A 69,111-nucleotide genomic window follows, 5' to 3' on the forward strand; every position below is an offset into this window, starting at 1 on the left:
GAGCATAAGTAAGAATCAGTTATGCTCATTGGGAGTAAGGACAGAAATGCTCCGTATTCCAAGTACGTGGGATAATAGCCCCATCGATACGCTCTGTTTCCTAGACTTTGTTTGATAATATGGGGGGCCTTCGTAATTCTGGCCTAGTGTCCGGTCGCTGGCCTTTTGAGCTCTATGAAGAACAAAGCGCAGCCCGGTATCACCGACGTTATAACACCGAACTCGAATCTTTATGTTGTAATTTTTGTAGCCCGCTGTTGATGGTAGCCATCCTCATGCGATTATAAGTGCTCAATCCTGCTCGGAAGCTCGATGAGGCTCTGGTTGAGCCAGTTGTTGAGGCTTCTAGTATTCTGGTCGCACCACATAATCATGCAAATGGTCTCTTCCGATCAAGTCCTCGATTGTGTCCTTCAATGCTCGACACTCGAATGTGTTGTAACCCACTTCATCGTGGTAAGCACAAGACTTGTCCTTATTTCTAAATCTATTGGGGGTCCTTATGGGATTAGGCCTCCCAAAATCCTCCTCGCCCTTTTTAGTAGCGAAGATCCTATCTTGAGTGTTAGACATGTTACTGTAGTTGTCATAGTGACCTTGGTGCGTAGGTCATTCGTAACCTAGCTCGCTCCTTGAGTTCTTAGCGACCTGATCATCGTCGTCGTTATCACTCTTTTTGTTGTGGCTGGTGCTTCCAATCTTATTCTTTTAGGCCATCCAACTTCCTGGAGCAAAAGGTCTCCTCACATTTGACCTCCTTCGCAGCTCATTCGTTGATCTTTCCCAGGTCCTTTACGGGGGATTTGTAGATGCTCTCATAGAGCTTCCCATCCTTCCGGAGCCCCGCAGATATCGCAGTCAAAGTACTTTCATCTGATGGGTTATCAACAGTATTGACTTCATGCCTGAACCTCTCAATGTAATCCTTCAAGGATTCATTGGGCTGTTGGAACACGGTAGCGAGGTGACAGGTCGGGGCGAGCTGCCTCCTAAGCGACCTGTATTGACCTATAAACTTTCTCTGATACTCCTCCCAGCTACAAATGCTGCGCGCGAGGACGAAGACTCCTTAGCTAGGTCCGAGGTAAATCTCCCAAGGTCGTAGGGAAGACATGGCATTTCACCAGTGAACTTGAAGTCTAGAGGTCCACCAGGACGTTGAAAGCATCTAAATGGTTATATGGATCGCCATCTTTGTTGTATTGAGGGATATTAGGGATCTTGAATCTACGAGGGAGAGGCTTCAATTCGATTTCCCTAGAGAGTGGGGTCCTCTCTTTGTGACCTTCCCTTCGATCATGAATCTCGTATCTTACCTCCAGTTGTTGGACCCTCTATAGTAACCCTTCCACGGTGGGGTCCTGATCCATAGACTGCCCAGTACGAGATCGTTTCTCCCGTCCCTTGGCTTGCTCTGGCGAATAGCGATCTCGCGGCGTACGCCACCTCCTATTCTCGAGGTCTCGCAAATTGTGGTATGTGGCACGGCCTAGGCTAACCTTGACCGAGCTTTCTCCACAAGGTGAATTCCTATGTTGCCGGGGTGGAGTGTCCTCTACCTGCATTTGGGCTATGTGAACTTGCGCTTAAGCCAATGTTCTAACTGTATCAGTGAGCTACATGACTATACCCTTTAGCCCTTTTTGACGCTCTTACCAAGCTTGTATCACCTCTGTTCCAGGGGTAGGAGCCGTAGATTGGCAGGGAACCCACGCGAGGATGGCAGAGGCGGCTCCAAAATGTGGGGGTACAGAAGTAGTTGCAATGATTGTGACTGCGCCCCCGACTGGTGGAACTTCTAGCAGTTGATTAACATGGTTTCCAGGCTGATTGGTCACCACTTCAGAACTTCTGCTGTTTCTTCCTCTTAGCATCGCTATTGATCAGAACTCCCTTCCTCTAGCGCCAAAATCTTGACGTTCGGATTTGGTCGATCATGATTCGTTTTTCCCGTTCTGAGAAATGAATGCGAAAAGTGGAAAGAGAAGACGCACCAGGGAGATTTGAATGGTTCAGTCAGCGCTCCGATGGTCGGCACTTGCAAGCACTCTGACGCCCAAATAAGTAAGAGAGTACGCTGTGTATTAGCAAGTCAGAGAGTGAGAGCATACCTTGGCTCTGAAGAGAGCCAGCTAAATATAAGAGGAGAAGATGTCCTCTTCACATGTCTTGTGCTTTTGTAGGTGATGGGACTATATACTAGTGCCGGTCATGTTTCCCAAGTGGCAGCATGGCATTGACTGGTCTCTTATTAATGTGGATGGGACCTGAGACGGGTGCACGAATACCCAATAAAGGATGCAATAATATTGATGCAGGATGGTATGGGGCCAGGATGAGACCGTCATGGGCTAAGAGATGGATCGAGAGAGAGGCCAGATTGGGGCCCAAACTGCCCAGCTAAAATGATGCCTAGCCCATCGTTATTCTGCGTTCTCCTCGCTTATGTGAGCAGATTAGTTGGTCTGCGAGCTGATAGCGTTGCTGGGAGCTCGACCTAAATGATCTCGCAGTCTACGAACTGAGAGTGTCGTTGAAAGCTCGCATGGTTTGTGATTCGAGCTCGAAGTTAGGTGTCGTGTGACTTGGAACTAACAACCTCAAGCTTGGGCCCATTGGGCCTCGGGTGATTGGGCCGGCCTGCAGGGTCGAGTCCAGCCTGCTTCATACGAATAGAAAATACATATAACAATACTGATATCATGTCTTTTTACTTGCATGTTTACTCAATAAAATTTTATCGTTTTAAATTGGAATGTTTTCATTATATTAAGAGACTTATTGATATATTCTGATACACTATTTTAAGGTTCGTACTATATATTTACTATTTGTTAAATTAGTTGATGATGATTATAATATTATTACTTTTGGGGCATCATTCTAGTGGGATAGGTTGAATATTGTTGGGGGCTATACACGACTTTTGAACACGGTGTCACTTGGCAGAACTCTACCCAACTTTCTTTGGAACACAAGGTGCTATATTTTGTCAATGTTGGTATTATATCTCTATTTAGTTTGATTTACTATCTGTTTAGTACAATGTTATATATTTTATATTTATATATTAATATAAGTACATGCATATTAATCTCTTCCTAACTATATATTTTAGTAAATATATGTTTCTCTTAATATAACTATAAATATGTATACCTATTTGCTGATTCTTCTAAGTTTTTATCTCATTTTCTCGATAATTTTATTCTGGTTTCTCTTCTCTCTTGTTCTTTCGACTCTTTCTGGATGAATTTTGCTCTGATTGACTATATATGATATATTTATTTAATTATTATTCATATTATATAAATTCCAAAATGCAAAAGAAAGAAGATAAAAATGGCATGTATGATAGTAATCTTTCCTTCTAATGATTTAATGCATTTATGTCCTCTCATATTATACTGTCACACTTTATCATGCGAAGTAATGTATTATCATTAATAATCATATATTAGAAAAGATACTCAATTAATTATATAATATTAGCAAAATGTTATATATATATATATATCACTACAAGAAAAACAATTTTTAGCAACGAAATTTTTCCCTTACTAATTAGCGACAGGTCAGCGACGGAATAACTGTCGCTAAATTTTTGCAATGGATTAATGACAGTTTACTCCGTCACTTATTTTTTTACTATTTTTTTAATTTAGCGATGGAAAGACCCTACATCAAAATACTTCCAACAACCTTTTGAGTCGGAATTACTCCGTACACAATTCTACCCAATAAGGATCAAGTTTTACTAGACTCACCCTTAACCTTCACTTTTTCTTTATTTGAAATGATGTAAAAATAAGTATGAGTCATAAGATTCAGTAAGTATAATTTTAAAATGGACATGAATCAATAATAATCGAAGCAAACAACGACTTATTTACAGTAATCACACCCATGCCATGCTGCACAACATTATATAAAAATGGCTTAATACATTATTTTGTCCTTGGACTAATCCATAAAATGGCTTTAAGGACCTCAAGTATTTTGTACTCACTGTTCATCCTTGAATCAAATATTTTTGTACATTTTTCATCTTTGATTTAATTGTCGTTAAAAGAGGCGTTAACTTTGCCTTGTCAGCACTGCCACCTCATCAAATATACAAAATAATAATTAAATACACAAAATAATTAGATGCATACATAAACAAAATTAATAATTAAATACACAAATCAATATATAATTAACTATACAAATTAATAACCAAACACACAATATCAATCATTTAATACAAAAATAATCAGATATATAATTTTACATAATTAACAAATATATAATTTTACATAATTAATAATAAAATACATAAAATAATTAAATAAACACATATACAAAATTAATAATTAAATACCCAAATCAATAACAAAATATACACTATCAATCACACAAAGTATCACACCGCAACAATAGTAGCAACTCGTTTAAGAAGAAGAAAACGATGATGACGCTGGAGGTCTCCGTAGCTACCGCTCGCCAGATCTGGTTTTAGGGGAGAGAGCAAGTTGGTAGGTTGGGTAGGGGAAAGAGAAAAAGAAAAGGTTGGGTGGGGGAGGGTCAGGATTATTCCAGTTCGTCCGAAACAGAGGAAAGAAAAATAGGGGTCCTGAGATCGAGTGAGGAACTGGCCTTCCCATTACCTGATGCTTTTGTTTCTTTGACTTCTTAGGCTGGAAATGAGTTGTTTTCTGGTCCTCAATACTTGGAATGTAACGCCCCGTTTTCTCGAGTGCATTATAATTTGGGACAATTCTGGGACAATAATTTTTTTCCTTTTCAAACTTAAATGCTAAATCACATCATATCTCGAATCTGTCCCAGAATTCTCATTCATTTATCTCAAAAGATAATCATTATACACGTCAAATGCGGAAGTAATGATCGAAACCTGATATCTTAACATTGATCATAAATCAATTCTTACATCTTCATTAACCATAAGGATATATATCAACATTCCTCAAAACGTTCAGAATTCAAAGTAGCAGAATTTAAATACATGGGCTACATAACATACATTTCATTCTTCATGCACTCTACTAAGTGCCATTTCATGCCTCATTTATCCTCGCATCTGTTACAATCTCTATCTGGAACGTTTGAATATTTTAGGGGCAAAACCCAAGTTAGATGATAAATCATCTAAGTAAGAGTACATAACGCTATATCATGTGTGTATGCAATGTCTTTCATCGTAGGTGTCAACTGCACTCCTTATGCTATCTACCATTCTTACGGCCACCTCTTTCGAAGCCGGGGTGTCTGGGGGCACCCTTGGTAGTGGTGCCAGTTCGTACTTCCTACGACCTCAATGCGTGTGATCAATGATACCAACTTATACATATGCATTTCATAGTCATGTCATGTATGCAGTCTACGTGATGGATACATATCAGAGCATGTCAATATGGTGAAAACATTCCCGATAATCGGTTTTTTTTAAACATAAATCACTTACAACCAAGAATTTTCTATAAAACTAACTTTAATTGGGAAGTACCACTTACCTTCTTAAGCTTATCAAGCTACCTCGATATTTGTGCCTGTCTCAAAATTAGTGCATCGTCTCGTTTTGTGTGCCAACCTCAAAATTTGCACAAATCTCTTCAACTTTTAGTCTCAAAGCATCCTAATCACCATAATTATTTAAATAAGCATCCAAAACCTATTTTCCATAATTTCTTGCATTTTCTTTATTTTTCCTATTTTTCCTCAATAAATCCAAACTAAATATTTCTAAAATATTTTCTCAAATATTTTACTACGACAATTCATAAAATAATATTCTTGAATTTCTAGAATTTTCTAAGAAATTTTACTTACCTTAACTTAGCATCTTTAGCTTCCTCGATATGCGTGCCTTGATCTCGAAACGCGTGCTCGGAGATTTTTTTGGGTTGAAACATATAGATTTTTTTCATCTAAGTCACCATGCAAAAAAGCAATTTTAACATCTAGTTTTTCAAATTCCCAATCACAATATGCAACAAATGCAAGCATGACATGTATGGTGGTATACTTAACAACTGGTGAAAAAATCTCATTATAATCTACCCCTTCCTTTTGTGTGAAACATTTGCTTACTAATCTAGCCTTAAATTTTATGGGTCTTTTTCACTTGTACCTTCTTTAACCTTAAAGATCCACTTACAGCCCACAATGGACTTATCTTTTAGTCTAGGTACTAACTCTCATGTATGGTTTTTATTTAGGGAACTCATCTCCTCTCCTATTGCTTCTATCTAGTTTTAAGAATACTCGCTTCTAATGGCATCTTCATATGTTTTTGGCTCTTTATTAGCTAGATCTTGATAACTAGCAAAGGCTAAGTCAAAATCAAATTCTAGCCTTTGAGGAATCCTATGGGATCTCCTCTCCCTATCTCGGGCTAACTAATAGTTAGATAGCGGTGGTTGTTTTGTGGGAGGTTGTTCTTCTACTATCTCATTCTCCTCATTTTCTTCAGTCTGGTTTTGTATCTCTACCTCACTTGAGGTGGTGGGAATGTTGGTACTAATATTCCTAGACTCTTCTAGGGAATCCTCACACTCACTGTCTTGTTGTTTGTCACTGTTTGATTGTAAACAAGGCATTTCTGATTCATTAAATGTGACATTTCTACTTACAATTATTTTTACTCCCTTTTGACTTTTATCCCAAAGCCTATAACCCTTTACTTCTTCAGGATATCCTAAGAAAACACATTTTCTTGCTCTAGGTTCCAATTTGCCTTCATTCTGATGAGAATAGGCAGCACAGCCAAAGGTTCTAAGGGTTGAATAATCTGCACATTTTCCATGCCATTTCTCATAAGGAGTGTCACCATTTAATGTAGCCGATGGGGTTAAGTTAACCAAGTAACAAGCAGCCATCACTACTTCACCCCAAAATGATTTAGATATATTAGAACTAATCATCATACACCTAACCTTATCTAGGAGTCTTATTCATTCTATCAGTCACCCCATTTTGTTGTGGGGTGTGAGGGACAGTTTTATGCCTTGTTACACCATATTCTTTACACAAGTCATCAAAATCCTTGTTGCAAACCTCTAGACCATTATCAGTTCTTAGATATTTTATTGTCTTGCCTGTTTGATTTTCTATTTGAGTTTTCCAAGTTTTGAAACTTTTAAAGGTTTTTGTTTTGTCTTTTAAGAGAAAGACCCACACTCTCTTAGAGAAATCATTTATAATAGACCAAAAATATCTATTCCCACCAAATGTAGGATTTGATGCTAGTCCCCATAAATCTGAATGGATATATTCTAAAACTCTTGAGGCTCTATGCACATTTGAAGAAAAGGATAATCTATGGTGTTTGCCTAACACACAATGGTCACAAAAGGGGATATCAAACACACAGTCCTTACCAAAGACTCCCTTATCATTTAGGAACTTAAGCCCTTTAACACTTACATGGCCTAACCTATTGTGCCATTTTTGAGTGGTATCTGAATTGATTGAATCAATGTGAGAGCCTAAGCTGCTCACTACCTCAACATTTAAGGCATATATCCCATTTCTTCTAACTCCCTTACATACCACCATTGCCTCTTTGAACATTTTTATCATTTCATTCTCTATCTTTCCTATAAAACCATTCTTTTCTAACTCTCTTACTAAAATTAAGTTTCTAGCCATATCAGGGATGAATTTAACATCTCTCAACTTTAAGACATATCCTGATTCTAACTTAAGAGTGATGTCTCCAATCCTTACAACCTTCTAGGCTATATTACTACAAACTATGGCATGACCACCCACGGATTCGGGCATATTTTCAAACCAATGTCTTTGGGATGTGACATGGAATGATGCACCTGAGTCAAGAATCCATTCTTGCCCATGTGCCCTAAGTGTAGCATTAATTTCAGCAGTGTTAGAATCTATAAGTATGTAAACTTCACTAGGGTCAAAAGAGGTTACTGTATTTGCTTCTTCTTGATCTTTTAATTTTTCTTTTTACTTATTTTTCTCAGCATAATAGTTTTTAATATAATGTTCGATTTTCCCACAACCAAAACACTTACCCTTACCCTTACCTTTGGCCTTAGACTTAGAACTACTTCTACCTTTCTTCTTACCACCTCCCTCATGTCCTCTAGATTGAGATCTACCTCTCATCAAATGGACATCTCCATGTCTTTTCTCACTTTTTAACTCCATATCTTTGCTCCTAAGGGAATCTATGACTATTTTAGGTGTCAATGTGTCCCTACCATACTTAATGGCATTTTTAACTTCCTTATATGCATCTGGAATTGCATTTAAAATAATAATTGCTTTGTATTCCTCGGTTACCTTTTCACCACAATTAGCTATATCTTGCACCAACTTATTGAAGATATCTAGGTTGTCATCTAGATCCCTAGAGGAGTATATTTTAAAACTGAAGAACCTTTCAAGCAAGAAAAGTTTGTTGGGTGTGGATTTTTTCACATCGTGTTTTTCCAATTTTTCCCATAATTCTTTTGTAGAATCAACTTTTCTTACTTTTCTTAAAATAGAATCAGAAAAATGTAAAATAATAAAGGTATAACCCAATTCACCAGCCTCAGTTTTTTGTTCAACAGTATATGATTCAAGGTATTTGCCATCTAAGGCTTTAGAAACTTTATGTTGTACAAAAATTCCCCTCATTTCTTGTTGCCAAATTGAGAAATCCCCCTTCCCATTGAAAACCCCTAATTAAAGTGATGTGCAGACATGTTCACACAAAAGAATATGCTTAACACACACAAACAAAATAATTTTATATAGGGTTTCAATTTCAACCTAACAGATAGGAATAACTAAGGCAAATTTCAGACACAGCACAATAACACTGATTTTCTAAGCAAGACTTAATCATACCAGAATAGTTTATACTAGCACAAGAAAATCATTGATAATCCTAAGTTTAGCAACAAGCAATGGTTACCACCACATGATAAACTCCAAACCTAATGGCCACCCCCACACGATGACCTGATAATTGCTAAAAGAAAGGAAATAAGAGAAGTTACCAGTACAGATCTCAGGACTGAGATCTGTGAATGATACAGGCTCAGATCTGGAACAGAAGAGGGGCACCCCGGCCTCCACGCGTTGCTGCCTATGAAGGATCATACACGAGGAAACAAAGCATGCAACGGAAGCGTTTTAAAATCAAAACCGTTCCTCGTATTGATTAGAATCTAAGAGACTTACTTTTGCGGCGGATTACCGGACGGAATGGAGCGATGGGAGCTTCTTCGCGTTGTGGAGACGACGACTGTCCTGCTAGCCTTCGGCTCCGTCACATCAGAACTCAAATGCACCCTTTCGGTCTTCCGGAGTATGACTCGAACTCGTGGCCTCTCTTCGGTGAAGAAGAATGAAAAACGACTTAGATGAAAAAACAAATAATGAGAGAATATATGGGGAGAACGCTAGGGTTAAAACCCTAGTGGGCCAAACCCTAATGGGCCAAGATCATTTAATTAATTTTCTATTTGGGTTAGCCCAATTAATTAATTAAAAACCCTAATGAACTATTATTTTATTCTAGCCCAATTAATTATGGACCATTCTGAATAAAATAATTCTCTCTCAATATAATTCATCCAACAAGCCAAATGTATTAAAAAATACATGAGTTACATCGAGCTACCCCGGGGACCAAAAGACAAATTATTCACGGCTACTAAAATGACCAAAATATCCCTGCTACCTAGTAGCTATATTTTGTCATTCTAAGTGTTCCAACTATCACCATATGGTAACACTGACCCCACGAATAATTTTGCATATGCCATGTCTTTGACCTACTAGTGTAATGACGAAAATACCCTTCTGCGTAACACCCATCATTTAGAAAGGAATAATGTACTAACACCTTTCTAAATGACTTCTACCATCCTTAGATCACTAGTCCAATAATCCGTGACTACTCGAATATACTTGCTTATCACTGGGAGCTACCCAGAAGCACACACTCTTAAGTCACGTTCCCAGGGCCCTGGATTATTCGATTATTCTTGGACAATCACAAGGGGGTGAATCACAGAAACTATCTTGTATTAGTCTGTCTTAGCTAATTAGAAACCATACTCCCAACTCAAAAGGATATTGATCCTTGATAGACCTCACCTACAATGAATCTGAGAATATAGCTCTAGGTTTACTAGACCACCAACTAATACTCAAGTATTAGAGTACTCGTCCACGTAGTAGCAGTGATAGACTAGCTTCATGATAATTAGTACTTTGTCATTAGCTTCTATCACAGGTCCACTCTACGCATTCCAAATGCGCTTGTACAATTAGAGTAAACGGACTGTTTACTGGCTAAGGCAAGCCATCCTCCATTAGGATCTATTGCACAATGATCTTATCATGATAGAATGCCCAGTTCTATCAAAAGATCAAGAGTAATATTTTCTTGCTTATTAAGTACCCATGATTCATGCCTAACTGTGAAGAACGACCCATCACATGAATCACTTACTTAATAGCATGGACACCTTTCTAACAATTAAATGCAAATAATATATGTGCCATAAACTGAATAAAAGAAACATCATTACCATAAATTAAACAAAACGTGTCTTTAGGGCATACATTTCCAACAGCCTACACGCTCACGCGCTGCTGGTCGACAGGCGAGTGAGCAGCCACGTGCTGCTCGGAGAGAATACCCACTACTTGTTGGATCCAGATATGGGGTCCTCTCAGCCTAACTCACAACCTACAATGATCAATCGAACCGAGATCAGATATGATATGGAACAAACTTACCGTGAGATCGGATCTGAAAACGATATGGCTTTTCAGATCTGATTCAAACAAAGCACTACCCAAGAGCCACACAAGGCTCTGATACCATTTGTTATGGAAGATCTCTTCAAAACAGAAGGGGTTAGTGCAATAAACCGAACCAAAATATAGATAAAATTAAGATCGAAAGCAAACAAAAAAATATTCCCTATTTAAAAACTGATTCAAGGCTCAAATTTGAAAGACCAGTCACAACTCTTGGTAACACCAACTAATAGGAACCACAAGCCACAAACGAAGCTTTCAAACCGTAGCCCAGAAAAGCCCCAACACCTCTCGACCGAAACACCAAAGAAACCCTATCTCACTCAAATGATCACAGCCACACAAGGTAGGTTATCACAGAAGGTAGATCGGTCACAAAGACAGTGGGTTCAAAGCACAAAGTCAAGAGAAAAAGCTTACCCGAATAAAGGACCTAGATCTAAATATGTAGAGGCTTCCAACGACATCAGAGGGGCCGTCTTTCTCACACAAGGAAAGGAGGCCACAAACAAGGAAGCAAAGATCATATACAGAAGTCGAGAATGCCTCTATCGCAATCGGAAGAATCAAGACAGAAGCGATGAAGCAATCGGGCAAGATAGGAAACACGATAAAGAAAGAGAAGGAACTAGGGTTTAGCCAAGATAGGAAATATGCCAAACAGAGGGCAAATAGACCCTTTTATATGAGGGCTAGAAGGGCTAAAAGAGTGGGCTTCACCCCACTTGAGCAAATGGGCCAAGGCCCATTTCTCCTTTAAAGTGGGTAAAGGGCTTGTGGCTCGACTTCTAAAATGGTCTGCCAAAAGAAAATGGTGACGGTCTTGGATCCTTCAATCTCGAGCCGAAGCTTATGAAGACCCATCCGAAAAAATTGTCATAGCCTTGGGCCTTATTAGAGAACAAAAAACAACAATCTACATATGCAAGATTGACTCATTGAAGACTGCACTTACAAGAGAATGCCGTAGGGTAAGGTCCTTTGGTATGGTTTATGATGCTCAAGTTAGTAATGAAATTTAGAAAAAATAATGATGAGATTATAATTAAATGATTTTTTTTTGTAGAGGTTCCCCATATAAATTGAAGGAGGCGAGAAATTTGGAGTTATTTTCAAAATGGTTAGAATTCTTGAGATTTATTTTAGAATTCTCTAGTTTAACTACTATTAGATAACGAGATCTCTAATTAAATTTAAATGAGAATAAATTTATTAAATTTGACCCGAATATTTCTGAATTGAGATCTATGAATCAGACTTAAATTAATTCTTTAGATCTGGGCCAAAGGAGATGACACCTGTCACCCTTTTATAAGCTTGAATTTTGACCACAGGTGAGTTTGAATTTACTTTCTCAAATGGGCATTTTGATCATTTTACTATTCACTATCACTAGGTAAGCATGAAATTTTGATGCTTGAGTTGATGATGTTGAAAGTCCAGCTTGTACTGGCTCAGCTCAGCAGATCACTAGTTAAGCATGAAATTTTGATGCTTGAGTTGATGATGTTGAAAGTCCAGCTTGTACTGGCTCAGCTCAGCAGTCTAGTTAGTTAGGCATGAAAGTTTGATGATTTAGGTGTCCAAGAAGAAGCTATGAATAATTAAAATATTAAATTGGTCGTTAGGATAAAGTGTGACAAAAACTTGAACTGCTCGCTGCAATTAAAATAATTTTCTATTAACATTTCATGTAAGATTTTTCCTGTTTAAAAGGGGCAATGTAACATTTTATATGTATGAGTATATATTTTGGGGAGATGGGCCGTCTCTTCTTGCATAAATTACAGTTATGGCAATGCTAATATTTTCATATATATTAATTACATGACTTACCAAAATGCAAAGGAAAGAAGCTAAAATGGCAGATCATATGCCAAACAGCTATTGTTTCTTCTAATGATTTAATGAATTTATATACGCAAAGTAACGTATTAGAAAATGAAATTAAGGGGCAAGAACTACAGTAAACAAGTCATTAGCATTCATTTTAAATTTATAAAATGTGTCCTTAGATTATTAGGCACTTTTTTTTACGCTAAAATGAATAAAATAAAAACATATATCAATTTAATTCGTGAACGATTTGAACTCATTTATTAAATAAATAAACGAATTCGAAAAAAATTTAGAACTCTTTTAATAAACGAGCTGAGTTCGAATAGAAGTCTCTTTAATATATTTATTCTCATGCATGAACAAGTTTGTTTATAATTCACTTAAAACTAATTCGTTTGTTTGCTCATTAAGAAGAGTATAAAAGAATGATATATTGCCCATATTGGACAGGTGCCCCCCCCCCCCCCCCCCCTCTCCTCTCTTTTTCTCTCAATTTGCTCGTGTCAAGCAAATATTATGTTGTCTTACGCAGGCGGGCAACATAACAAAATTGGAAGAGTATATATATACTCCTAAGATGATTTATAATTTTTTGTTCTACAAATATGTTAGAATTTTTTTTTTTTGTAAGTAAAGTTTTATATTAATAGAAAAATAGGAAACCTACAGCCTCACGTAGGGCATACCCTACACCAAATAACCAAAAGAGAACCCTCAATAAAGGAAGGAAACCAAAATCAACAAGAACAAAAGATCTAAACGCTAAAAAGAACTAAAACAAACTCAAGCTGGATCTGTAATTATAGGCCGATGAACACTAATAACTTGATTTGCTTTAGCACACGCATTCTGCTTCTTTTTCTCTCGCTTCTTTTGGGACTTGGACTTAATTGGAATGTAGTCAGAGCTCAAGTCTGTCGATCGAGAACACTGGACATCACCCTCATCATCGTAGGCCCGCATAGAGGACCCATTATTACAAATGTTTAAATTTGTGTTTTAAACTTCTAAATGTGTTAGGCATGAAGCAAATGTGTTTTAAACTTAAGCATTATGCTATTTTGTTAAAATGTTTTCAACCAAATAATTGTTGGAGTTAACACATGTTCATTCCTCTTGAAGAATTGATGTTATTCATGAATGAGCTCTTTTTTATGAAGGAGCACAATAACTTATTCATGAATGAACTTGATAATTTTTTCGTGAACAAACTTGATAACTTATTCTTGAACAAACTCGATGATTTCTTATTCACGAACAAACTTGTTAACAAGCTCGAATTCAATTGGTTTAGCTTAAATAAGCCAAGTCCAAACATAGAAACTTGTTCATGAACGGAATTCGAACATTTCTTATAGTGCTCGACTTATAAATAAGTTGAGATCAAACACCTTAATAAATAAACGAGCCAAACTCAAATAGAGTTAAACTTAACTCAATTTTGCTTGACTCACTTCGTTTATAACCCTAAACTTCAAATAAAAAAATAATTAAAAAAATAAAATCCACTTGAATATATTATGAACTTTAACAAAATTGATGAAAAAAATATGATATATATATTTAGAATTTCCCTGTAAATTAATTTCTTATCTCTTCTTTCTATAATTCCATTTACCTCTCTCTCTCTCTCTCTCTCTCTCTCTTCTCCGCCATATAGCCCCTCCATTCCCACACATACATTGCATTCTTAACTAAACTTCAATTTTTTAGCTATTCAGTTCAGATCTCTCTCTCTCTCTCTCTCTCTCTCTCTCTCTCTTCCCTTGCTTTTACTTGTGCAATGGAGAGGGGCCAACTTGACAACATGAGGCAGTCCCTTCTTGATGAGGTTTACTCTATGTTCTTCATACCAATGGCTTCAAACCTTCTCTAGCTTTGTCATTTCAACCGCTGCTTTTTGTATATATAAAAGTTTGCACTAACATATATATATGCATGAAAATTGATTGATTTCGTATATATATGTGAGACTGTGAGTTATTTTTAAATTATATATGTATGTCATGCGTGTGAAAAAAATAGAAAATGTCACTGAAATAATGTGACGAAATTTTGTAACTGTTAATTCATCGGTACAAAGAAGACATGTATGTAATTTTAATTAGTTTTTATATAAAATTTCACCATATTAAAACATTACCTAATATAAGTTTGAGAGAGTTTCTCTAAATATTAATGCAGTGCTTCATATGAATTAATGCAGAATTGTAAAGATATGAAGTTATTTCAAAAAAGGAATATGCCCATACATAAATTATAGAATTACCAAATTGATTTTTTAAAGTTAATCTTCACCTTATGGAACAAAGAAAAGATAAAAAAGAAAAAATATCCCTCTAATATTGAATGAAGTAAAGCTGAGTATTAGGCTATCTCACAGGGATTTCTGGGAGAAATATTTGTTTATTCAGAGAGACTGCAAACTGAGGCTGACCCTAACTTCGTCGAAGAAATGATTTCAAAATTTTACACCACGGATTCAGTCAGATGTCTTCAGAATATAGAACAAGCCTTGTAAGTGTGTGTGTGTGTGTGTGTGTGTACGTGCTTATTATTTTTTGTTATATTAATAATAATGTTCGTATACAAATCATGTTTAGTTTGGAAGAATGAGGTTGGTGGCAGTACTGTTTAATAATGGCATTTGATTGTGGGATTTTTTTCCAGGGAGAAAACTCCTGTAGATTTCTTTGAGTTGGACAACCTGATGGCTCGGTTCTATGCATATTGTTCAATGTAAAACTCAATATTAACTTTCAGTAATGGAAATCTATGTGTATATATAACATGTGTATATGTGCATATATATAACATCTCTCTCTCTCTCTCTCTCTCTCTCTCTCATGGATGCAGTCTTGGAGCCAGCAGGGTCACAAATAAATGCAATGAATTTAGGGAGTACTGCAGGGCGAGAAATGGAAATCTAGAAGGGTAAATTCTGATCCCTTTGCCTCTTATCACTACATTTGTACAGAATTTGTGGTGGCTTCAAATTTGAAATAAATTAAACATGTAGAATTCTGGTGCAAAATATATAACTAAAACTCAAAAAGTTTAGTTAGTTGAGACGAGTTGATCGTGTTGAAAGACCAACTTGCACTAGGTAGCTTAGCTCTCTAGTTGGTTAGGCATGTAGATGCAAATAACAAACATCTTTGGATGAAAAGGATCAAAATTATAGAGCATTTTAGTGTTTAGATTCATTTGCATATTTGCAGCCAAAAAAAAAGAAGCCATTTTTAGGACCTCTTTCTTCACTAGCTAATTTGCTAGCTTTCCTTTGCATGAGTCAACACAAGCAGATGCAGGATGGCCTTCCAACAGCTCAAGGAAGTACTGGAAACTCTCAAAGGGAAGCTTGAAGCCTATTTTCTGGTCTTTTCCTTCTATTTAATCGTAGGATTTACATTAATTACATACAACTTTTTAATTATAGACTTCTGTGTTTAACTTATATTTATGTATTTGTTAAATATTGTTAATCTCTTATTTAGTTGGGAAGACAAGTTCGAGCTGCAGAGGCTGTTGGCGGCGCTAATCCAGCTGTGGATCAGCAGAACGGAGTATCATTGTAATTCATGAATTTCATGTGTAGTATACGCTTGAAAGACACCATTTTAAACTTTAAAAAGCAACACAAAAAAAAGGGGGGGGGGGGGGGGGGGGGGGGGCAAAAAGGGAAGAAGAAGAAGAAGAAGAAGAAGTTGGGTTCTAGAAGTAACATGTAAGGTTGTACTAGGTTGGCTGTTTATATTATGTTATATAAACAGCCATATGTATGTGAGATTTACTGATATATATTTCATTTCTGAGTAATCCTACACTGCCCTAATATATCATACCGACGCCTAACCGAAGCCAACTTGCTTTGACAAAATTATCCCTCACCCCTCAACAATATTACAAATCTGCCATTGAAGCAGGCGTCTCGTCTCTGCCCCGCATCATGTAAGCCTCTCTCTTTCTCTTTCTCATTCTCTTTAGTTTCTGGGGGGTGTTTGGTCTGTTTGGTTTGCTGGGAAAATATTGGGTCTGGCTCTTGTTACTGGTTTAAAGCTTCTGTTTTTGTTTAATTAGAAAGCAAAATGCCATCACCATTTTCAACGTTGTCGGCCAAAACCCATCGCTGGCTGCTGTAAAATGAAGCTCCTTTTTCATCCCTTTGCAACTACACGTACAGCATTGGCCCTTATCATATAAATTTTTGTTTGGAGAACTGACTGAAACTTAGATAAAAAAAAAATATAACATTTTTTGGTCTCAAGAATAAGCATAAGATCTGAGAGATTCTTTAAACTAAAGAGAGGCTCCAACCTAAAGAAATTCTAAGAATAAGCAGCAGAATTTGAAGAATCCTGTGACTGTTGTTATTATATATATATATATTTGATGAGAGTTTTTGGGACCGACCACCACGTGCCACCTCTGCGACTAGACCTCGGGAATGAAACCTCGGACTTGGGGATGTCAGACCTCGGGTGTAGAACCTGCAAGACAATGGAGGGCCGGGGCTTGGATCCCCCGGGGTGGACTCCGATGCTCAAATTAGTAGGGTAAATGCAAGTAGTAGTAAATGAGAGAGCTGTAGAGCTTGGGTATACCTGGCGAGAGTCCTTGTCTTTTATAGGCAAACCCGTTTTGGGGTATCCGAGATGAGCGGGCACAACTCCCGAGGGTCCCGGTCAAGTTGGAACGGGTCTTGCGGTTCGGCCCGGATTTCTCGGGCTCCACTCTGGAGTGTTGACTTGCCACGTGTCGGTCTCTCAGGTGATCCAAGTGGCAGGAGAGACTATCAGCGCGTGGGGGTATTCTAGTAATTTCGGTTGGTGCCACATCACTTCTCGGCCATGGCCGAGGAGCTCGACCTCGCCGAGATTTGGCGAGGCCGAGCATGGCCGACCTCGGCCATGGCCGAGGCGGCCTGGCCAAGTCGACCTCGGCCAGGCAGAGGCGCCTGGCCGAGGGAAAGTTTAATTTTAAAAAAAAAACAAATAAAAACAAAGAGGGAGCATAATGCAAAAAAAATAAACAAATAACAAGTAAGGAAAAATAAAAGCAAATGAAGATGGGAAAGACTAACCTCAAGAAGTTGAATGCTTGTCTTGAAATAATAATTGTGGGATGGGGCCTTAGGGCTTATATAGAGGGGACCCAAGGGGGGAAAAAATTCAAAACAACAATGTTTCCCTCCAAACGAATTTTTCCCTCCAACCAAAACCCATCCCTATAATTTCAAGGTAGTAAATGAGGTTTTCAGGCACTAATCTCAACTTTAGAAACACTTTCGTGCGTCTTGGGAAAAATCAATAGTCAAGTAACCTACTCCTCGACCCAGCATGATTTTCAGTTCGGCTCAAGGAGTGGGGGGCAAGTGATGTGGCACCAACCGAAATTACTAGAATACCCCTACGCGCTGATAGTCTCTCCTGCCACTTGGATCACCTGAGAGACCGACACATGGCAAGTCAACACTCCAGAGCGGAGCCCGAGAAATTCGGGCCGAACCGCAAGACCCGTTCCAACTTGACTGGGACCCTCGAGAGTTGTGCCCGCTCATCTCGGATACCCCAAAACAGGTTTGCCTATAAAAGACAAGGACTCTCGCCAGGTATACCCAAGCTCTACAGCTCTCTCATTTACTACTACTTGCATTTACCCTACTGATTTGAGTGTCGGAGTCCACCCCGGGGGATCCAAGCCCCGGCCCTCCATTGTCTTGCAGGTTCTACACCCGAGGTCCGACATCCCCAAGTCCGAGGTTCCATTCCCGAGGTCCAGTCGCAGAGGTGGCACGTGGTGGTCGGTCCCAAAAACCCTCATCAATATTTGTGTAACATTTACACTCAAAGTTGTCATAATTAATAACATTTACATTTTCATTTAGCTGCCAAGCAATCCCAAAGTCACCAGTGAGTTTACTAGCAGCGATTCTTAATCAAGATATAAACTAAAAGAAATAAGGAGAAGGAGGAAGGAGGAAGAAGGAGGGGGCTTGCTGTGCTGGCGGCAAGAAGCTGTCGACGAGGATGAAGGAGGAAGAAGGCTGTGCAAAGGAGGTTGGAGGCTGTGCTTGAAAAAGGAAAAAGGAAGAAGGAAGAAGGAAGGAGGAGGAGGTTTGCTATGCTCTGCTCGAAGGAGGGGGAAGAAGGAGGGCGCTTCTATCGATAAAACCTGGTCGTTGCTGACATGAATTAAAATGGTGATATTGACACTCAAAATATCGTGCAAATTCGCTTCAATAAGGCGTCGGTACAATATATTCGGGCAGTGTAGAATTACTCTTCATTTCTATGGATATATAGGAAACAAGAGTTTTAGATTGCTAAAGCCTAAAAGGATATCCCTAATCGATTACTTCTTGTAGGGTCTGTTTTCGTATGAAAATGTTTAATTTTTGTCTAATCTATTTTCCTCTCTTTTATTATAAAACAACCCAGATACTATTATTTTGTGGGTGAGAACTGGAGAGATGGATTTTGCATTTTACATTTTACATAAAAAAATTTATGTAAAAATAATTTATATTAAAAATCCAAACATTGGAAGATTTAATAATATTTTTGAGTGCAATTGCTTTTTTGGGTCATACTTTTTTCTTTTGGTTTTAAAACTTGAAATATAATACCCCAAGAGAGCAGACACTACAAAAAATTTGATTTTTAGTGGCAATTTTTTTGGCATTTAGCGGCGGTTTCTAACCGCCGCAAAGTGATTTAGTAGCGATTTTTCGCTGATACAGCCGTCACGTAGTATTTAGCGACGATTTTTATCAACCGTTGGTATAACCGCCGCTAAATGAAATTTTTAGCAGCGATTTTTTAAATTTAGCGGCGGTTTTAAAACCGCCGCTAAATTTAATTGATTGAATTTAATATTAAATTTAATTATAAAAATAATTTAACGGCGGGTTTTTTATTTTTTGCGGTTTCAAAATCGCCGCTATTTACAGCGTGCAAGCCAAAATCAAGCCCGCGCCAGGCCCCGCCCCCGCGCGCCATGCACAAGCCCCCACTCGTGCGTCCGTCCACCCACCGCGCTTGCTGGAAGCAATGTGATTTTCCCAAGTTTCGATCCTGTGACAATCCTTACGCGCGCGAAGCCAGCTGATCTGCAAAGCCCCCTTATAATACATTGGCGCATATTAATTATAAAGTAATAGAACCACTATTTTTCAAAATTCACTTTGCATCCACAAACTCAAGTTTTTTAAATTACACTTACCCCCAAATTAAATAAAACAAAATAATAATTTTATTTTTAATTGAATTGAATTAAATTAAATTAATTAATTAAACTCTCAAAACACCTAAAAAAGGGTTAACATACTAACTTAATTAATTGAACATAAAATGTTTTAAACCAATTAATTAAATTAAATAAATTAATTGATTAATTAATTTAAAATTAATTAATCAATTGATAAATTAAAAATAAATAAATTATTTAATTTAATTGAATGAAATTAAATAAATTAATTGATATAAATAAATTAATTGATTAAAAAATAAAAAATTGATTATTTTTTAAAATTTTATTTTATTTTATTTTTAAATTATTAATTTTTTTAAATTAATTTTTTTATTTTTTTATTACTGAATTTGGCGGCTGTTTATTAAAACCGCCGCAAAATTTAATTTTTGATTTTTTTTATTATTTAATTTTGCGACTGTTTCGACAAAATCGTCGTTAAATTTAATTTTTTTAATTTATTTTATTATTGAATTTTGCGACGGTTTGAACAAAATCGCCGCTAAATTTAATTTTTTTGAATGTTTTTATTAATGAATTTGACAGCGGTTTTGAGAAAACCCCTGCTAAATTTAATTTTTTATTTTTTTATTAGTGAGCTTAGCGGAAACCGCCGCTAAATTTAATTTTATAATTTTAATTAATTAATTTTGCGGCGATTTTCAAAACTGCCACAAAAAAATCGCTGCAAAAAACTCGTTTTTTTTGTAATGAGAGAATAGTAGTATATATCGAGGATAAGTAAGGAAGGAAACAACACCAGCTAGATACCTTTTGGGCTAAATGTAGGTAAGGAACTCCGGGGTTAAGTGTGTTTGAGCTAGGAGCAGTTCAAGGATGGGTGACCCCCTGGGAAGTTCACATAGACCCATTAAGGTAAGTTGTTCCGGTTCTTCCTATTGCTCGATGCAGAATGTTACAAGTGGTATCAGAGTCGACCCCCGAGCCTCTGAGCGCAGTGGTGGGGAAAATCTTGGCGAGGTCGCTTAGTCCCTGGGGGTGTATGTAAGCACCTTAGGCGAATCCCACATCGGTCATACAAAGAGGGGAGATCTGGGATCGGTTGTAAGATCACATGACGAGAACGTCATGTGCTCAAGGAGGGGAAAATGTAATATCCTAAGAGCCCAGAGAATAGTAGTATATATCGAGGATAAGTAAGGAATGAAACAACACCAACTGAATATCTTTTGGGCTGAATGTAGGCAAGGAACTTCGGGGTTAAGAGTGCTTGAGTTGGGAGCAGTTCAAGGATGGGTGACCCCCTGAAAAGTTCGCGTAGGCCCATCAAGATAAGTTGTTCCAGTCCTTTCTATCACTCGACGCGGGATGTTACATGAAATAACTTCTCAACATTTGTTTTCTAAGTAATTTTTTATACTTGATGCAAAATGTCCTTGTCTAAAAAATATTTTCCTTATTTTTTGTTATACAAATAGTGAAAAATAATTAAAATATTTAAAAAAAACAAATTCCAAATTTCTTTCTTTTTTCTCTGTGTTGAGTAACTTGTTTAAAAAACATATTTTAGTTAGAAATATATATTTTTTTTAAATTCAAACCTTTAAACACTCAATTTGTTTAAAAAAGAGTAAGAACAAAGCACAAAGGACGTCATGGAGGCAAAAGAGCAAAGTAGAAAAAATCAGTAAACGCCCAATCCCACAAGCAAACCCTAAACAAAAGCCGAATTCAGAGCTTAAATCCCAATCCAAATCCAAAGCTCAACTAATTGCACAAATCAAATACATATCAAAGTCACAGCATCAAGGAACCTTAACAAGAGAAGAAACTTCGAAAACAGTGGAACATATATAGACATTTCATGTATATATAGTGGGTGTTGTGGAGGGTTTAATGCAACTTTCTTTTCTCATCTACAATGGTGTTTCTTCACTGAAAAATAATACTATCTAATTAGCTTGCAGAGAGCTTCTCTTCTCTCTTGACTGTCCATCAACTGGCTTTCATTTTCAGCCTATTAGGTGCATCTATCTTCCATGTCTCCTAGTTTTACTTTAAATAAACATGTCTGTTTACTTGCATGTTTACTCAATAAAATTTTATCGTTTTAAATTGCATGGAAATGTTTTCATTATATTAAGAGAATTATTGATATATTCTGATATACTATTTTAAGGTTCGTACTATATATTTACTATTTGTTAAATTAGTTGATGATGATTATAATATTATTACTTTTGGTGCATCAAGTGGAATAGGTTGAATAAAACACTATATATATTGTTAGGGATATACACGACTTTCTTTAAATCACAAGGTGCTATATTTTGCCATATTAGTATTAATTATATCTCTATTTAGTTTGATTCACCATATGTTTAGTTCTAATTTAAAGTGTTATATATTTTATATTTATATATTAATATAAGTACATGCATATTAATCTATTCCTAACTATTTTAGTAAATACATTACAAGAAATTTAAAATTTAGCGACAAAATTTTTTGTGATGGAAATTTCCGTCTCTGTATAGTGATAGAACAACGACAGATTGTAATACCCCATGTTCGTATGAGGATGCCACGTAATTTTGATGAGTTTAGAATACCGAAAAATTGATTTTATAGCAATTTCAGGTACCGAATCAACTGCAGGGAATGCCTCGGAGTGAAATTGTCTAAGGAAAATAATATGGTTTTGATGAGCATTCCGAGATAGAATTTATGGTATCAAAAGAAATCGAATCGGGAACAGTTTTCGGTACAGCTAAAATACAACTACTAATTAGGCTATAAAACCGAATCGTTGTAGGAGACTCTCGAAAAATCAACAGAAACTTGAGGGGGCTCTGGTTTTTTGTAATAAGCAACCTTTCAGTGGTTTCAAGATGAAACGACAGCCCGGTAAGGACATCGAAGCCAAATCATCTATATCGAGTAAAATTTAAGTTATTAATTCTCAGTATTAAAATGCAAGTTTAATCGGTGTTTGAGGGCATAGTTGCAATAAGAAAATTCTCAAGTGATATTAAAATAAATTAGGGATTATATGTAATTTTCTTAAGTTTAAATATGTAATTTATTAGCATAATACATAATTATACATATATATATACGTATGTGCGCGGCCAGCTTCTGAGAAGCATTAATGGCCGCTATTTTGGGCTGCAATTGGACGATCGTGGCAGCAGGATTTAAGGAAAATGGTTACAGCGGGATTCAAGGGGATTTGGCAGCCGATTTTGAGGGATTATGCAATTAATGTAATGAAATATATATCTATATGTATGTACCTTCGTGAGCAGTGGCCGACTATAAATAGAGAAGAAGCAATCAGCCATTTGCACCAAGGAGTTGTGTCCGATAGCTGAGAGCGAGCTTGAGAGAGAGATTGAGAGTTCGCGTGCGGGAGAAAGAGTTCGGGGCCGATCATGGCTGGAGGCGAGCTAATGCGGCCATGGCCGCGATACTAGAAGAAGATGGAAGCAGGCTGGTTCGAGCAGGGCAGCGATGGCCGAGGCGAGGAGGCTGGCTGGTGGTTCGCGGCAGTGGTTGGCTGAGCCAATCGTGTAGAGGCCAGGAAGGCCAGCGGCGGGGGCAGCAACCGAGGGGGCTTGGAGAACCAGCAATGGAGGTCGGTCGAGGCAGGGCTCGGCCATGGCCGACGCGAGACGGCGCGCTGCAAGCTCGAGCGCGAGGCAGGGGGCGCGGGCGAGGTGCGCAGCTCAGTGATGGTCTGTCACGGTTGAGGACGGCGGCAGCAGGCGGTGCGGCGGCTGGGGAAGTTGGTTCGTGGGTCACGCGGGGAAGAAGCAACAGAGGCGCGGTGTAGAGAAAAGAAGAAGAAGAAGAAGAAGAAGAAGAGAAGGAAGAAGAAGAAGAAGAAAAGAAGAGAAGAAAGAAAGAAGAAAAGGAAGAAGAAAAATGGAAGAAGCTGGGCGTTGCAGGAAGCAGGGGAGGCGCAAGGAAGAAGATGAATAGTAGAGGAAGAAAGAAAAATAGAAAAGAAAAAGAAAGAAAAGGAAGAAAAAGAAAAGAAAATTGGGAAAAATGTCGAAAAATCCTAGAAAAAATCCCGAAAATTAGGTAATGAAGATGTAATGATATCCCGGAGATTTGGATGAGAAAACGAGCCGAGCACGCTTTTCGGGAATATGGCACGCATATCGAGGAAACCGGATATGCTAAGTCAAGGTGAGTAAAATTCTCTAGAAAATTTCAGAAATTCCAAAATATTATTTTATGAATTTTCTTAGAAGAATATTTGAGAAAATATTTTAGAAATATTTAGTTTGGATTTATTGAGGAAAATAGGAAGTAATAGAGAGAAAATTATAGAAAATGTCAGAAATTATGGAAAATAGATTTTAATGTTTATTTAAATAATTATGGTGATTAGGATGCTTTGAGGCTGAAGTTAAAGAGATTCGTGCAAATTTTGAGGTTGGCACGCAAATCGAGGCAAGGCATGGATATTGAGGTAGCCCGATAAGCTTGAGAAGGTAAGTGGTACTTCCTCGAAAATGTTTTCATCATATTGACATGCCCTGATATGTATCCATCACGTAGACTGCATACATGACTATGAAATGCATAAATACACGTTGATATCATCCATCACACGCATATGAGGCCGTAGGAAGTACGAATTGGCGCCGCTGCCTTACCAAGGGTGCACCCATACACCCCAGCTTCAAAAGAGGTGGCCGCTAAAATGGTAGGTAGCATGAGGGGTGCAGTTGACACCTACGATGAAAGACATTGCATACACTCATAACATAACATTATGTACCCTTACTTAGATGGTTCATCATCTAACTTGGGTTCGCCCCTGGAACATTCAACGTTCCAGTCGGGACTTGCAGAGATGATTCCGAGATTGGTGATATGTGGTGACGCGAGACGTCGAAAAGCGAGTAATGTACCATGTTAAGTTAGTAGACTAAGACTTATGTACATTGTATTTATTGTCAGACGCTTATGAATTAACTTTGTAATGAATGTCATGTCTAGTTATTATTATATGAGCAGGTTCGATTCAACTTCCGCTTTGTATTTATTTCTAGTGTAGATATCTCGCACTAGATAAGGTCTTAGGGAATTTCGGGATAATGTAAAGATAAAAAAAAATAATAATAAATAAACCAAATGTCCTAAGGCATAACACGCCCTGAAGAAGTGGGCTGTTACAGTTGGTATCAGAGCTTAAGAGTATTGGAAGCCCTAAGTACTTGAATATAGTTGATATCGGAGTTAAATCCTATTTGAAGATTAGGAAATATCAATTTGAGGACTTAAGGGTATCCGGTATTGACGGAAGCAGTTAGTAGGAACCCCAAGTGGAGGCTTAGGGAAAAGAGACAAGGGTTCGTAAGACGAAATCCCTATTTAGGAGATTCAGGGATTGTCGGTTGAAGGCTTAGAGGTTACTGGATTTCAGTGTTGAGTAGTGGAAGTGCATGTCTAGGCAAGTTCTGGCTAAAGAAAGACTTGGTATTTAAATGTGTCCATTTGTGACCCACCTCTCTTTCCTGGGAACTTACCTGGTGTACTATTCACGTATAAACACTATTCCTATTCTCGGTGAAATGTAAAAGCCTCATGGAAAGCTAATACAATGATCTAGCTATTGAAGTTAGAAGCCGATAATATGATTATGGATCCGAGAGATTTAGAGACTATTGATTTGAGGTTATTAGTCAAAATCATTACGAGAAATGATAGGATAACTGTGGTTATCTAATCATGGATGATTAGTCTGATGTGACATGGCCTAACTAAAGAGTTAGGATCAAATGATAAATATTTTTCGAGGGTCATTTAGTGTCTTGGTAATGAGATGTAAAGATCAGGGATCCAACGGATTAGGTCAAGCAAGAGGCCAAAGATGGTCAAATGATGGCGTATGAGTTGTGACAATTAATCAGTGATTGTGGTGTAACCGATGTGACTCGTAGAAAGAGGATAAGGAACTCTAGCAAGCGTAACGACACTACTGGTTCGGTGTTCGTAGTGACAGATCTGGATCTAGGGACCCACGTGCAGATGGTTGAGGAATGGCTTGCGATAAGGTACGGGAAGCCCGTCAATCGAAGCATCATGTCAGACTACCTGGGAGACGATCAGATGATGAAAATCTAGGACAACCCAGTAGGGTCTGTACCTTGTATGGAGTCTAAGTCCCAATGGTCTAGGATGCAATGTGTGCCACTAGCTGTGATTAATCGAGGTCAGAAACCTAGGAAGTCAACCCGAAATAAAGTCGAGTGTCATATTTAAAGAATTGTATCGGGGTTCGCAGTCATCTTAGGAGTAAGTGACACAAAGAACAGTGCGAAGCTCAAGACGTAGAATACCTCGGTATCTAGGATGACAATAGGGTCATGAATGGTCGTGTGCCGGTAGTCAGCTGGATCTAAAGATCGAAATGTGAGAGTCAATGAAATTCTCAGTAAACGAGACTATGACCAGTTCAAGGCCTTGGCGATAAATAGTGAGATAGCAACATTAGTTCGAGTAAAGTTCGGGTATTAAAAAAAAAAAAAAATGAAAGAGTTTCTTAATAGGTTGTATCAACCGTAAAGGAATGATAAGGAGACCTGGTCAATAGAGGTTGTGATTACGGTTCGGTGTGCCAAGTGGGCTTAAGGATTCGAAAGTTTGTAAAAGAAGACTCGCGAATAAGTTATGCCTTGTGCATCAGTATGTGGACCTAAATCGTTATTTGAGCTTCAAAGTATCATTCGGTAAAGAGTTCTTGCAAGTTTAAGATTCAGTTGTTTTTAATTGGAACCAGGTAACGTGATCTGAATAGAGATCTTCAAAGATGAATCGATTTTAGATTTGCAAGGAATTTCCTAAGGGATTGGAGTACCATGGGAGACATAGGTACTTACCCACTCCAGTTAGCGGGATGGTTACGAATAGATGTCTTTGAGAGTTTGGGCATGCTTGAGAGAGACAAGTAATGGCAAATGTGCTAGGGTGTCAGATTATCGTATGAAATGTCGCGTTCTTAATAGATCAAAATTTATTGGAAATCTAGAATTTTTTATTATTGAAAAATAAAGGTCTTGTTAGAATAGACGATTAGTCTAAGATAGCCCTGGTGGGCAAATCGAGGATGTGTAGTTGGGCGATGATTAAAATGATGTCAATGAGTAAAAAAAAAAAAATCCAGCAAAGATTGAAGTACTGTGGATAACATAAGTACCCACCTGCTTTAGCTGACAGTATAGTTATGGATTGTCGTCTCGAAGATTGTGCAAAACTGAGATGTGGTTGAGAGAATCAAGTGATGGCAGATGTACCAGGATAATGGGTCACAGTAGGAAAAGTTGCAGACCTAGATCGATTAGAAACCCGAGATTTTCAATTTTGGAAAATGAAACCCTCGTATGACTAATAAGTAGCCTGGTAGGCAAATTGAGAGATGTATAACTAGATAATCATTAAAGTGATGTTAGCAAGTTATGATTACAAGGAGCCTATCAATTTATTGTACAAGCACTTACTGTAAGTGAAAAGCCATAAGAAAAATGAAAAATACCATGAGATATTCTCGGAAGATTTAATAGGATTATTTCTTAATGATGAAATTGCCAATAAATAGCTTGAGGTTATTAGACACTTAGCTATAAGTGGCTTGATTGAGGACGTAAATTATCAAAGAAGTGATAATTAAGAGTCGATATCTTTACCTCAAATTTGATGAATTATAAACAACTGCAAGAGGCTAGGATAATTACGATTGATGTGCGGTTGAGGAATGAGGCATTTCGAAAATCGGCAATAGAGTCATGATTAGATACCGTCTGCATTAAAGACGCTTTAGTGATTGTGTTTATCGAGGATATATTAGTGTACTCCTCAGATAGGGAAGACGCATGAGAAACATTGAGAATAATGTTAGGGAACGTCGCGATAGGTGAGACTTGCTTGCTAGGTCATGAGCCAATCGAGAAATAAACGATGAGAGCACGAGGCTCTGTGAAGTCAAGGTCGAGGATTGAAAGTTCCAAAAAGTCAGATAACCCAGTAGGTTTCGAGAGATGAGCCAAATGTTTTGAGTAGAGGTTGGTTCAAGCAAAGGTCGGTAACTTGAGTATGTAGCTCTGAAAAAGGATCGAGCAGGATTAAAGTTAGTTGACATAAAAAGAGTAATTTGAGGATTAAATGATTGATTTGATGATATAAAATGTTATTTGAGGATCACTTCAAAAAGTTCGAGGAGTTATTTAAGTTATGGGTATATGGATAAATAGGTATAAGTTTGGCGACCAAGTAACAAAGGAACAAGCATGCAAGGATATTAGTATTGCTAGACTTAAAAGACAACGTTAAATTTTGATCAAAGTTTTGGAGATAGATAGAATCTATTAACAAAGATTTCTTGAAGTTACATTACATGATTAGAAGATGATTGTAGTCAATTGTCAGAAACTTGAGGTTATATCAGGTGATGAATTCCTACGAGAATGAGAAAATAACAGTTATAAGAAATTTCGTGTAAGGATCAAGCAATGATTAGGTTTGATATGACCTAAACTAAGGCATAACTAGTTTCAAGAATAGGTGATAATGTATAACTGTGATGTTTTTGGATCCAAGGGTTCGTGAAAACGTTTGACAACATAAAAAAAAAAAAAAAAAAATTCTCTAAGGATCAGTGGATAAAAATTAAGATGTATCGAGATCAGGGACTTTTGTACTAAGGTTGGGAGACTATCAAAGCATAATTGATTAGTATAAGAGAATTAATGTCGTGGAAAATCGGTAATTAGGAAAGTGTCGTGATATCGAATGGATGACTTAGTGAAAAGTAGATTGAAAATTGATGATATGAGAGTTGTAGGCTCATTATGATGATGTGAGTACCGACTTAGATAGGAGCTCGAGCGAAGATTCTTGGCCCAAGGATCGAGTTATGCGATTATGATTTTTGGAAAGTGAAATTCGAAAGGTATGCGTGGTTGCCAAGTGTACTGGTTGATGAGCATGGTTAGCACAAGGGTTTAGATTTTGATATATGCATTGGCATTCACGAGTTTCGAGTAAGATTTTCTTTAGTTATTTGATCAGTCAAGTGTTGATTTCGATGATGAAATTTTGAGATTTAGAATATATGGCAAATTTCGAGGACGAAATTTTGTAAGGAGGGGAGAATGTAATACCCCATGTTCGTATGAGGATGCCACGTAATTTTGATGAGTTTAGAATACCGAAAAATTGATTTTATAGCAATTTCAGGTACCGAATCAACTGCAGGGAATGCCTATGAGTGAAATTGTCTAAGGAAAATAATATGGTTTTGATGAGCATTCCGAGATAGGATTTATGGTATCAAAAGAAATCGAATCGGGAACAATTTTCGGTACAGCTAAAATACAGCTACTAATTAGGCTATAAAACCGAATCGTTGTAAGAGACTCTCGAAAAATCAACAGACACCTGAGGGGGCTCCGATTTTTCGTAATAAGCAACCCTTCAGTGGTTTTAGGATGAAACGACAGCCCGGTAAGGACATCGGAGCCAAATCATCTATATCGAGTAAAATTTAAGTTATTAATTCTCAATATTAAAATGCAAGTTTAATCGGTGTTTGAGGGCATAGTTGCAATAAGAAAATTCTCTAGTGATATTAAAATAAATTAGGGATTATATGTAATTTTCTTAAGTTTAAATATGTAATTTATTAGCATAATACATAATTATACATATATATATATACGCATGTGCGCGGCCAGCTTCTGAGAAGCATTAATGGCCGCGATTTTGGGCTGCAATTGGACGATCATGGCAGCAGGATTTAAGGAAAATGGTTGCAGCGGGATTCAAGGGGATTTGGCAGCCGATTTTGAGGGATTATGCAATTAATGTAATGAAATATATATCTATATGTATGTACCTTCGTGAGCAGTGGCCGACTATAAATAGAGAAGAAGCAATCGGCCATTTGCAGCAAGGAGTTGTGGCCGATAGCTGAAAGCGAGCTTGAGAGAGAGATTGAGAGTTCGCGTGCGGGAGAAAGAGTTCGGGGCCGATCATGGCTGGAGGCGAGCTAATGCGGCCATGGCCGCGATACTAGAAGAAGATGGAAGCAGGCTGGTTCGAGCAGGGCAGCGATGGCCGAGGCGAGGAGGCTGGCTGGTGGTTCGCGGCAGTGGTTGGCTGAGCCAATCGTGTAGAGGCCAAGAAGGCCAGCGGCGGGGCAGCAACCGAGGGGGCTTGGAGAACCAGCAATGGAGGTCGGTCGAGGCAGGGCTCGGCCATGGCCGACGCGAGACGGCGCGCTGCAAGCTCGAGCACGAGGCAGGGGGCGCGGGCGAGGTGCGCAGCTCGGTGATGGTCTGTCGCGGCTGAGGACGGCCGCAGCAGGCGGTGCGGCGGCTGGGGAAGCTGGTTCGTGGGTCACGCGGGGAAGAAGGAACAGAGGCGCGGTGTAGAGAAAAGAAGAAGAAAAGGAAGAGAAGGAAGAAGAAGAAGAAGAAAAGAAGAGAAGAAAGAAAGAAGAAAAGGAAGAAGAGAAATGGAAGAAGCTGGGCGTTGTAGGAAGCAGGGGAGGCGCAAGGAAGAAGATGAATAGTAGAGGAAGAAAGAAAAATAGAAAAGAAAAAGAAAGAAAAGGAAGAAAAAGAAAAGAAAATTGGGAAAAATGTCGAAAAATCCTAGAAAAAATCCCGAAAATTAGGTAATGAAGATGTAATGATATCCCGGAGATTTGGATGAGAAAACGAGTCGAGCACGCTTTTCGGGAATATGGCACGCATATCGAGGAAACCGGATATGCTAAGTCAAGGTGAGTAAAATTCTCTAGAAAATTTCAGAAATTCCAAAATATTATTTTATGAATTGTCTTAGAAGAATATTTGAGAAAATATTTTAGAAATATTTAGTTTGGATTTATTGAGGAAAATAGGAAGAAATAGAGAGAAAATTATAGAAAATGTCAAAAATTATGGAAAATAGATTTTAATGTTTATTTAAATAATTATGGTGATTAGGATGCTTTGAGGGTGAAGTTAAAGAAATTCGTGCAAATTTTGAGGTTGGCACGCAAATCGAGGCAATGCATGGATATTGAGGTAGCCCGATAAGCTTGAGAAGGTAAGTGGTACTTCCTCGAAAATGTTTTCATCATATTGACATGCCCTGATATGTATCCATCACGTAGACTGCATACATGACTATGAAATGCATAAATACACGTTGATATCATCGATCACACGCATATGAGGCCGTAAGGAGTACGAACTGGCGCCGCTGCCTTACCAAAGGTGCACCCATACACCCGACTTCGAAAGAGGTGGCCGCTAAAATGGTAGGTAGCATGAGGGGTGCAGTTGACACCTACGATGAAAGACATTGCATACACTCATAACATAGCATTATGTACCCTTACTTAGATGGTTCATCATCTAACTTGGGTTCGCCCCTGGAACATTCAACGTTCCAGTCGGGACTTGCAGAGATGATTCCGAGATTGGTGATATGTGGTGACGCGAGACGTTGAAAAGCGAGTAATGTACCATGTTATGTTAGTAGACTAAGACTTATGTACATTGTATTTATTGTCAGACGCTTATGAATAAACTTTGTAATGAATGTCATGTCTAGTTATTATTATATGAGCAGGTTCGATTCAGCTTCCGCTTTGTATTTATTTCTAGTGTAGATATCTCGCACTAGATAAGGTCTTAGGGAATTTCGGGATAATGTAAAGATAAAAAAATAAAATAATAAATAAACCAAATTTCCTAAGGCATAACATGCCCTGAAGAAGTGGGCTGTTACACAGATCATGACGGACCACTGGAAAATATTTTCGTAAACTTAGCGACAGAACAGTCGCTAAAGTCATAAAAAAAATTTAAAATAATTTTTTTTTTTAAATTAGTGACCAAAATTTCATTCCCTTGAAAGTTTTAACAATGGAAAAATTTTTCCGTCACTAAATTTTAAAAATAAAAAAAAATAGTTTTTTTGTAATTAGTGATGAAAAATTTATTCTATCATTGAATCTAGCGACAAAATATTTTTTCCATCGCTGAGAATAGCGACGGAAAATCTTTTCGTCGCTAATTATATGAAATTTTTTATTTTTAAAATTTAGCGACAAAAATTTCATTCCATCGCTAATTTTAGCGATGGACATATAATTCTATTGCTAAATTTTAAAAATAAAAAAAAATTGTAGTTAGCGACAGAAAACATTGAATAGCGACAAAAAAATATTTTGTCACTAATTACATGAAATTTTTTTTATTTCAAAAATTTAGTGACTGAATTATATGTCCATTGCTAAAATTAGCGTCGGACTAATATTTTTTCACTAAATTTTAATTTATCTTTTATTTTTTTTATAAATATATTTAGATTATTATAAAAATATTTTTAATTTATTTTAGCGACGGATGGGTACTACATCACTAATTTGAATTCCTAATTAAATGTATAAACTAAATGTGAAATTTTTTTTGAATGTATAATAATTTACTATTGATACTGTACTCATTATTTTTTTTTATAATAATAATTTATCCTGATTTAATTAGCACTTAGAATAGAAAGATCAATTTTGTAATAACTTGTTAAATTAAGAATAATAATACATCAAATATAATCAGAATGCATATTTCTTATATAATATACATCAAATACGACCTTATTTAATAATATATTTATTCATTCAGTAATATATTTTCATTGTGTAATATATCTATTCGGTATTTAATTAATACGAAAAAATGTAAAATATCAAATTATATAAAATATAAAATAAAATATATATAAATGTAAACTAAATCTAAAAAAAATAAATTAAAATTAACATAATATAGTATATATCAAACATGATCTTGAATTAAAATTAACAATATATATATTAAACATGATACATTTATCTATATAGTATTCATTAATGTCTATATAGTATATATCAAACATGATCTTGATTAATAATAAAATATACGCAACGTTTTAATATTATAAAACTCTATAAATAAATAAATTATTTAAAATATTATTTGTTTATTTTATTTAAAAATTAATAATTTATCGCAACACAAAATTTAAACTTAAAACTAATTTTAACTCAAATTAATTATTTGTAAATTTTAGTGGTTAAAATTTAAAATTAAAACTCTAGATTTCTATGTTTAAACATAACATAAATATACTTTTTTCTTTCCCATTATTTAACACTTAGAATAGAAATATTGATTTTTAATAACTTTTTGAATTAAGAATAACAATACATCACCAGGATATACATTTCTCTATATATACATCAATATTTATAAAATATTCAAATATGACCTTATATATTTAGTATTATTTTTATAAAACATTTATTCATACAAACATTGTTTATTCATACTGTTTAGTATATTTAGTATTATGTTTTTTGACATTTTTATTTAATATTTATTTAAATACCAAAAAAAATGAAAAATTAATTTTATATTTAAAATTATTTGATTAATAATATATCAAACTAATTTATTATAATTATTAGATTTATGATATAATAATATTTTTAAATAAATATTAATTTGATGCAATAATTTAAATTATTTTATTAACATATTTTAGATTATTATTTTAAATTATTATTTTATTAGTTATCGTAGTCATAAATTATTTTATTTTTATGAATTAAATAATTAATAATATTATTTTCATAAATTATTTGATTTTTATTTAACAAATAAATATTAAAAAAAAACAAAAAATGTGGGCGGGAGATACATTTCTCTTTTCTCAAATCCCCAAATATTTAATCCTAACTCACCCCTCTCTCTCTCTCTCACTCAGTGAATTCAGTCACGCCATTGACCCATCCACCGTCGCCTCCGTCTCAGGACGTCATCGCTACCTCAAAGCATCTTGCTATTGCACTTACAAGTATTATTTCGATCATCTCTTCCATCCACTTGCAACTGTATCGTTTATTCTAGAATTTATTTATTGTTTTTTTTTTTTGACAACCTGGGGTTTGAGCATGGTTTGAGGTTTGTTTAGTTGCCGTAAAAAATGCCTCTGAGCATTTTGTTTAGTTGTTCTGAAGCAAGCGGATTTTGTAGTTAAATTTCATATAAGATATTTTTCTTGTGGCCGTTTTGCTTGGAGACTATATGCACCATAATGATTATTTTGATGCTTCAGGGGAAAGTCACTTATTATTAGACACCTTGAATTAGATATCACTTGTCCTAAAAGCTTAAACTGTTAAGAAAGAGGTCCAACAATGTATCGAGCTTTCCATCACTCTCCCCTGACATGCAATCCCATTTTTATGTGAATAAATTAAACTTAAGGTGCAATAACATACAGAAGAAGAGTGCACGACCAACATCAATAAAGGGAACAGAAACATATAGTATGATTTCAATTCAGAACCTCCTAGAATAAGTGCTTCCAGATTGTGTAATCTCTACAAAAAAAAATGGAAAATATGCAGGAAAACCAATATGGGCTGCCAGAGTTTGTATCGTAGGTATGACAGGTGTCGAAGGACGTTATTGTGTAGGACGCAATGGTTCTCGACCTAGCTTTTTTGGGTTCACTGTTGCTTCCACCTCATCTACTGTAGCACCACATATTTCGGTGGACGTTTCACCAGCCTCCCCCCCACCCACAACCTCTCCAGTTGCTGCCCTACAGCTGCTTCTGCACCGTCCCCATGCTCCAGAGTCATTGGTAGCTCCATCATCCCACTTGGTTGATGGCGATGGGTAAATTTTTTTTCTCTATTTTTTTTTTTTACATTACGACGTATGTTAGTTTTTATACTAATTATTATTATTTGTATACAGGAGCATTTTTTGTCGTACAGTTAACATCTCCCATATTATATCAACGATCTTCCAAAAGCGTCTTCATAAGGAGGGCCACATTTAGAAAGAAGTGTCTTCGGAGACAAAGGGCTTGTACTAGAATGAATTTGCGGTATTAAATTTAAATTAATAATATAATTTTTTTTGTTAATTATCAATGTAGAAATATTTCAGCTATTTAATATTATTTTTGCTTGTAGAAAAATTTTCAATGGGATCCTACGATTGATGCATTGGTGAGGAGAGAATGGGCACAAAAGGCAGTTAAGCGATACATCGACAACATTCGTAGGTGGCATGCTAATGGAAAGTCGACCTTTGTGCCAGATGATGTCTGGGACCATTGAACGTAAAAATGGGAACAAGATGAAGCCTTCAAGAAACAGACAGTCTGTACAGGCATCGTTGAACCGCTTGAGTGAGACGGGTGGCCCTGGCATTAGTCTTTCTTGCCACACCGTGGGCTCCATATCCTCAATGGAGCATAAGAGACAAATGATAAGAAATTTAATTTATTTAATTTATTATTATTTGTAATCTTTTATTATTAATTATATATCACCTTTTTTTTTTTTAGAAAAAGGAGTTTGGGAGGGTGTCCATACTAATTGAAGTTTTTGAACGAACTCATTCAAAAAAAATTGAAGGAGTGAAGACGTACGTTGACAGACACTCTACAAGCGACGCTGTAAGTTTTTTTTTTAATTTTAAATAATATCAATTTTATAATTAATGAAAATTTTAATGTGATGATCCGAGAATTTTTCTTCAATTTTTAATTACAATTCAACGAAATCATACAACACACCACAACAGTAGAAGCCAGATAAATATACGAAATAAACCACTCAGGGGCTTAATCATACATAACAACATAACGACTAGATAAATCAAACAAGCCACGCTGTCCGAGCCTCTTATCACAACTCACACCTCACGGATCTTTTAGTTGGGATTGCCCTGTACACACAGCTATCTACGACCAACACGCCAAACGGTCTAGCAACTGCGTCAGCTTCCACACCTAGAATGATGATAAATACAAGATGATCAGCCACAAGGCTCAGCAAGCATAACAAAATAAGGGAGGTAAGGCTGGACATAGATCTCCCACACTGGAGTGCATCCCACTAATACAAGCAAGACAAACCAAAACCCGAAATAGCCATACTTGATATACACCCCACTAGACAAAGATAAATAAGAAATAAACTACAATCGAAGTACACATCGTAACTTAACAATGTCAACACTGGGAGTACAACTCTCACCCAAGATATACTCGCACAAAGTGCAATGCAACATATGAAAATGCCATGCCATACCGTGCAATCGAGAATCCAGTACTCCACATAAATATAACAATGCACATAATAGTCCTTGGGGCCCACATAAGAAATGAACATCCTGTCTCCCAGATCCCAGCATACAAACCTGCCACAGCCATGAACTGGCTGGCATAAAGCCCATGAGCTTGAAGTTCTCACAACACAATTCACATAAGCCCGAAACTCTCATCACAATCACATACCGAAGTTCCCGAATCATAGCTATCTGGAGCCAAGCATCCATTCATAGCTATCAAGGGTCAACTCCATACCACAATTCTCAATCATAAACCAAATCAACGGTAACCACGCGATGCAACAGATAATAAATGCAATGGCTCTTGCAACATTAACGTGATGACAAAACCCCCATGAGCCAATTATCAGGCCATGCTACGCCCATATAAGAACTCACACAGACGAAATGCTTTAAATCCACATGCGCGCCTAACTTACCCAAATTGGCACTTAACAGGCCAATCGGGTTATGTCAATGTGCACACTTCCCCGTACATACAAAGCATAACCCCCAATGGATGTAAGCCCAATCCCATGCAATGTAATGTGATGCAATATGCCATATATTGGCAGAGCCGGTCGACAGTGACTAGGTACCAATCGACAACCTGTGACTTGGAACAACCAGTCAACAGCCGCCCTCGGCCCGACGACGGTTAGCTCTAGTGTCACAAACAGTCAACACGTTACCTCACCGGACGACAGCTCACGCCACCTGTTATTATCACCCATAACCACAAAATAAAACCATAACCACATCATGACAAGTACACACCAATGGTGGGTGTTTGGTAGTACCAGCTTACTCGACCTGTCTATAGTCTATCGCAATAGCTGATAACTGACGCCCATACGTCTAGCAATCAACTGCCACGACCCAACGATCGATGATCAGTAGCTGTATATCCCACACCCTACAACTCACACAAATAAAACCCCAAGACTCCCAATTACAATAACTCATCCCAGAGGGTACTTACAACTACAATTAACTCACTAAGAACCTAGCCTAAACCAGGTTCGGTATCATTCCCAAGGAAGTAGGGGGGTACAATACCCCGTAAGCATTTACAGAATTAAACCCCAGAAGTTTCCTATTTATTTTAATTTAATAAAATTCGAATAATAATTAACTATAACGTTCACAATTAATTTCTATAATCAAATCGGGTTGAGAAAGGACATAGAATTCTTAAAGCGAATGAGAATTACGAAGGGAGTAAAGAGCTTGCCTTAAATTCGCTGATTCCAGTGTTTATACACCCATACACCGCTAAATTATTACACGCTGTAAATTAATTTAATTTAACCAAAAATTAATAAATTCGTACCTTAAATTAAATTTTAATCGTAAAAATTTATTCACATAACTAACACAACTTACCTGTATTTATAAACTTTAATTAAATTACATTTCTTCCATTTTTCCCTTTATTTCCATGGCTGTGCACGACTTCATCTTCTCCCAAATTTCTTCACTGTTACTGCTTAATTACCCGACCAAATGCTCGCTAAAATCGGGTTAAAAAAGCAAAAGAAACGAGCCACCAGAAGCTGCCGCATGGCAGCCAGCTGGTGCCACCGCCTTAAGGACAAAACGCGCGCATGCCCCGTGATTCAATCCCTCACCCAGCCCACAGACGCCCTCCCGCGCGACCGCCCACTCCAACTAGCTTTCTCAACCTATATGTACACTATATTATACTTAAGGTGATTTATAGCCACTTCCGAAAATCTCATTCCAGCACCCATAATTCTCATTAATTACACATGCACCCTCACTTTACATTTATTCCTATATCCTAGACTTCCAATAATTAATTTCGCACTTCCCAAATACAAAATAATTTAATATCTTCTTTTAATACAAATTAAATTAATATTTCCTTTAAACTTATAACCATTTAATAATCACTTGAATTATAATAATTAATAATAATTAATCATTCCCCATTTAAATTGTTAAATATTTCCTATTCCTAATTAAATTAATAGTTATTAATTGTTCTCGATCAAATTAATAATCATTACTTATTTCTGAATTACCGGGATGTTACATTTAATATTTATAATTAACTTATTCTATTTTTTTTCGTTAAACTGTTGTAGAAAACGTATAGAGAGTTGTTGGAGCAGGCAACTCAATTGGATAAGGGGTTTTATTAGCCATTTAAGCCAGATTGCGACCAGATATTCCTCCAGGTTGTAGGCCAGAAAAACAAAAAAGAAGAAGATTTACAGCACATGATTCTTATCCCAATTGAAGTTTTTAGATGTCAACAGCTTATCCACTGTCTTATCTGGCTTCAATGAAAATGCCATCATATAAGAAATGACAGAGAAGATAAACTCGTAGGTTCAAGAGTTCAACGACTTTTGACGACAGATGTTTGATATGCGAGCTTTGATTAAACAACTTACTACATCTACTCATGGTATGTTTCCTTCTTCTTTTTCTCATCCATGGTCGACTCACTAGCTTGACTCGCCTTATGCTAGTGACAATCCAGACGATTTTGTTTCGTAGTTATTTTGATATAACTGTCAATATGATATTAATATTCTGTTATCCAAGCAGTTATGTTTCATAGCTATTTTGATGTAATAGTCAAGATGATATTTTAATTTTTATTAATATTCGATTTAAATATTAATTTTCATTTTATAAATATAAATTTTATAATTTCTATAATAACTTTTGTTTTAATTTATATTAGAATTGAAATCATTTTAAATTATTTAGGTTAATTTAAAAATTAATTATAATAAAAAAATACAAATAAATTTATTTTAGCAACAGAATTAGCGACTCAATTCTGTCGCTAAAATATCTAAATATAGCGACGGAAATTTCTGTCTCTTAAATATATTTTATTTATTTTTTGATATATTTAGCAACTAAATTTTTCGTCGTGAATTTAATTTAATTTATTTTTTTATTTTTACTATTTTTAAAGATGAAAATTTTCGTCGTTAAAGGAAATTTTTACTTTTTTTATTTATATTTTTTATACTTTAGCAGCTGAAATTTTCATCGTTAATTTAGCAACAAAAAGTTCTGTCACAAAAAGAAATTTTTAATTTTTTTATTTATATTTTTTTACACTTTAGCGACAAAAATTTTTGTTGCTATTTTAGCCAAAAAAAATTCGTGGCTAATTTTTTTTTTAATTTTTTAATTTATATTTTTATAATTTAGCAACAAAAATTTTTGTTGCTAGATTAGCAATAAAAAATTCCCTCGCTATGTTAAATTTTTAATTTTTTTTATTTATATTTTTTTATACTTTCGTAACAAAAATTTATGTCGCTAATCCGTTGTTATTTAGTTTGGTCGTCATAAAAGACAACTGAATTAGAGACAGAATTGTGATGGAAATTTTTGTCACTAAATTTAAAAAAAAAAATTATTTAGTGACGAAAAAATTTCCATTGCTAATCCGTTGCTAAATTGGGGACGGATTTGTTGCTACAAAAATTTAGCGACGAGCACTTCAGCGACAGATATGTTTCGTGGCTAAAATAATTTAGCGACAAATGCTAAAACTTGAAATTCTGGTAGTGAATATATGATTCTCTTAATATAACTACAAATATGTATACCTATTTTCTTATTCTTCTAAGTTTTTATCTCATTTTCTTGATAATTTTATTCTGGTTCTTTCGACTTTTTGGATAAATTTTGCTCTGATTGACTATATATGATATATTTATTTAATTATTATTCATATTATATAACTTCCAAAATGCAAAGGAAAGAAGATAAAAATTGCATATATGCTATTAGTAATCTTTCCTTCTAATGATTTAACGCATTTATATCCTCTCATATTAAACTGTCACACTTTATCATGCACATAATGTAATATCATTAATAATCATATATTAGAAAAGATACTCAATTAATTATATAATATTAGCAAAATGTTATATATATATATATATATTCCGAGCTGAATCAAAATGTCCTTCCTCCATTAAATCTAATTGCATGCTTGGATATATGAAAAAATCTTTGGTGCATGCGTGCTCTCTGGCTGTTTTGGCTTAGTGGAAATATATCTTTTACATTGCATTCTCAGCTAAACTTCAACTTCTCAGTTGTTCTATTCAGATCTCTCCCCTTGCTTTTACTTATGCAATGGAGAGGAGCCAACTTGTCAACATGATGCAGGCCCTTTTTGATGAGGTTTTTCTACTATTTTTCCATGTACCGATGGCTTTAAACATGCATGTATCTTGTTTGCAAAAATATTGTAATGAAATCTTATAACCATAAATTGGTAAACAGAGGGCATATAAATCTAATTATTTTTTAAATAAAACTTATGATCAAGTGTAAATTGGGAAAAAGAAGACTAATTAACTTGTCAAAGAGTATTGGGCTATCATGCAGAGATTTCTTGGTGAAGCATTTGTTAGGATGGTGGAACTGCAAGATGATGATAACCCTAACTTTGTTGAAGAAATTGCTACCACATTCTACTCTAGCGATTCACCTCGATATCTTCTGAACATTGAGCAGGCCTTGTAGTTAAGTGTTTGTGTATGTGTAGGCTTATTTTCATATGTATATATATCATGGTTTAGCTTGCAAGGATGAGGTTGGTGGCAGTATAATGTTTGGTGATGTTCTATTAATTGTGGGATTTTTTCAAGGAGAGAACTCCCATAGACTTCTCTGAGTTGTACATCCATGTGGCTCAATTCCAGACACGCTGTTTAACGTAAAATTTCACCATTGGAAATCTATGTTTATGTAACAATATGCATAAATATATATAACATCTCTCTCTCTCTCTCTCTCTCTCTCATGGATGCAGAGTTGGAGCCATCAGGGTGGTAAACAAATGCACAGAACTTATGGACCACTGCTGGACCTGGACGAGAAATGGAGAAGGGTAAATTCTGTTCACTTTGCCTCTTATCACTACATGTAGAACTCTAGTGAAAAATAATTGAAATTAAATTAATGGGTTTAGTTTCGTTGAGTTTGATTCTGTTGAAAGACATGAAAAACAGTCACCTATTTTTGTTCCATTTATGGATGAAAAGCAACAAAATTAATTATGTTTGTTTAATTATAAGGCATTTTAGTGTTTACATGTCACTTCTTCCTTCTTTTTGTCACGAAATTTTTGGAGCTATTCTCATTACTTAGCTAATTGCTAGCTTTGTTTTGCATGCATCAACATAAGCAGATGCACGATGGCTCTCCGACAGCTTAAGGATGAATTGACAACAGTTTAAGCGTGTTTGAATTAGAGAATCTCAATGATAGGTGACTCCATAGAAGTTCAAGTAGGCCCATCAGGATAAGTTGTTATGATTCTTCTCATTACTCGATATGGGATGTTATAGGTGGTATCAAAATTGATCCTTGGAGAAGGCGGTCCGATGAGGGCAAGGAGTGGCTCCGAGGTGCAAGAGCCTAAACAAGGAGCAACTCCTAACAGACTTCTAAAGTGGCAGCCTCCAAATGGGAAAAGATTTTGGACAAATTATAAGGTCGCATGACAATGACATCATGTGCTCAAGGGGAGAGAATGTAATACTCCAAGAGTTCAGAGAAGGGTATTATATATTGATGATAAGTAAGGAAGTAAACGACACTAGTTGGATATCTTTTGAACTGAATGTAGATAAAAAACCCCCGAATTAAGCGTGCTTGAGCTAGGAAAGATCAAAGATGGGTGACCCCTAAAAAGTTCACATAGCCCCATCAAAATAAATTGTTTTGATAATTTCTATCACTTGATACGAAATGTTATATTTGCTGAGTTAATCATGTTGAATGAGTAGCTTGTACTTGGCTAATTTAGCTATCTAGCGAATGATAGATTGAATGACCCATCACCATGTCGGAAATTGAATTTTGAGATCTACATTTGTAAGATTAACACTTTGAAGACTACACCTATGTGAGAATGAGGCAAGGTTAGGTCCCGTGGTACAACTTCTCACACTCAAGTCATTAATAGAATCTAGAAAAAATAATAATTAGCTTAAAATCAAATGATTTTACTTATAGGGGGCGTTTGGTATAGGAGAAATTTTAAGATTTCTAGGAATGTTAGGTTGGAAATCTGTATTCCTATGTTTGGTATAACTTTTTTATAAAAAGAATTTTGAGAAATAGAATTTCGAGGAATGATTTTTAATTCTTTAGATTTAGATATGGGCCGAACGAGATGACACTTGTCACCCCCTCATGAGCTTGAATTTTGACCACACAATGAGGTTGGATTGACTTTCTCAAATGGGCATTTTGATAATTTTACTATGCACTATCACTGGTTAAGCATGAAATTTTGATGCTTGGGTTGATGTTGTTGAAGGAGCATCTTGTGCTGGCTCAGCTCAGCTGTCTAGTTAGTTAAGCATGAAATATTGATGCTTTAGGTGTCCAAGAAGAAGCTATGAATAGTTAAAATATTAAATTGGTCTTTAGGATAAAGTGTGACAAAAACTTAAATTGCTTGTTGCAATTAAAATAATTTTCTATTAACATTTCATATAAGATTAATTATTCCGTTTTAAAAAGGGCAATGCTAATATTTTCATATATATTACATGAGTTCCAAAATGCAAAGGAAAGAAGCTAAAATGGAAGATCATACGCTAAACAGCTATCATTCCTTCTAAAGATTTAATAGATTTATATACTGCAAAATAATGTATTAGAAAATGAAATTAAGTAGCAAGAACTACAGTAAACAAATCATTAGCATTCATTTTAGTTTTATAAAATGAATCCTTAGAATAATATGGTAGTAGTAGTTTTAATTATTGGGCTCTTTTGTTTTTTACGCTGAAACATATATATCAATTTAATTTGTCAATCAGGTCAATTTGAATTTATTTATTAAATAAATAAACAAATTTGAACAAAAATTTAGAACTTGTTTAATAAGAGAGTCGAGCTCAAATAAAAATCTCTTCAATTTATTTATTTTCGTCTTAAGAAACTTGTTAACAAATTTGAATTTATCTTGTTTATCTTAAATAAACCAAGGTCAAACATAAAAACTTTTTCACAAATTGAATTCAAACATTTTTTTATAGAGTTCAACTTATAAATAAATCAAGCTCAAACAATTTAAGAAATAAACGAGCCAAACTCAAACAAAGTTAAGCTCAGCTCAATTTTTCTTGACTCCTTTATTTATATGTCTAAACTTTAAATAAAAAAATAATTGAAAAAAACAAATAAAATCCACATGAATGTATTACGGCCCTTAACAAAATTGATGAAAAAAATATGCTATATATATATTTAGAATTTCCCTATAAATTAATTTCTTCTCTCTTATTTCTATAATTCTATTCCCCCCCCCCCCCCCCCCCCCCCCCCTCTCTCTCTCTCTTCTCCACTATATAACCCTTCCTTTCCTACACACATTCTCAACTAAACTTCAATTTTTCAGCTCTTCTCTCTCTCTCTCTCTCTCTCTCTTCCCTTGCTTTTACTTGTGCAATGGAGAGGGGCCAACTTGACAACATGAGGCAGTCCCTTCTTGATGAGGTTTACTCTATTATCTTCATACCAATGGCTTCAAGCATGCACTAACATAAGAAAGACCAGCTAGCTGGGTGAAAACCTGCTCTAGCTTTGTCATTTCTACCTCTGCTTTTTGTATATATATACAAAAGGATGCACTAACAATTCATTGATTTTGTGTGTATATATATGTGTGTGTGTGTGTGAGAACGTGAGTTATTTTTAAAATATATATATATGTGCGTCATGCATGTGAAAAAATAGAAAATGTCACTGAAATAATGTGACGAAATTTTATAACTGTTAATTGGTACCTAGAAGACATGTATGTAATTTTAATGCAGTGCTTCGTATGAATTAATGCATAATTGTAAAGATATGAAGTTATTTCCAAAAAGGAATATGCCCACACGTAAATTATAGAATTACCAAATTGATTTTTTAAAGTTAATCTTCTTCCTATGGAACAAAGAAAAGAAAAGAAAAGAAACTCTCTTTTATTGAATACAATAAAGCTGAGTAGTGCGTTTCCTCACAGGGACTTATTGGTGAAACATTTATTCAATTAGAGAGATTGCAAACTGAGGCTGACCCTAACTTCATCGAAGAAGTTGTTTCAATATTCTACACCACGGATTCAGCTAAATGTCTTCAGAATTTAGAGCAAGCCTTGTAAGTGTGTGTGTACATGCTCATTAAATTTTATTATATTACGGTGGCAATATTGTTTAATAATGGCGTTCGATTGTGCGATTTCTTAACAGAGAGAAAACTCCTGTAGATTTCTTTGAGTTGGACAACCTTATGAGTCGGTTATATGGATACTGTTCGATGTAAAAATCTTAACTTTCAGTAATAGAAATCTATATATATAACAACATGTGTATATGTGCACATATATAACATCTCTCTCTCTCTCTCTCTCATGGATGCAGTTTTGGATCCAGGAGGGTCACTGATAAATGCATGGAATTTAGGAGGCACTGCGGGGCAGAAAATGGAGATTTAGAAGAGTAAATTCTGATTATTTTGCCTCTTATCACTATATTTGCACAGAATTTGTGGTCGCTTCAGATTTGAAATGAAAAAGGAACAAAATTATATATAGCGTTTTAATGTTTAGATTCATTTGCATTTTTGTGGCAAAAAAAAATGCTATTTTGAAAACCTTTGTCTTCACGAGCTAATTTGCATGCATCAACACAAGCAGATGCAAGATGGCCCTCCAACAGCTCAAGGAAGAACTGGCAACTCTCAAAGGGAAGCTTGAAGCCTATTTTCTGGTCTTTTCCTTCTATCTAATAACAGGATTAACATTAATTATATATAACTCTTTAATTATATATACTTTTGTGCTAAACTTATATTTATTTGTTTGTTAAATATTGTTAATCTGCTTGTTCAGTTGGGAAGACAAGTTCGAGTTGCAGAGGCTGTTGATGGCTCCGATCAAGCTGTGGATTACCAGAATGGAGTATCATTGTAATCCATGAACTTCGTATGCAGTATCATTTTAACTTTAAATAAAACAAGAACAAAAAAACAAAAAAAGAAGAAGTTGGCTTCTAGAAGTAACATGTAACGTTATACGAGGCTTTTAGTTGATATATATTTTATTTCAATGAATATATATATATATATTAGGAATCAAGGGTTCTAGATTGCTGAACTCTAAAAGGATACCCTAATCGATTATTTCTTATAAGGTCTGTTTTTATATAAAAATGTTTAATTTATGTCTAATTTATTTTTCTCTCTTTTATTTTAAAACAATTATTTGAAAACAACCCAGATACTATTATTTTGTGGGTTAGAAATGAAGACATGGACCTCTTTTTCTTGCCCCATCCCAGATACTATTCATAACAAAACTGGCCCACCCCAGATTCTGTTTTCATTTTTATTATTATTATTTTTTAATAGAGGTTTTTTATTTTTTTAAATCTCACTTTAATTAATTTGTACCTTTACGTAACCCATTTTTCAAAAATGTTAGAATTATTTTTTTTTTTTTGACAAACAATAAAGGTATTCTAGTTATAATTTGGAATTTGGAATTTGTCATTTTAAATTTCAAATGTTTTATGTGGTGATATTATATCGAAGAGTATTTGGATGTGGAACAAAACATAAAAAGAATTAAGTATTTAAAATGATATCTAAATATGTATTATTTTAAACCAAACTATTATTATATGCCATCAAGTGCTCATTAACAAAGTCATAAACATCTGTCTATTTGTAATGTATGCATATCTGTGCTACTATATAAAATAAAGAGGATATTTTATTGTTATGAAGTTATATCAATAAAGTGAATTTTTAAAATATTTTTAAAATTTTTATTTAAAAATAAAAATAACTCAATCATTAAAATTTAATTTCAAGACCAAACAAATAAAAATATTTAATTTTATATATTTTTCAATTGAAGCGACACTTGCACTTGAATGCTCCTTCACCTTCTAGCTTATAGTGGAGTGATAAAATGGTTGTAGACACTCTTTATGAGATTGTCTATGCAAGTAAGAAAGTTAAGAGGCCACTTTTTAAGGATTTTAGTGAAATTCGAGAGTAAACTAGGATGAAGTGCAAGACCCATTAAAATGCACTGCTGTTACAAATAAAGAACTCTTGTATAACACAAATATGAATATTATATTCATATTTATTCTAAAGGCTCAAGTCTCGGCCACCTCTAATTATATGTTATACAAATACCCAAATTATTTTTTTATTCTACTTTTACCAGTATTATTATTAGATAATAAGTGAGGGATTGTTATATATAAAGATATATTGATATTATCTAACAATAATAACATTGATAGTTTTATGATATATATTATAATTTATTCTTTGATTTTCTTTATTTAAATAAAGTGATAGTTATTGGATGAAAAGACATGGACTTTGGTTTAAATTTAAAAGGACATATACTTTCTGTTAGTGGTGTATGTTTTAATATTAGATTTGGATGATATTTAGCAAGCTTATTTGTAATGCATTAATTATATTTTTATATAAATTAATAAAAGACACGATTTTCTTCATTCATATTTTTTCCAATCAATTATATAAATGAGTTCCTAGATCTTCTGTGTGAGAATCTTATTTTCAAAGTATTAAGACTGTGTGACAGGATTCTCTGATAATATAATTTCTTAAACTATTCCTAATCCTTAGATTCTTTGGATGGGGATTTCGATTAATCGAGTATAAACTAGTATAGGAGTTACTATCTCATTCAATATGGAGATAATGATGAGAAAATGGTGTGTCACATGCACATATGATATAAGATGTAGTGGTAGACCTGTAGGTGGTCATTGGGAAATGATCAGCCAAATGTGACACCAATGACTGATCACATAACTTGGCGAATAATGATTGTGTCATCAGGTTGCGATGGTGTGTTGATCCTTAAACTTAAACCAACATGGTTGTTTTGTGTATTGGTATGCGAGATTTACTAATAAGCTGAACCATCTAATTGAAATGTGGAAATGTTCATCTATGTGGTTTCATATTACTAGTATATGGAGACAGGTGTTAGGAATATGATTTGTCATCCTTATCATTATTTGATGGGGTGAATGTTCTATATGATCTACTATTAATTTTATAAGTGTTAATTGGTACCTAGAAGACATGTATGTAATTTTAATGCAGTGCTTCGTATGAATTAATGCATAACTATAAAGATGTGAAGTTATCTCCAAAAAGGAATATGCCCACACGTAAATTATAGAATTACCAAATTGATTTTTAAAGTTAATCTTCTTCCTATGGAACAAAGAAAAAAAAAAACTCTCTTCTATGGAGTACAATAAAGCTGAGTATTGTGCTTTCTCACACAGGAATTTATTGGTGAAACACAAGGTCGGACCTTTCATGAGGCCCATGAGGCAGTTGCCTCAAGGCCCATGAAAATTTCATTACTTAGAGGCTCATAAATTGAAAACATCCATATTTATAAGGGCCCATTACCCAGGCCCACCCACCCACCCACCCCCTTCTTTGCAACCCTTCTCCTCTCCTCTCTTTCGTTCGTTGCCCTAGCCCTACCTCTCTCGCTCCGTCGCGCCTTGCCCTAGCCCTCTCCACCACCGTTGGCGGCTCGCCCTCGCTCCTCTCATTGATCCGTTGCCGGTCACCAACTGTCTCTCTCTTCTCTTGCTGCTCCGTCGCCCTTCGCCATCGCCCTCTCTCTCTCGCCTCTCGCTACTCGGTCGGCGGCCGCTCGTCCTCGCCTCGCCCTCATGGCCGGTGGCTCGCTGCTCCGTCGCTCGCCCAACAAGTGTCGCCTCTCTCTACTCTGCTCCGTCGTTCGCCCTTGCCGACTCGTCCTCGTGCTCGTGGCCAGTGGCTCGCTACCCCTTGCTCCGTCGCTCGCTGTTGCTGGTGGCTCGCTGCCTCTCGATTGTCAATTGGCTCTCATCAGATTCAGTCTTTTCGATCCACTTCTCAGAAGCTCCAACTCCAGTCTCCAAATATGCTTAAACTTTTAGTAGTTAGTTGCTCCTTCACTTCGTTTTGTTTATAATGCATAATGCATTCAGATATTTGGATAACTTGCATATGTCTATTTTATTGATGTTAGCTGAATCTGAAAATTATGTCACAAGATTGGCTATTGAGAAAAAAAAAATTCAAATTGATTGATATTTTTGTCTATTAAAGTAATTTTCAATTGATAATTTAAATTTTTTTTAATTTTATTCTTTGATATGGTGTAAATATTTATTTATATTTTATTATAAAAAAAATAAAATTTAGACGTACTAGGGGCCATTTTTACATTTTGTCTCGGGCCCCCAAATAAAATTTACATTTTATTCAATTAGAGAGATTGCAAACTGAGGCTGACCCTAACTTCATCGAAGAAGTTATTTCAATATTCTACACCACGGATTCAGCTAAATGTCTTCAGAATTTAGAGCAAGCCTTGTAAGTGTGTGTACATGCTCATTAAATTTTATTATATTACGGTCGAAATATTGTTTAATAATGGCGTTCGATTGTGCGATTTCTTAACAGATAGAAAACTCCTGTAGATTTCTTCGAGTTGGACAACCTTATGAATCGGTTATATGGATACTGTTCAATGTAAAACTCTATTAACTTTCTGTAATAGGAATCTATATATATATATATATATATATAACATGTGTATATCATATGTGCATATATATAATATCTCTCTCCCTCTCATGGATGCAGTTTTGGATCCAGGAGGGTCACAGATAAATGCACAGAATTTGTGTATTTAGAAGAGTAAATTCTGATTATTTTGCCTCTTATCACTATATTTGTACAGAATTTGTGGTCGCTTCAGATTTGAAATGAAAATAACAGATATCTTTGGATGAAAAAGGAACAGAATTTGTGCATTTTATTGTTTAGATTCATTTGCACTTTTGTGGCAAAAAAAAAAAATGCTATTTTGAAAACCTTTCTCTTCACGAGCTAATTTGCTAGCTTTCCTTTGCATACATCAACACAAGCAGATGCAAGATGGCCCTCCAACAGCTCAAGGAAGAGCTGGCAACTCTCAAAGGGAAGCTTGAAGCCTATTTTCTGGTCTTTTCCTTCTATCTAATAACAAGATGAACATTAATTACAATAACTCTTTAGTTATATATACTTCTGTATTTAACTTACATTTATCTGTTTGTTAAATATTGTTAATCTGCTTGTTCAGTTGGGAAGACAAGTTCGAGCTGTTGAGACTGCTGATGGCTCCGATCAAGCTGTAGATCATCAGAACGGAGTATCATTGTAATTCATGAACTATGTAGTACCATTTTAATTTTTAAAAAAAAAAAGAAAGAAGAAGAAGTTGGCTTCTAGAAGTAACATGCAACGTTGTACCAGGTTGGCTGGTTTTTATTATGTTATATGGGCTGCCACGTCTATTTGAGATTTGCTGATATATATTTTATTTCAATGAATCTATATATATATATATATATATTTTTTTTTCTTTTATCTCTCTCTCTCTCTCTATATATATAAAAGGGTACCCTAATCGATTATTTCTTATAAGGTCTGTTTTTATATGAAAATGTTTAATTTATGTCTAATTCATTTTTCTCTCTTTTATTTTAAAACAATTATTTGAAAACAACCCAGATACTATTATTTTGTGGGTCAGAAATGGAGACATGGACCTCTTTTTCTTGCCCCATCCCAGATTCTGTTGTCAGTTTTATTATTATATATTATAGAGGTTTTTTATTTTTTTAAATCACACTTTAATTTGTAACTTTACTTAACCCATTTTTCAAAAATGTTAGAATTAATTTTGTTTTGGACAAACAATAAAGGTATTCTAGTTATAATTTGGAATTTGGAATTGGAATTTGAAATTTGTCATTCTAAATTTCAAATGTTTTATTTGGTGAAGAGTATTTAGATGTGGAACAAAACATAGAAAGAATTAAGTATTTAAAATGATATCTAAATATGTATTATTTTAAACCAAACTATTATTATATGCCTTCAAGTGCTCATTAACAAAGTCGTAAACATCTATCTATTTGTAATGTATGCATATAAAGAGGATATTTTATTGTTATGAAGTTATTTTAATAAAGTGAATTTTTAAAATATTTTTTAATATTTTTATTTAAAAATAAAAATAACTTAATCATCAAAATTTAATTTCAAGACCAAAACAAATAAAAATATTTAATTTTATATATTTTTCAATCGAAGCGACACTCATGCTTGAATGCTCCCTCACCTTATAGCCTATAGTGGAGTGATAAAACGATTACGGATGCTCTTTATGAGACTACCTATGCAAGTAAGAAAGTGAGAGGCCGCTTTCTAAGAATTTTAGTGAAATTCGAGAGTAAACTAGGATGAAGTGCAAAACCCATTAAAATGCATTATTATTACAAAATCAAGAACTCATGTATAACACGAATATGAATATTATATTCATATTCATTTGAGGTGTTCATGTATTGATCACCTCTATTTATGTGTTATACAAACACCTAACAAGTTTATGTTTGTATATTTTTTATTTTTTTATTCTTCTTTTAATAGTATTATTATTAGATAATAAGTGAGGGATTGTTATATATAAAGATATATTGATATTATCTAACAATAATAACATCGATAGTTTTATGATATATATTATAATTTATTCTTTGATTTCCTTTATTTAAATAAAGTGATAGTTATGGGATAAAAAGACATGAACTTTGGTTTAAATTTAAAAAGACATTTACTTTATGTTAGTGGTTGTGCTCTAATGTTTGATTTGGATGACATCTAACGAGCTTATTTGTAATGTATTAGTTATATTTTTGTATAAATTAATAAAAAACACGATTTTCTTTATTCATATTTTCTTCAATCAATTATATAAATGAGTCTTTAGATCTTTTGTGTGAGAATCTTATTTTTAATGTGTTAAGACTGTGTAACAGGATTCTCTGATAAAAGAATTTCTTAAACTATTCTTATTCCTTAGATTCTTTGGATAGGGACTAATTAATCGAGTATGAACTAGTACAGGGGTTACTATCTCGTTCAGTATGGATACTGATGGAAAAATGGTGTGTCACTAGTAGACCTATGGGTAATAATCATTAGGGAACGATTGATTGAATGTGACACCGACAATTGACCACATGACCTAGTAAATAATGATCGTGTCATCAGATTGCGATGGTGTGTTGATTCTTAGATTTGAACCGACATGATTGTTTTGTGTATTAGTATGCGGGATTTGCTAATGAGCTGAACCATCTAATTGGAAGGTGAGAATGTGCATCAATGTGGTTTCATATTGCTGATATATGGAGACATGTGTTAGGAATAGGATTTGTCATCCTTGTCAGTATTTGTTGGGGGTAAACGTCCTATGTAATCTATTATTAATGTGATAAGACAGTCCCTAATCAAGGTAGATTGAAAGTTAAGAAATGTGTTCCCTGGGGTGTTATTTAGTCACATTAATGAGGTCTAACACAGTTATTGAATTTGTCACTACATGGCTCTCCCTACAAGAAAATTAGTGTTTAGCGACGGAATTTAGTAATGGAACAATTCCGACGCTAATTAGGGACGGATAGTGACGGAATTTTCGTCGCTAATTTTTTTAAATATTTTTTTAATTTAGTGACGGAATTAGCGACGGACAAGCCGTCGCTAAAAAATAAAAGAAATTAAAAAAAAAAATTAGAGACAGGGCCAAACCCGTAGCTAAAAAAGAAAAGAAAATAAAAAAAAAACAAATTGAATTTAGCGACGAGGATACACCCGTCGCTAAAAATAAAAGAAAATAAAAAAATTAAATTTAGCGACATGGATATACCCATCGCTAAAAAATAAAAGAAATTAAAAAAATCAAATTAAAATTAAAATTTAGCGATGGGGGATAAACCCGTCGCTAAAAAATAAAAAAAATTAAAATTAAAATTTAGCAATGGGGTAAACCCATCGCTAAAAAATAAAAGAAAATAAAAAATAAATTAAAATTAAAATTTAGCGATGGGGGATAAACTCGTGGCTAAAAAATAAAATAAAATATATAAAAATAAATAAATTTAGTGGCGGGGATATACTCGTCACTAAAAAATAAAAGAAAATAAAAAAAATTAAATTTAGTGACGGGGATATACCCGTCGCTAAAAAATAAAAGAAATTAAAAAAATCAAATTAAAATTAAAATTTAGTCATGGAGATAAACTCATCGATAAAAAATAAAAAAAATTAAAAAAAATCAAATTTAAATTAAAATTTAGTGACGGGGCCGAACCCATCGTTAAAAAATAAAAGAAATTAAAAAAAATTCAAATTTAGCGACGGGTCAAACCCGTCGTGAAAAAATAAAAAAAAATTAAAATTAAAATTAAAATTTAGTGGCTGGTTAACCCCATCGCTAAAACATAAAAAAAGTTAAAAATTTAATTAAAAACTTTACATTTAAACATAACATAATTATTTAACACTAATATAATAATTAATAAAGTTTTATTTGAATGAATAATTAAATAAAATTAAAATTAATATTCATTGCCTTTTACTAACATTAATATTAAAATTAATATCATTAAATAAGTTTGAGAAATTTCGTTGTATAAATATTCTGAAAATATATGAAAGAGAATACTATAAATATATTTTATATACATCAATAAACAAAAAGACTTTCAGATTGATAGCTCATGAGCGAAATTTGATCATGAGAGGTTGGGGTTTCGAATCTAGTAAAGAGTCTGAGATAATAGTTGGGAATAATATTCCAGCGCTGTCATGTGGCAAGCAGATCTGTTAAAAAGAACCAAAAATATAAATTTAAAATTAAAAAATAGCAACGAGAATGCTTCTGTAGCAAAAAAAGAAAAATAATATAAATTTAAAATACAAAACTTTAGCAAATAGGAACGCATCTGTCGCAAAACTTTGGTAGTTTGATTCGAAGGTGCAACACTTTTAATTATTTCTGAGATTAATATCCTAGCGCTGTGTAATATCCTAAATAAATAAATAAATAGAAAAACTGTAAACTAAATTACTGAAATTAAATTTAGTTAATTAATTTAAATTAATTAATTTGTTAAAATTTTGAGGCGGTGCCCGTGTGTGCTTCGAGAGTAAGCAAATGGCCAAAATTTGATATTTTTATTTCTTGTCTCATGGAAGCTTCTGGTCAATGGAAAGCAGAGGAGCAGAGAGTGAGAGATAGAGATCAAAGGGAGCTGAGAGTGAGCAGGGAGTGAGAGGGCTCGGCTGAGGGAGAGATTGAGGGGGAGAGATCGAGACCGAGAGAGTGAGAAAGAGAGATCGAACGAGGAAGAGAGAAGGAGGTGGCGGCCATGGGAGGCTGGCCGAGCTTTGCTCGGCCATGGCAGCGACGCGGCAGCAACAACGGGGGGCGGAGCGACGCGTGAAGCAGCGGCAGTTGGGGCAGCGCGGTGGCGCGCGGCGATGGCTGGAGGTAGGCCCGGCGACCAGCGGAGGGCCGGACAGCGAAGGCCGGTCGCAGCCATGCGTGGTTGCAGGCGGCCGGACGCGTGGGAGGAGAAGAATGAGGCAGCAGCGCGGGGAAGAAGAAGAAGAAGAAGAAGAAGAAGAGGGAAAGGAAGAAGAAAAGAAGAAGGAGGAAAGGAAAGGAGAAGAAGAAATGGAGTTGCAGGTGCGGGAGATGCAGGGAGGAAGAAGAAAAGAAGAAGAATGAGAAGAAGAAGAAGAAGAAAGAAGAGGAAAGAAAGAAAAGAAAAGGGAGAAAATAAAGGAAAATAGAATAATTTGGGATTTTTCGGCATGGGAAGTGATCAGGTACGTGGGTAAAAATTAGTAGAAGTATTACATGTTTAAATTATAAATTTTACGCAATTAAAATTAATTAATTTGAGTCCCGGTGGTGTTATTTGCCAGGAAATGATTTAATTTGCATCGGGAGTTCGAGTGAGGTCGGAATCAGCTAGTTTTAGGCAAGTTCTCAACCCTCATCTCTTGTTCTTTAATTCCCGTGAGAAACCCTGTGATTTTTTTTATTTTATACCCTCCGTTCGTCTGTTTCGGTTCATTTATTAATTATGAAAATTTGAGTTATCTGATTTAAATTTAATTTATTAAGCTGGCTTTATTAGAGGGATTTAATTTAAAATAAATATGAGACTCGTTGAGATTTTAATTGTGGTGTGCTTACGTGGGATTTTAGACGGCTAAATTAATTATATTACACGGTAGATTTATTTAATTAAAGCTGCGATTTTATTTATTGCCAGCAAACGTTTTACTTCGCAACGGGTGCGTAAGAAAAGCAAAGAACGACCGTGTAAAGGCAAGCTCTCAACCCTCTCTTCTTGATCTTTAATTCCCGTGAAAGACCCCGTGATTTCCTATATTTTACCACCTCCCTTACTTTAATTCGGCACCTTGCTTTATTGGTTGAACTATTATTCATTTGTTTTAATTTAAATTAAATCTGAGGCTTCTATAATTTTATTCGTTGTGAGCCTAAGGGGGTTTGTACCGCTCCCATTCCTTTCGGAATGATGCTGAACCCAGTTGGGGAACTAGGTTCCTAGTCGTGCGGGTTTTATTTAAAATTTTTCTCAGATTTATTTATGGTTCGGTTAGAGCTATTGAGCAGTGGGGCAGGGGTCGATTGTTGGTGACATTGGGGTAGACTATGGTACGGCCCTGATGTGGACCGTCGGGTGGACACCCCTAGTCACTGGCCGTTGACCGGTGCCGGGCACTGCTGACTAGCTCTGCCGGTATGTGATTTACTGCATGATTAGATATCTTGTATTACTGTTCATGATTTGATATGCACATGGGTACGGGATGCATGATGGGATATTCATTTATTGAATATGCTTGGACACGGACATTCTAGTTTGGGTAGGTTGCATCCACCGCGAGCATATGCATGGCGTGTGGTTTACTATGTGGGCGGAGCATGGCCTGATGCCTGGATGTATGGGCTCCTTGTATCACGTTGATGCTCACTACGCCATTGCATTTCTATGTGCATTGCATGGATACTAGTAGTATTTAGTTCTCGGACGGGAGTACCGTTCCAAGGGAACCTATGGCTCGGTTGTCGGGAGTACCGACGGATACAGGTGACGGGAGTACCGGCCTGGGACAGCGCGCGCAGGTTTGTGGAGATATTTGTTGCCTTTCAGGGCAGCGGCAGGTTGGTATGGGACTTGGGTGCCAAGTGTCTTATGTGGGCCCCAAGGACCGGTATGTGCTTTTATTTTATTATGCTATTGAGCTGTTGTGTTGTAGCGTCTCATGGCTTGTGTGTACATGGGGGTTTATTCTGGGGTGAGATTTCTGGTTTTGTGTAGCCTTCAGCCTTTTCTTCCTTATGCTTGCTGAGTCTCTCGACTCACCTTGCTTTCCATCATTCCAGGTAGTGGCGGCGTGGGCCATAGCAAGGGAGTCAACTTTAACAGCAGAGTCGGTGTGGTGTACAGGCAGTCTCGTCAATCCCTATCCACTCTGATGTCTAAGTAGAATTTGCTCTATTATTTTGTACTGTGCCAGGTGTTTTCTCGAGTCTTGTGTATGTCGGCACAGGAGTTTGTGTTTATTTATTTATCTTGTGACCGCTGTATTAGCGGGGTACCCATAGTGCATGCATGTCTTGAGCTTTGCTTCCGCTGTTCTCATTTTTGTGTATGCGTGCCGGGGTGGTCATTGTCTCTGTGTTTATTACTTTTCTCCTCCCGTAGGCGCTCCCGTTCGGGTAGTCTTGGTGGTTGGGGATATCCGGGCGGGGGTGCTTACACGCTGTCACGTGACACGCTTATGAGGGGAGGGTAGGACCTGACACACGTTCAATTTTGGGGCATCCACTAAATTTAGCGAAGGAATTCGTCGCTAAAAAAATAAAAAAATAACAAACTTTAGCAATGGAACAATAGTAATTAAAAAATAAACATGTATGTAATTTCTCAATGGATTGAAGGCTTACAAAATAAACATATACTAATGAATGCAACAATAGTAATTAAAAAATTGTGTCAATTTAAAGTATTAGAGATAAAATATAGGAACTCGTAAGTTAGAACACTTGAACACTTGTAATGAATGTTCTCTAATCTCATAACTAATTAATGCTACGGCATCTAAGTATTTATAGTTGACAGTTGAACTATTGAAGACAGTTGAGCTGCATTAAATGCACTTGGAATAAAAAATTAATCTTTAGTATTTTATTTCTATTATTTTTTTCCTTAGTTCTTTATCTTTTATACTTATTTTTTTAATTAATGTGAAGTCGTAAAATCAAATACCTATAAAAGAACTATATTAATTTTATTAATTAAAAAAATAAATTAATTTTTAAAAATTTATTTTCCACTGACTAACAATCACTCGGCACTAATTCTCCATTTGCGATGGGTGATTGTCCAGTAGCAGATGATTGTTGATTTTAGTTTTCTCTCAAAATACTTATCATTTTTAGTTTACAAAATTTATGTAATTTTTAATTTAAATTCATTAGTAAAATTATATTTATTTATAACATAAATATTATTAATCACTTAAAAAATAAAAAATACATTTTTATCTCTTCTTCTACAATTAATAATAAATTTACAAATTCTTAAAAAATATTGTATTTATTTTTTGGTCATTATTATTTAAATAATTTTAATTGATTTATTTTTATTAATTATTTTTCATTTTTCTTCTCTCTTGATTGTAAAATATTTCTTTCTTGATTAGTTTAATGTTGTAAAATTAAATAACTATAAATTAATTATATTTTAAAGTATTTTAAAAATATATATTTAATTTAAAATAATATATATTAATTTAAAATAATATATATTAATTTAAAATAATTAATTAATATATATTAATATATTTAAAATAAATGGGGCGCAGTCCTAGATTCAGCAACGGGCACTGCCCGCCCCCTACCCCCCTCCCCCTTCTCCCTTTAAAGTTTCCCTTCTTCTCCCTTTAAAGTTTCCCCCCTCCCCCTTCCCCTTCGATCCTCTCATCTCTTCTTTGTGCCTTTACTCCTAATTTTGTTTCCTCTTGTTTATCTCTTCTCCATTCCTCATTGTCTCACTCTCACTGAAATCGTGATAGTGATTTTATTTTAATGTGATTTACATTCGAAACTCATCAAGATTTGAAGGTATTTTTTTTTTGTTGTTGTTAATTATTTAAATTACAATATTGAATGTTTGTTACATAATATGTACTATTTGATTAATTGTTAAGTTGTAAATAGTTGTTAATGTTAATATTTCTGTTAATGTTATTAATATTAATATTTATGTTAATTGTTTACATAATAGGCACTATTTGATTAATTGTTAAGTTGTAAATAGTTGTTAATGTTAGTATTTCTATTAATGTTGTTAACGTTAATATTTCTATTAATTGTTAATGTTAATATTTATTATAATATTAATTAACTATCATTTATTAATGTTAGTATTATTTATAACAGAAATAATAATTTATATTTATAACTGAAATAATATTCTATTTATAACAGAAATAATAATAGAAATAATAACAAATCTGTTAGTATTCTTTATAACAGAAATAATAAATCTGTTAGTATTATTTCTGTTATAATTTTAAATATTTGTTAGTATTATTTTGTTATTATTTATAAATTATTATTATGTATTATGTGATTTAATTAAATAAATTAAATTTAAAATAATATATAATTAAATATTTAGTGACTGGGGGGGAAGGGGCGACTATTAGGGGGAGGGTTTATTATATATTTTGTATTATTATTATGTATTATGTGATTTAATTAAATAAATTAAATTTAAAATAATATATAATTAAAAATTTAGTGACTGTGTGGGGGGAGGGGCAACTGTTAGGGGGAGGGTTTATTATATATTTTGTATTATTATTATGTATTATGTGATTTAATTAAATAAATTGAATTTAAAATAATATATAATTAAAAATTTAGTGACTATGTGGGGGGGGGGGGGGGGAGGGGCGACTCTTAGGGGGGAGGGTTTATTATATATTTTGTATTATTATTATGTATTATGTGATTTAATTAAATAAATTAAATTTAAAATAATATATAATTAAAAATTTAGTGATTGTGGTGGGGGGGACTGTTAGGGGGAGGGTTTATTATATATTTTGTATTATTATTATTATGTATTATGTGATTTAATTAAATAAATTAAATTTAAAATTGTCAGGGCCCACTCCCGGATTTTCCTGTTAGCACAGGAAATTCAAGAGAAGGTCCACTCAAAATGGATACAGATACTCAAATTTTCAAGAAATTTCTTTTTCAAATTTGTTTACTAATAATAGGAGCCATAATAAATTACATATCATTCAATACATCATCATCTTGGGCTTATCGCCCATACATTATGAAATAAAAGGATACTAAGGCTTAAAAAAAATACAATAAGCCCTCTATTTATTGCCCTTAACATACACCCACGAATCTTTGAGGCCGAGACATCTCTATACACAATTAATTTGAACACGCCCCGCAAATATCTATCTTCCATTACCTGAAATGACAAAAGAATAACATGAGTCACATGGCTCAGCAAGTATATAGCAAAGGAAGAATCCATATAACGATATATGAAGGCATGAATCATTCAGAGCCAAAGAAAACCATTACCCAACATCCAGATACCCATTAGTTTCATGCCTTCTGGACTGGACAACAACATCCTCAAGGAATACAATTGCTTATGGATCATCAAACCCATATTTCAAAGTGAGCCATAAGGCTCGATAGGTAAACATATATATATATATATACAATACTGGAAGCACAAATGAAGGGATGGATACAAAATAGAGTACACCTGACTCCCCAATACAATTTACCCCTCCTTCAATTCTCATTTATAAAACCATTATATAAGTAACCATATGCTACAACAAAGGAAGCAATAAGGTTAAGGCATGGAAAAATTCAAAGTGGAATAGATCCGACTTTCCAATTACGGGTAGCATTTCCCATTAATTCCCATCATTTAAATCATTCCCATGCTATTGCCAGTATGCATTTTATGCATCGATTCATTTCTCATAAATACATAAATCTCCATACATTGCATTGGCTCACACAGCCTTCCATATACATGGATCACATTGGCTCTCAAAGCCCTTTTTTTCACATGCTTGAATGCATACATATATATATAAAACCAATTTTCCACTCAGTGGCTTGAGCATCGCCTACCGGGTTCATGGCCACCTCACCCGCGTCAGGCGTTCTTTTAGGATATCCTTTTCTTTCTCCATTTTCGGAACATAGCCGTCGTGCCAAAATAATAGCAATAGGGTGCAAATCATAATGCCATGCAATGTTCATGGAATCTCACATAAGTAAATCATACATGCTTCGTTATAGAAATGTACACATCATGCACATTTAAACATGCCAATAACATATTCACTCATGAGCCCATGCATGCACATAGGCATATCTTCAATCACATCTTTTTATGGCCACTCCATTTCATTTAAGGGTAATTATTTATCTGGAGTTATCAATGCATCCCCCATGAGACACCATGAACTTACCAACCAAGGATATTTCTTAACAATTTCCCAATTGATTATTATTATACCTCCTCATACAAGTCAATTGTATTTTTATCTTATGAATCCCATGTATTTACATATATATATCTTCAAACACATCTTAACATTTAGAGGATTGAGGGATATCTAAAGGAGCATTTACAAAACAATTTACTTTAACATTCTCACTTGATTTGGGTTAAGAAAAGCTTTAATCAGCTCAAATCATATCCAAAATATATGATATTATATATCAAATCGAAGCCCTAGAAGTCTAGTTTATGACGCTTCAAACAGATTGCAATTTTGAATTCTACATCAAAAGTTATGACCGAAAAAGTGAAGCATGTGTAGAGTAGTCAAAGCTGCGGCCGAGTCGACTCGCCCAAAACCGAGTCGACTTGACCTCCTGGGTGAGTCGACTTGGCCGAGAACGATCAAAAAGGGCCCAAAAAGCCTCCAAAAAGCCTCAAAAAACCCTCAAAATGACCAATAAACACCCCAAAACAATCCCAAAACCACCCATGACTAATCTCCTAACCCCCAAGTTGCCATTCCATGAAATAAAGATGGGGAAAACAAGCCCTAATGAGACTATCACAAAAACCCGACAAAGCTTTGAAATAACAAATGGTTTGAAGAAAATATATAACCAATTCCAAAATACTTTTTAACCATAAGAAAATAAAGAACCATGAGGTATTCGACATCACAATGGAAAATGAAGCAAGCTTGCACAAAATAAAATAAATGTGCAAGAGGAACTTGCCTTAAAAGAAAACCAAAGAAGCTTGCCCGGATGCCAAATGATCCATCTTCTTGAAGCTCCAAATATAGCAACAAAAATGAAAGAAGAAGAAGAAGGGAGAAGAAGAAGAAGAAGAAGAATGAGAAGGGAGAAGGGAGGGCCACGAGAGAGAGAGATTGGGAGAGGAAGAATGTGGTCTCCCAACTAATACCCCCCACAAATGATCATTATGCCCTTCACCTCACACACACAACACAAAATATCCCATGACCATTTTAGACTTTTGCCATTTTCTAATTTTTTCTTTCCCATTTTCTTTATTTAACCCATTATGAAATTCCCTAATTGCCCTCACATTTTTCCATAAAACAAGGACCATTTGGTCACTTTGTATTTTACATTTTATTTCTTCTTTTCTTTTAATCCCCAAAATAAAATTATATATATATATAATTTCATTTATTTAATTCCATTTCTCATATTATACACATGGGCCTAAGCCCAATTCACTACAAAAAAATCAGCATTTAGCGGTGGTTTTTTTTTGCATTTAGCGACGATTTTTAACCGCCGTTAAGTATTTTAGTGGCGGTTTTGAAAATCGTCGCTAAGTCAGCCATCGCGGAGCGTTTAGCGGCGGTTTTCAGCAACCACTGGAATAACCGTCGCTAATTTTAAATTTTGCGGCGGTTTTAAAAACCGTCGCTAAATAAGTCATTTAGTGGCGGTTTCTGTAATATTTAGCGGCGGTTTCAAAACCGTCGCTAAAATTAAAATTTTATTTTTTTTAATTTTTTTAAATTTAAAAAATAATAATAATTTTAATTTAATAAAAAAATTAAATTATTAATTTTAGCGGCAGTTTTGAAATCGCCGCTAAAATTAAAATATTATTTTTTTATAGCCCGCACAAGCCAGCCCAGCCTGCACCGGACCTGCCCTCCTTGCCCCGCCCCTACGCGAGCCACGTAGCGATGCTGGAAATTAAATCCAGCCATGCTCTCCCCAAATTTCGAACCCGAGACCGCTTATGCGCGCGCGCGCGAATCGCCTGATTTGCGAAGACATCCTTAACATATATGCATATATATATATATATATTATATACTAATCTAACAACTAATTTTCAGAATTATATTTTATATTTTTTAATATATATTAAAAATATTTATTAATTGATTATTTTTAAAGAATAATAGAATAAATTAAAAATAAATTAATTGAGTTAAATTAAATAAATTAATTGAATAAAAATAGAAAAGAAGATTTTATATATTTTTAAAAATTATTAAAATTTTATATATTAAAATGTTTTTAAATTTATTTTTATTTTTATTTTTTAAAATTATATTTTTAATGAATTTTGCTATTAATTTAAATGTAATTATATATTTATTTTTAAGATTTTATATTTATTTAATTTTTAAAAAATTATATTTTTTTAATTTTTTTTGAATTTTGCGGCGATTTTTGAAAACCGCCGCAAATGTTAATTTAATTTTAATTTTATATTATTTAATTTTTTTTAAATTTAGCCGCGGTTTCTCAAAAACCACCGCTAAATTTATTTTTTTTAATTTTGCGGCGGTTTTTGAAAATCGTCGCAAATGTTAATTTAAATTTAATTTTAAATTAATATTTTTTTAATTTAGCGGCAATTTTTCAAAAATCCCTGCGAAAAAGAATTTAATTTTTTTATTATTTAATTATTTTTTAAATTTAGCGACGATTTTTTAAAAACTGCCGCAAAAAAACATGTTTTACTAAATTTTGCGGCGATTTTTTGAAATCGCCGCAAAATTTTAAAGAAACCGTCGCAAAAATCATATTTTGCAGCGGTTTCAAAACCGTCACAAAATACCATGTTTTGCGGCAATTTTTAGAACCACCGCAAAAAAATCGTCGATAAAAATCAATTTTTTTGGAGTAATTCAAAAAGTCCACCCACATAAATACATGGGCCTAAGCCCAACTCATTGGCCCAATTAAATATAATAGCCCATTTCCATTAGCCCACCAAAAGGGCCTCAACATATCCTTAAGCCCAATGGGCTTCACAACATTACAACAATTAATATATACAAAATCTCCACTTGGCTCAACCAAAGCTTCCAAAGCCCAATCCATTAATTTAATACTTATTTTATTTACATAAATTTTATCACATAAAAAAATATGCACATATGTATATATATATATATATAATGCCCAGGCCCATTTTACTAATGGCCCAATTCATTTTAGGTCCATGGGATTTCTCTAAACCCCTCACATTCAATGACCTTAAACATTTGGCTTAAATAGGCAACCCAATTCATGAATTTAAATACATAAATTTTGACACATAAGAATAATTCTTTAATAGAGAAAATCTCCAAATTTTTATAATTAAGATATTAATAAACTTCTAGACCCACTAACGGGTCGTTACAAAAATAATATATAATTAAAAATTTAGTAACTGTGTGGGGGGAGGGCCGACTGTTAGGGGGAGGGTTTATTATATATTTTGTATAAATTATTATTATGTATTTTGTGATCTAAATAAATAAATAAATTAAATTTAAAATAATATATAGTTCAATACTTAGTGACTTGGGGGAGGGGCGGCTGTTAGAGGGGTTAAATTAAAAATAAATGTTTAATATAAAAAATATTATATTAAATAATTAGTAAAATGATTAAAAATAGGAAAAATGAATAAAAATACGAGTTTTATTATAGGAAATTAAATAAATTGCAAGCGTTTTAATAGAGGAAAAATTAGAGTTTCTTCTCCTTTTATACGTTATATTTTAGATTATAAGAAAGATGAGAAATGAATAAAAATAGGTAGATGATATTTTAAATAGATAAAAAAATTGTAAATCAAAAAATATAAGAGTTTTTTGTAATTATTATTTTTAATATTAAAAATAATTATTCAATCTAAAAATAGATATAAATTTTATAATGATTTTAAACAAATTTTAAAAAATTAAAATTTTTGAGTAAAATTTCATCTAGAATTTTTTTTTGTTTCTAAGTTAAAACATAATTTTTTTATTTTTAATTTTTTTGTGGATGAAACTGTTTTTAATTTCATTTTTTTGACACATAGGATGAATAATAAGAATAGGAGTTTTAATTTTTAATAATATATGTATATTAGGTGATTTTGTTTAGTTTTTAAGTGGTTGAAAGTTTAATCAATATTATTTGGGCAAATTAGAATTAAAGAAAAATCAAAACATTAACATTAGAATTAAAATGAAAACATTAAATGAGTGGATTCTTGAATGTTTTAATTTAAAATTTATGATGTGATTTAATTTGTAGCTCAAAAATGATTTAATTTGTGATGTGATCATTTAATTCAATTCTCTAGCCACTGGCACGACAAGCACTAGAATCAAACATGGAATATTTCATGTTGATCCCACTATAATTGCAATTGCTTGTACAAAATTTATAAATTAATTTATGTTTGGCATTAGGTGTGGAGTTTCATTTATGTTTGGCATGTTGACTGTGAGGGTTATGAGGTATTAAATTAATTTATCTCATACTCAACATTTTTAAATGCTAATGAATTGCGATGTCAAAAATTAATGGAAAAGTTTGAAGAGTTATATAATTTTTTTTCATGTCTCATGTTATGGGATATATAAGATATATAGGGTTTAATTAATGTTAAATTAAAATTAAAATTTTAATTTTAATTATTAAAAAATTATAATTAAATAATAAAATGGGTCTACTTAGGAGTTCAAGTGGGTGAGTGTTTTAAAAATAAATTATTAATAAATTTTAAATAAAATTTTAATTTTATATTTAGTATTATTTAAAAAAAATTATCTTATTAATATTAATAATATAGTTAAATAATTTTAGTAGGATTAAATAAAATTATTTTGCACAATTGGGGCTTTGGTTAATTTTTGGGGCTTTGGTTAATTGTTAAATAACTTTTTTAGGGCCAAATCAATATTTTCTTAATTAATTTTGATATTTTGACTTTAATTTTAATTAAAATAATTATTCACAAAAAGAAAATTTGTGTATTAGTTTTGTTCTTAAGAGTATTGCCTAATTTTCTAACTTTATTTTTTTTATTAAATCTCTTATTAGAAATTAAAATAATTTAATTTTATTAATTATATTATAAATTTAAAATATTAAATATATGTTTTTTAATTTTTTAATAATAATGGATGGGTTTTAAGATTTAAGCAGGGTTTAACTTTAGGTTTAATGAAGACTAATCTTAACAAAGTTATAACAGTTTAATTGAAAAAATAAGCTTAAATAATTAGTTCATACATAATTGAAATAAATAAAAACTTGTGATCTAGTCTAGTTTAATTGAAAAAATGATTAGTTTAACGATAAATAATATGTTTAAATATAACAGTTGAATGTTCGATAATATAGTTGTCGAGTTAATTATTTATTTAATACAATTTTAAAATTATAACTACAAATATAATGTTATTAATTATTTAGTTAAACTTTTGTTACTTGGTAAAAAATTTAAAGTACTGTACATCTGAAAGTGCAATTATAAATTACGTACTAAATAATGGTTTTGTGAATTTTCAGTATAGTTTTTTTCGTCATACATATTATTTAATTTAAAATAAAAATTTTGTCGCATCGTAAGTGGATTGATAATAGGTATAACCTAAGAAGGGGCGAGATTACTAGAGAATTTTATGAGGGTGTCGATGAGTTCATTCAATTTGCGTCTACTCAAGAAAGTTTTATAAGATTAGAAGGAAAGTTAAAATGTCATTGTATGAAATGCGAGTGTCTAAGGTTTAAATCAATCAATGAGGTGAAAAGAGATATTTGTAAATATGGATTCATGAAATGTTATTATTATTGGATGCATCATAGTGAAGAAGTGCCCGTTGTGCCTCATTCGGTTGTTGAAAATGAATATTATAGAGAAGACAATTTTAGGGATCAGTTTAATTCCTATGAACAGATGGTAATAGATGTGGCTGGGCCATCAAATGCGCCATATATAATGCAAGAGACTGGTACTGGAAGTGGTTATCAAACTTACAATGTAGATGAAATACCGAATGAAAATGCACAAGCATTTTATGACATGTTATCTGCTGCACAAGCTCCATTGTATTCAAACTGCGAAGTAGAAAGTGAACTTTCTGCTGCAGTTAGGATGTTAAGTATAAATTCTGATTACAACATTCCCGAAGGTGGATATAATGAAATCATGTAGTTTATGCATCAAACAATGCCAACTGGTAATTGGGTGCCAACTGATTTTTATCATACCAAGAAATTGGTTTCGCAGCTTGGCCTCGGTTATCAGAAGATTGATTGTTGTTCAAATGGGTGTATGTTGTATTACAAGAATGACGAATCCGAGATAAGTTGTAAGTTTTGTGGTCATCCTCGTTTTAAACCTATAAGAAGTGGGAAAGAAAAATTTAAACAAATTTCTTATAAAAAAAATGTGGTATTTGCCTGTCATACCAAGACTACAAAGAATATATGCTTCTACGGTTACAGCTGCGAGCATGAGATGGCATCATGAAAGTTGGAGGGAGCCTAGTGTCTTGTCTCACCCGTCTGATGGGGAAGCATGGAAACATTTTGATCAAAAATATCCTAACTTTTTCGCCGATCCTAGAAATGTGAGGCTTAGTCTTTGTGCAGATGGATTCACTCCATATGGTAATTCAGGTCGGCCGTATTCTTGTTGGTCGGTTATTGTGACGCCATATAACTTGCCTCTTGAATTATGTTTGAAAAGAGAGTTTCTTTTTCTGACTACTATTATTTCAGGTCCATCAAATCCGAAAAACAAGATAGATGTGTTCTTACAACCTTTAATTGATGAACTAAAATTGTTGTGGTACGAAGATGTTCTGACTTATGATATATCAACTAAAAATAATTTTTTCATGAAGGCTGCTCTATTGTGGACCGTCAATGATTTTCCTGCCTATGGAATGTTATCTGGTTGGATGACATCGGGTAGATTAGCGTGTCCATATTGTATGGAGAAAACTAAAGCTTTCAACCTCAAGTATGGTGGAAAAACGTTATTTTTTTACTGTCACAGACAATTCTTTCCTATGGATCACGCCTTCCGGAGAAATATAAGTGTATTTAGAAGAAACAGAGTCGATAATTTTTCTCCACCACCACGGTTAACTAGAGATACCGTTTTTTAGAGAGTCTATAATTTTTCCTCTATCCTCCAATTACAGGACTATGCGATGCCTGGGTATGGTGTTGAGCACAATTGGACAAAACAAAACATTTTCTGGGAATTGCCATATTGGAAAGATAATCTGATCCAACATAACTTACATGTCATGCATATTGAGAAAAATATTTTTGACAATCTTTTCAATACAATTATGGATTTGAAAGGTAAAATTAAAGATAATACCAAGGCTAGAATGGACCCTAAAGAATATTGTACGCGCAAAGAACTTGAACTAATAGACCGTGGCGGGGGCAAATATTGAAAACCTAAGGCCCAATACACGTTCACAAGGGAACAAAAGTTAAGTGTTTTTACGTGTATAAAAGAACTTAAGCTCCTTGATGGATATGCTTCTAGATTAGGTAAGTGCGTTGATATGAGAAACATAAAATTAGTTGGATTCAAAAGTCATGATTGCCATGTTCTCATGGGGCGATTACTTCCAACGGCATTTGCAGCATTACCAGATCGAATTTGGAATCCGGTCATTGAGTTATGCCAGTTTTTCAAAGATAGCTCAATAATATTGAGGATTGAACACCTAGATGTCATGGAACAAAATATATCCATTATTTTATGCAAATTAGAGAATGTATTTACTCCCAGATGGTTTAACCCAATAGAGCATCTCCCAGTGCACTTAGTTTACGAAGCAAAGGTGGGGGGACCAGTACAATACAGATGGATGTATCTATTTGAAAGGTACGTCTAGTATAATTTGAATCGTTAATTTTTAAAGATAATAAAATTCTTTTATATTGATGAGATTTTCGAATGATTTAGGTTTTTCAACACTTTAAAGAAGAAGGTCCACAATAAATCTCGTGTAGAATGATCCATATGTGAGGCATATTTAATTGAGGAGACGTTCATATTTGGTTCATATTATTTTACACCGAATGTTCCATCAAGAAGAACGAGAGTCCCTCGAAATGACGATGGGGGAGATTCTTCATATCCACAAATTTCTGTGTTCAATTATCCAGGCCGTGCTGTGGGAGCAATGAAAATTAGGTGGATGGATGAGAAAGAGTTTGAAGCCGCCAAATTATATGTCTTGTTGAATACTTCGGAGGTCAAATCTTATATTGAGTAAGAATTAAAATTTAAATGAATATATTTATAAGTTTATTCTTGGTTCATATTAAATGATTGATCTATCGTTTAAATTTTTCAGCATGTACACCAATCTATTGCATCAACTATATTCAAATATCACAGATGCAGAAATAGACAAAGAAATCGAGAAATATTTTCCTAAATGGTTCCATCATCAAGTATGTTACTTCATATTAGATTATTTTTTAATTAAACTTTAAAAATACATTAATTAAGTGATTCAAATATTTCCACAGGTTAATTCGAATACTCAAGTTGTTACAAATCCATTAATTCAGAATATAGGATGGGGACCGACTCCAAACGTGCGGAATTGGCTAATGTATTTCGTGAGCTGATATAAATTTCATACCATCGAATGGAATACTAGTAGATCTACCGAAAATTTTGGTGTTTGCGTGCCTGGGACAGGGGTTGGATTCTTAGAGACTTATTATTACGGAAAAATTTTAGATATTATTGAATTGGAATATGCAGGTCTACCAGTCAAAAGGGTAGTTATGTTCAAATGTGAATGGTATGATCCAAGTCCTAGGAGAACCAAAATCCACGAAAAGTATGGTATTATCGAGGTTCAATCATCAAGAAGGTATAAGAAATATGATCTTTTCATTTTTACTCAACAAGCTGAACAACTGTATTACACGTCGTACCCCAGCATTTGCCCTGATAAACGTGATTGGATAGTTGTTATTAAAACAAAGGCACGACCTACAATAACGGCTCCCGAGGCTAATATGGAAGAACCTTTTCTGGAGGATGAAATACCAGAACTCCCGCAAATTGATCAAAATAATGACCTTAGAGGTAGTTTACAAGATTTAGATGGGATAGTCGAGAAAATAGATATTTCAAATATTATTCAGCAAGAAGAAGATGATGATGTAAAGAAAGAATCTATATATGAAGACGATGAAGAAGAGTTATTGTCTGATGACATAGATAGTGATGAATTTGTAGAAAAAGATTGATATATCTATGAATACATGTAAATTTAAATATATATATATATATTATGATATAATATCGATCTTTTGTATTTTTTAATGTCTGTGACCTTGTACGTTTTATTGTGTTTTTTTGTTTCATGTAATTTTAAAAACAGATGTCAGGGCATTCATCTCCCGAACCAAACAGGGGTAAGGGTAGTAGAGGTAGAGGAAGACGTCGATCTTATAGGGACACACCTTCCCCAGATCCGAGTAGTGTCAGTTCACAGTCTTCTCCTTCTGTCTCCACACATGCTGTTCCGTCTACTTCTTTATATCCTCAGCCATCACACCCATATGCTTTCGTTCCCATGCCTCAGTTCCAACAACCATTCCCCTCTATGCCATATCATATGGGTTATACTACGTAGTCCCACCCACCTGAGACTGCACCACATTATGTCTGTTATCCTGGGTCTACTTTTCATCCTATAGGAGGTTCATATC

At 34.4% G+C, this 69,111-nt stretch overlaps 1 protein-coding gene across 1 annotated transcript; it reads left to right on the forward strand.

Annotated features, from left to right (window-relative positions):
• Positions 1 to 43,508: 43,508 nt before the first annotated feature.
• LOC127794841 (pseudo histidine-containing phosphotransfer protein 2-like) lies at positions 43,509 to 49,317 on the forward strand. The gene is made up of 6 exons (XM_052326096.1): positions 43,509 to 43,556; positions 44,071 to 44,204; positions 44,743 to 44,815; positions 44,938 to 45,014; positions 49,043 to 49,115; positions 49,237 to 49,317. Exons 1-6 carry the CDS (start codon positions 43,509 to 43,511, stop codon positions 49,315 to 49,317), a joined length of 486 nt encoding a protein of 161 aa, XP_052182056.1.
• Positions 49,318 to 69,111: the final 19,794 nt, after the last annotated feature.

This window comes from Diospyros lotus, chromosome 2 (assembly GCF_014633365.1).
Source record: "Diospyros lotus cultivar Yz01 chromosome 2, ASM1463336v1, whole genome shotgun sequence".
NCBI lineage: Eukaryota > Viridiplantae > Streptophyta > Magnoliopsida > Ericales > Ebenaceae > Diospyros > Diospyros lotus.

What these genes read in the sequence shown, in the direction of transcription:
- LOC127794841 (XM_052326096.1), top strand. Translation starts at nt 43,509, where the DNA reads ATGGAGAGGGGCCAACTTGACAACATGAGGCAGTCCCTTCTTGATGAG. An exon ending in TACCAGAATGGAGTATCATT is followed by an intron (nt 45,015 to 49,042) that starts GTAATCCATGAA and finishes CAACACAAGCAG; the next exon opens with ATGCAAGATGGCCCTCCAAC. An exon ending in AGCTTGAAGCCTATTTTCTG is followed by an intron (nt 49,116 to 49,236) that starts GTCTTTTCCTTC and finishes CTGCTTGTTCAG; the next exon opens with TTGGGAAGACAAGTTCGAGC.